General features: G+C 34.2%; 1 protein-coding gene across 1 annotated transcript; it reads right to left on the reverse strand.

Moving 5' to 3' along the window:
- Nucleotides 1–3,731: 3,731 nt before the first annotated feature.
- Nucleotides 3,732–48,664, reverse strand: LOC145693162 (uncharacterized). The gene is made up of 3 exons (XM_081768915.1): nucleotides 48,368–48,664; nucleotides 13,302–13,476; nucleotides 3,732–7,461 (listed from the first exon to the last, which is right to left on the reverse strand). The coding sequence occupies exons 2-3, from the start codon at nucleotides 13,448–13,450 to the stop codon at nucleotides 6,072–6,074; spliced, it is 1,539 nt and encodes a 512-aa protein (XP_081625041.1). The 5' UTR covers nucleotides 13,451–13,476; nucleotides 48,368–48,664; the 3' UTR covers nucleotides 3,732–6,071.
- Nucleotides 48,665–72,089: the final 23,425 nt, after the last annotated feature.

The raw sequence follows: 72,089 nt of genomic DNA on the forward strand, positions 1-72,089 counted from the left end.
ATAACTGAACCACCGCTGTTTACAGTTAATCACTGTCCTTCTTCCAAATGGAAGAGAGATAAGTATCTCAATTTGCGTGAGATACCGCAACATGTAGAGAGAGGAAGTCCCGCTTTGAACGAGCCTGCCAGGGGAGTCTTCTCTCCCAAATGATTATGTCTAGAGACAGTGTACGTCATTTTGGCTCTGGAAATGCACAGTGTATCTCTACCATACATGATCAGCAATGACCTCTGATAGCTAGGAGCCGTCAGGCGCCCTCCACACGCATTCTTGGGATGACCATATGAAGGTTTCCCAAATCATAATTAAACCAGCACTGGCATGTCGTAGTTCTGCTGTTCACTTCCAATTGTTTCCCTGGAAGACGACGGATTTTGATCCCGCTAGCAATGTGATGAAGGCAATATCGTGACTCATTGGATCATGCAATGTTGTGCCATTACTCAGCGGTCCAATGACAATGAACACGTGTCCATTCCAGTCCTAATCGACGATGCCGTGCTATTAATTGGTACACTAGTGGACCGTCGATTGCAGAGGCCCATATTTAATAGTGTACAGTAAACTATGTGCTCGTACACACTCGCACACACTCGTATCTTGTCCCTATTAAAAATTTGTTGTTAACTCTGCCACAGTTTGCATCTCAGCCTGTTTTACCAACTTCGACAGTCAGTGTGGCTGCCCCACGTCTTGTCGTTTGGTACTGGTTTTACTGTTCTTTTCCCTCCTTTGGAAAGCACTACTACAGCTTGTTAACACCTGAAGAGTCTCGCTGTTTCCGACATGGTCTTTTCCAGTCGTCTGATCATTACAATCTGCCTACTATAAAATTCTGATATATCGCATGCCTTTCCCACTGCATGCACTGACTGATCGAGTGAGAACTGTCACCGTCTGGCGAGAGATTGTGCTGCCCCGTGACATTTACGTCAGAACAACGACTCATTCAAAAAGTAGTGGATAGTCATAATGATTTGGCTGGTGAGTATATACACATTTGTATAAACAAGTAGAATGAGACCGTCCTCTTCCTTCTTTTTTTTAAAAAAAAAAATTGGAGCCGCAATGGCTCAGTGGTAAACGGGATGAGCATTTACTCTGGCGTGTTGGGCCCCTGGTTCGATCCCAGCTCCCACCAAGTGGACTTTGTGATGGACATATACCGTATTGGGCTTTCTCAGTTTTTCCCGTTTCCTCCTCTTCCGTCATTCCGCTTTTACCATCCATCTCATCATCACCCTCTCCCTTAGCCTTGGTATAAAAACGTGGGACGATGAACTACTTTTTAAAATCGGTTAAAAATCTTTCAGTGAAGTTACATGAATCTTGTCTCGAATCAGCTCATCTACTCCTACAGTTTCTCAAGAAATAACGGTGGAATATCATGTTTTTGTAACTACTGTATCATGATTTATATATACACATCAACCATGTTTTATTTATTTATTTATTTCTATAAGTTTTGTTATCATAGATTTATTTCTCTAGTTTCCTTTAGCGCACAAATTCGGTCTTTAGTGATGTTCCCATCTATCATTAATTGATTCACAAAAATCTTTGAAAGAGAAGATAAATGAGATATCTTCACTTGATTTTTTGTAGTATTTCTGATAGTAGCACTTTCGTTAGTTTCAATACATATTTTACAAATGATGTATTACTTTATTCAGTTTGAATCCTATGTTACCACAATAGGTCGTGCTTGTTTATTACCCTTAATGATGAAAAGAGACGTCAAACTCTGAAGAAATAGATCGTCAGATTTAAACTTTTAAATAGATGCTCTTAAAAAATTACTAGATTTCTACTACTTCGTTCTACCCATATTTTCAAAGTGAAAATGTTCTTACCAACTAAGAACAACTAATTTAATAAAGGTTTCACTGTAATTGGTGCTGTATAAGATGTGGTAGACATTTAATAGACATTAGTTTATAAATAATTGCCATTCAAGAGGCTGTATCTTATTTGTACCTTAAGACAAAAGAGGCTGAGATTAAAGTGATGACATTTCTTTTGCGAAGTTTTTTTTTTAATAAGTCAGAAATTATTTTAGTCAAAGCGGAAACAGTTATGATAAATAATAGATAAACTTCTTATTTCGTCTGCTTAATGCTAATAAAATGTCACTATTTTTAAGTTGCACTTTAATATAGTTATTTGTTGAATCTCGATTACTGCAATGAGTACTAAATCATACAGTTGTCTTTGTGTGAAAGAAGGTTTGAGGATGTCGAACGGAATATGACGATTTCTTCTTAGTGGAGTTCCGAGCTTGGTTGAAGCCCCTGCCTCGAATATGATGTCAATGCTTGTGAGTTGATGAAGAAAGGACATTCTGCTGATGCACTGGCTGCAGTGTGGGTAGCCGGCTTCTGAATAAGTTCATGATCTTGATCAATAGGAGAACACCAATTGGCATGGTCTTCTAAATGTTCCCCATCCAATACTTGACCAAGTGGGATAATTAGTGCAGCTAGTATTTCCAGTAAAATGGAATTTTTGCTGAATGTGTCTTTAGCTTGGCGTAGATGTGGCATCTTGAAGGCACCAAGTAGTGCAGCAAAGTCGAGGTCCCGGAAAATTTGAATGAACTCTGTAGTGGTAGAACTGGAGTCTTCTGTGGGTTCTACTGATGTCATTCTGTGGCGGGATTTAGAAGTAAAACTCAATAATGGTTTCCAGAGCTCTTCAAATAAATGTCTTGCCATTTTTATATTCATTTCAGCTATCTGAACTATGAATTTACATAGAGTAGGTGATGTCTTATATCCTTTTGTTGACAAGCACTAGCACAGAGACAAGAAATTATTTGTTGGTATGAATTTATGGTCTGCTTTTCTTTCTCTGTTAAAGCTAGAATGTTGCTTATTTACCCAGCTATAATATTGAATGATCAGAGAGAGAGAGAGAGAGAGAGAGAGAGGAAGCAACATATATCAGAAACGGGATTTTGATATGTATTCAGCATCCCAAGTATGTGTTCCATTTCCTTTTATTATCTCTTTATTAAAAGTGGAAACTTAGCAGACCTAAGTTTCGCTTCAATATATAGAGTGGCGCAAAAGTAAATTTACCCAAAAGTTACATTTACACGTATTATAATAGAACTTGTACTGAGCGATACGTTCGGGCGATAGAGTTGATCACTTGTATGACTTTGACAACAGTGCACTCGTTATCTCTTGTGCACAGTTGAGACTTGGTTTTTGTTGTGATTATGGTGAATTTGTTGTGTTTAAGTAAGTATCCTGTTATATGACATGTTATAAACTGCAATGACACGAAGTATACAACAGCACAGTGTGTGAAAATGCTCCAATTGTAGTGGAAACATTAAAAAAAAGTGTAGAAAGTTTATCGTCCTATTGCGAGTCTTTGCCAATACCACAACAACTATGGAAAATAATAAATTTGAAACAACGCGAAGTTTAAGAGACGCATCAAGGTCTAAACCAAGTATGTTATAAAATAGAAGACCCAACTGTGTACATGGATAAACTCACTTTTAGGACGTTCTATCTTCATAGTTTGCAAAACAATCATTAAGCAATCATTAATTTTACAATGCAAAATGGTATTTACCTGTGTGTGGTACGAAATTAAATTGCTTAACATCCTACGTCAGTAATAGTCACTTTTAAATAACCGTAGGAATGTGGACAAGATTAGGGTAAAATTAAGGGGACACAACTATGTATAAATATGAAAAGAAATTTACTATGTACTGAAATATACGTTAGTTTTATTTACAAAAAAGGTAAATATACACAAAAATAATAATTATAACAATTACACCAAAATACTTTTCAGCAACAATGACTGACACACACATACTTCGTTAAATACATTGTTAACTGGAGTCAACAATAATACGTACATTGTAATAATAATTATTTTGTTCGGTGGTTATGAAGACAGGAATATGTAAATATATTCCATTAAAATACGTCACATTTAATCTCATTGTTTTATGTTTTTACAGTAAAAAAACATGCATGCACAACATTTATGCACATACAATATCCAGAGCTATTTACGAAATAATAGCTAAAGGAAAGGAAACATTTTAGCTTTTCAAAATAGTGAGTGTACTGTGTGACGCAAACTTGAGCATTACACATTGGTCAAAGTACGTTATTATAATACTTTAATAATTATATATTAGAGTAACATTAACATACGATTTAGAAAAAAATGTTAACAGACGGTGATTCTTTTTTAAAAATTTGATTTGTTAAATAATGAAAAATACTATTTAAGTTATCCAAAATGTCAAGGTATACCATATCCTTAACATAACAACAGTCTTACAACATATAAATAACACAGTGCAGTGACAACACATATGTATTAAATTATGAAATATAAAATAATGGTATTAATGATGATTGTAGGAAACTTTTAAAATGTTATGGATTTCTTTAAACAGTCTTTAAACAAAAGCATAAGTTTGAGAGGCAAAATGATTAATGTATTTGTACCTTCATAGATGACAAAATATTATTGATATATATATACAATAAAGCACCTTCAAGTTAGACACCTTCGGAAACTATTTACTGATAGATAAAGAAATTTGGCCCAATAAGAGTAGAAAGTGTTTTCGGTTCTAGAAAAATGTATGTATATAAAATTGAAAGATATTCAACATGAAAAAGGTGTCAAACTTCAGGAGTTTTACTGAACTGCTTGTCAGCAAACACCAGGTAAAAACAGTTTCTGAACTGGCCATAAAATAATTGTATGGCGTTTATTAGGAATTAAATTATTCCAAATACTTCTGAGGAACATGTTATTATGCTTCACAATAAATGAGCATTATTGGTATATAAGTGTAATATATGCCAATATGCTGTTCTAAAATAATGAATGGTTTGAAATGTTGAACAAAAGAAAGGTCAAAGTCACTTTCAATAAATTAAAATAAAAGTTAAACTACAAGAAACACAATTCAATGTCTTTACAGGGTAATTATTCTGTTATTAAAGTGAGGTAATTAACGTCCTACAATTATTCCTTGTACGATAAGGAGCGCAAGTGAATGATAACGGAATAATTGGTAGGATACGAATATTGCAGGAGGACACGAGAAAACCCACAGACACATCAAAAACTGACGTTGCTTGGGATCGAATTAAGATCTTTCGTATTAGAAGAACATGTTTTACCCATGAGTCACAGTGTCTCCTGTTTTACTAAGTACCATTTACAACTCAATACTTAAATCTTTTAAAACATGTCGTTAAATAGTAGGCAAATGAATTCCAACACATAATGACTTGGTTCTTTCTTTCGTTCAATCTCATTTCTTTGCTTACATTAAGTAGATGCCAGATGTAAATAAGTTTCTTAAGTCTTACAGAATAATATTTCCTTGTAAATGAGATATAATTATTACGCCAATAAACAACAACTAATAACCTGTTGTTCCAACATTTCTTTTCTTTAATTATAAAACACGTGGAGCTTGTTGAAGAAATGAAAAAAAACCAATAATTTAAGGTACATATTAAATACTTTCCTTATTAAAAAAAAAAAAACTTTTGATTGTATTTGGGTCACTCGAAAATGATAAAGTCACATGTGGCATTCAGTCGTTGTTATACTGTAAGTACAAGTGAACAGATTATCGACAGATGGTTGTCTCGACGGCTTATGCCACCATTCATGATAAAGCAGTGATAGAGGCAAGCAAGTCATAAAAGGTATTTATCAGGAATAACACTCAATGACTTAGTCTCCATACTCTGAGGGTTTAGTTTCCTTACGTTATTTCCATATAAGATATCTTAAGGGTCAAAGAACGCAGATGCCCAAACAAAAGCTATTAATCATCTATGATATACTTTCCCAAAATATTAGTTCAAAAGAACATCACGTATTTTTCAATCCAGTGCACTACAAAGACTCTTTATCAACCGTTTCCTGATCAGGTTAGACCCAATCATTTCCGTGTGACCCAAGTAAACGCTCATATAAACAAATACTAACACTCATTTATTGAACTAGGCACATTCACTGAGTTGAATTCAGCACGTCTTCAGTCTCACACACTCCTAAGATCAGCCATCACTGTCATGTTTCTCAGTGTCTGTTGATGACGTACCTTGCGTTGTACCACTTGAGAATGAACTACGACATGTCTCCACATGAAGAGCACCTTCTGGCACAAAATCACACGCCACTCTCTCGGGTGACTTGTTCCATTTTGTCCTTCCGTAGAAAGTAACAAGGAACTTTCTGCAATTAGATTTGGTAGAAGAGCTATCTGTCAACTTGCCTTCCGTCAAACTGGACAGAAGCTCTAGCGTTGTGTGGCTGTAATTTTTTTGGGGTTGTGGTTGTTGTCCCTGATGATATCTTGGTTTGCCCCGAAGTCCAAACAGCCGACGGACTTCTCTTTGGAGTCTTCTATTTCTATAGGCGAACAAACACGGTGAGACAAGACCTCCACTAGAAAGGAGAGTCAAACTCACAGCATCTACATAATGAGGTACTACAGTTTTGACAATGCCTGCGTGAAGAATTAAAGTTATGAAGTACGGAAGCCAGCAGCCAAGAGCCATCACTATCACTAATGCCGATATCCTTGCAGCTCTGGCTTCCTCACGGTACCGGAAGAGACTAGCATTAGAAATACGATACTTCAAAGAGTTTACAAATTGACTAGATGTACTACGAACACTTGCAGCTCGAGATGGATTTCTCGAAATGGCCGGAGTCATCATTGTCCCGTTAGGGCTGTTGTTATTGTTCGTTGGAGAGTGACGCCCCGTGGGTGAGTGGTTATGAGGTTGAATAACTTGTAACTGAAGAAGGGGTTGAGAGTTATGCGAAGCATCTACTGTCAAATGGGAATTGTCATGTTGTACCCCATTATTTGGACTAGAACCATTATTTCTTCGTGTTCTTTGACTGTTTCTATGTGCCGCTGAGTATATTCTCACATATATCCAACACAAGAGAGACACAGGGATTAGGAATATAAATACCGAAAATGCAATATTAAAACAAGTTCTATATATAGTTGTGAAACTTGAGGACGATAAATACTCTTTTGACGACGGTGCAGTTGGGGTTAACGATGCATAATAGTTCTTTTCAATTCCACACGCGTGCCACATACTTGCCGCACCATTTTCAACTTCAATAGCACCTAAAGCACCCATTAGGGCAGCTAATGTCCACACACCAATTATCATAAGAGCCGAACGGAGTTTATTTATTCTCATATGATAATGAAGAGGATCGACGACTGCAAAATACTGGTCCACAGCAATGAGGAGAACAGCGAAAATAGACGCCGTGCAGAGGCCGGAGGAGATTCCTTCGCTGATTGCACATAGCGTAGTAACTGCATCGTCCACATGTCCTCGAAAATTGTCCAATAGAACCAATGGAAGTAGAACACAGCAGGACAGCAGGTTAGTTACCAGAAGGTTGATCACAAATCTGCAAACAGAAAAAAAATCGAACGTCATTAGACCAATTATTGAATAAAACTAATGAGAATCATAATAATGTGAAAACAACAAAAATCGATTATTGTTGTTGTCGGTATTGGTTATCATAGATTATAGAAATTAACATACCTTACATATACTGTATATATTCATTTACTTAGCTGTGTTGTGTACTTACAGTACATTTATTTTTAACTCATTGATTTATGTGAGGGAAAATTATTTTTCTGTTTCTTTTAAAATGAACTACAATTTTATTGACGTGATTTGTTCTTGAAGAGTAGTTAAATGGCTCTTGCTTATTCGGAAAGAATTTGCATAAGATACATATTTAAATATTATTAAAATCAAATTTGACCATTACATAGTAAAATTACATGTAATAATCAATGACAAAATTTACTTTTCAACAAAATAAGGGATATTTAAATAGATGTAGAAAAGAAATCAGTAAAATAACGTAATGAAAATTCCAGTTCATTTCAAACGAAACAGAAAAAATAATTCCCCATAGAAATTGATGAGCCAAAAAGAATGATACAGATACTCAACACTGTTAATATATGTAAAACATTTCAAAGTAAACATATGCAATATATGTATATATTAAATATGTGATATATGTGCGATATATATCACTTTGGATTATTATTTATATAATTATATGAGTTGTTTTTATTAGAGCAACTTTAAAGGTCTTATTTCTTACAACTACTAGTCTTGTAATACTAGAGAAAAACTTTCAAATCAAACATTTTAAAATTGTACCGTACAAACCTTAACCATGGCAAATTAGAGGTATCAGTATTAGTATTTAGAAATGACTTCTACTATAATTCTAGTACTGTATTTCTACGATTTGTATATATATAAAAAAATATGACAAGATTAGTAGTTTTGCGAGATAAACCCAGGTAATGAATGTTACATGGCAATGTCGAATGTAATGAATGATGAAGTCTTACAAATTGATGCAATTTTCTCCTAACTATGAATACGAAAATTATAGTCATTTTTATCTATGAACACTTAAAATATTTCTTAGTCGGTTTCAACTATCCTGTATCACGCTAGGACCTCACATCCTTCAATTTCAACTGCAAGCACTTTTCACCACATTTACCATATATATATATATATATATATATATATATATATATATAGAGAGAGAGAGAGAGAGAGAGAGAGAGAGAGAGAAAGAGAGAGAGAGAGAGAGAGAGAGAGAGAGATCGTGATATAAATCATTAGAAATGATTCGACAGACTAACACAATACAAGATATTTGAGAATAACTTATCGGTTACTTCAAAGTTGAAGACTTCTTTTGTAATTCATTCATTTACGTAAAATACAAAATCATACAAACTATACATTCAATTGCACTGAAATAGCAAAAACCATCGATTTGTAAAATTTGGACTGAAAAGGAACAAACTTTCTTTCTTATCTTTAACTAGAAAAAAAACTAGTAATTTTTTCATTCAATCAAAGAAGAAGGGAAATTCAACTGCGTTTTCTTTTTCATTTTTAATTCTAGTTCCAAATTTATATCGAAGCATATAGAAACCACCGAGATATCAAGTTAATAGCCTATTTTTTCTAAGACCGATGATACAACATAAATCAAAAGTACCTACTCATAAAGGATTATCACCTACTTAAGAGAAGTGTAGGCACTCTCCAGTGTTTTTTCTTTCAACCTTTATCTCAACATATATATCTATGCTTAATAATGTTGTTTACAGGAAAAAACAGAGATGTTGAAACCTTTCTTCCCAGAAATGAGTTTATAGCTTAAACGCAAATAGTTGCAACAGGAAGCACTTCGAACTCACGAGAAGTTTACTTAATTAACACTAAGATTTCTGCTAATAATTGGTAATCTTTGAAGTGCTAAATTTTCTTCACGTTTACGAAATAACTAGCTGAAACGCATGCAAAGAATACGTTTAAGGAATATTTGAAAGATATATATTTGAATTTTCTTCCATCTTTAGGAAATATATTTCAATCAAAGTGCAATAGCACAGGCTTAGATCAACCCAAGCGCTATGTTTAAAAATTCATTTTAACGGTTCAACTGTTTCCCCACTTTCGTCATTTTATGAACAGAATGTGAGAAACTAAAATATGAAGAAATTTTTAGTTTCTCCTCTTTTCTCCATAGAGAGGAGATTTTCGAAAACGCTAGAACATGTGTCCGCTTATTTTTAATGTTTCAATCAGTAATAAAAAAAAAACTCAAGAGATGTCGGTGAAGAGAGCAGCTGTGCTAATCATACATCTCCCAACTAAAATTCATTTATCCGGCCACTGACTTTTTTGGGCTACTCGAAAGGATCATCGATTTCAGTTATCATGTACTCCGTGTTTAAATTCTAGAAAATATTTTTAAAAAAGTAATTGCGCACTAAATGAGGTTAAAGGAAAAAATTGAATTTCACTTCACATGTATGAAATTGTTTTCCGAAATAGCACGTATTCTATGTTGTATGTATTGTATATATTGTAGATATGTATTGTATATACTGTACATGATAGAGTTCTAAGAAGAGGAGTATGTATTGTTGACGTGAGAACTCCTCTTTCGTTGCCAGCCCGTGCCATCCTCGTATGACGATGAAACTACAAAACAATATTCCTAGACGACCACGTGCTTCTTGTCAAAGATCCTGGAAATTGTAAAATGATCCTTCACCAATGATGCGCTGAGGGAGACTGCATGCTACGAAACTTAGTACCAGACTCGTGCTTGCATTTAATAACATTGAACTGGTTATCCTATGTTGATACATCCTTTGACCATCTCTGTTACTTCACAATATTGACGTAGGAATTCTCTGTACAACAGTAAGGTCGAGGGCAATGTTTTTCCTCATTTGAGTACTCTCGCGTATGTCGTATACTATCACTACTGTGACGAAATATGTTTTGATCATGTTACGCTTGTTACAATATTTTCTCGTGTGATAACACATCACGATTAAGTAACAAGTTAAATAATAATGCTTTTGAGTATACATAGATGCAATAGAGGGAAAATTTTGAATCCGAGTATCAAGTATGTTGACCTTTCCTATAAACAGGATTTCTAAGTATGTATTTTTTTTAAAACACATATCGATAGGTTTTATCTCGAAGATGAAATGTCAATAGTATCAAAAAAAAAAAAAAAACTTACTAACCAATGAAGCAACTGATTACCTTACAAATAGAAAGAAAAGTAAGCTGATCTAATGGCAACTGTGTGCGCATTTGGTGCACATATTTTCGAGTTTGATTCCCGGTGAGAGAACACTAGATACATACATTACGGTCGGTAATTCCAATTTTATACCTAATTTAACACAGCTACAGTGCTGAAAAGGAACACCAAACTTAAAGAAGGAAAACAACTGAATGACAACTTTCTAAGAAGAAAAAGTTGATCAATTGGATGATTTGTTATGCGATGCGTGGTTAGCACATTATTAGATATCCATCCTCACTATTTCTAGTTTAAGAACTGGACTTCGCTAATTCCAGGTACACAATTGTTTCATGATTGGGTCAGAGATTTGAAATTGAATTGGGACCAGACGCATTAAAAGCAACGCTCTTAACACCCGGACATAGGGAACTCCTAAGGAATATGGTCAACAATAACATTTTTTTAATGTTTCTAATCTAGTCTATTATACGTATCTCAAGAGCTTACTTATGTATTTCAAATATTATTACTTATTTATTTTTATTGTTTTGTTTTCATCAGATTTATAAAATATACTAGCATCAATTGCCTGCTTCGCTGTGTTAAAATAAGAAAAAATAGTAACATGTTCCGTTAGTCAGTAACTTTTTACTATTACTGAAGTGCTCTATGATAGCGATCATTTTCAATCATTTTATATATTCCCCCTCCCCCTCCCGCAAGTTGCGGGGCTGAATTTGGATTTAAACGGCATCGGAAGTGTCACTGTTCATCTCAGCAACCCCGAAAACTATGGATTCGACACTAATGTCGGTCATTTTCGATCATTTTTACGTATCTTTCCCTTCCCGTCCCCTAAGTTGCACCATCAAAGTGAAATGGTAAAACCCATCCCAGGCTCGAAACTCATCTATATTGACAATTTGATCGAGATCGGTCAGGTAGTTCAAGAGTTATTAAGCCACAAACATAGTCACTTTCATTTTTATTTGTACAGATTTACGCTGTCTCTCTGCGTCTGTCTGAGAGACAAAAAAGTCTCAAGAACTACCTTAACTACAATTTTAGGAAGAATATTAGCATCAATTTTAGCCAGGACGTAAAGATTCAAAACTTAGGAATTAAGTTCGTTTGATGGAGGTGATATTCAAACCGGAAGTGGAACAAATTAACCATTTCCGGTTTCAACATTGATCACTATACAGCAAAAAAATGGTAATAGACAGCGAGAAGCAGTATTCTGCAATCGATTAAACGTTTCAAGAATGCATTTCGTCTTTATCATTAACGCTCTACTAAAACCGGAAGTGATGGAAATCCATTAAAACTTTTGGTATCAGTGTCGATCTACATAGAGTAAAATGACAAGGGATAAGGAAAAACTTTTTTTTACAGTCAATTTAGAGTTCTAGGAATATGTATAATATTTTCTCTTAACCCCCTATTCAAACCAGAAGTAGTAGAAATCAGGCACTGCCGGTTCTAACGTTGATTAGTGTAAGTTTAAAAACGGTAACAGATGGTGAAAAGCTGTTTTCTTTAATCAATTACGCGTTCCAAGAACATGTTTAATCTCCACTCTAATGTCTCTACTAGTACCGAAAGTGGTAAAACTTTACTACCACTTCCTGTTTTATTACTTATTGAGAAAATATCACGCCATACAAATCACATTCCTTCACGTGGTGTACATTGACATTCATACTTTGTAATGTTTTGTTTCGATTAGAATTTTTCGTAGTTTTTTTTTCTTTCTTTATGCAAGATCAAGTACTGATTTAATATTACGGAGAAGGAAAGATATACTAAGCTATTAGTGGGAGGCTTTAAAGTATGAAAGCCACAATCAAAAGCGATGATTACCAAACATTATACTATTTCGTAAAACACAACCATGTGCCAGGCGCGTGAAGGAACAACAGTCTATATAGTTAACACCGCTACTTCCGTAACATTAGCTTATAACTGTTGTCTTTTATGAAGCCTACAAACAATTGTTTTTAAAATAGGCTTAGCTCAAATTGAGATCTCATGCTTTAGCAATAGCCTTGGCAGCACACGTGATAGGCCCTACATGAGTGGATAATAAGCATGATTGGTAAATCCAAAAGTAAAATAACGTTGAAAAATACGTTGACCCACCGTTAAAATAAAGTTGAAAAACACGCTGGTCTACCGTTAAAATAAAGTTGAAAATACGCTAGCCCACCGTTAAAACAAAGCTGAAAAATACGCTGGCCCACTATTGAAATAAAATTGAAAATACGTTGCCCTTACCGTTAAAATATAGTAGAAAAATACGCTGGCCTATCGTAGTTTAAGCTGGCCAACCACAAATTTACCGTCATTATTCGATAGTTTTGAATGTGCACCCCTAATTGCAATTTCACTTTTCTTATAGGAGCTACGTTGGCAACAGGATTAGTTGGCAAATGCTCGGCAAATATTATTGTTCTGTTTACCTTAAGTAGTTATGAACATGAGAGCTCTTAAGAATAGGTCAGTTAGATATTTTGGCTTAGTGGTGGACGTCATATATTTCGTATAAATTGCTTCATATAAAGTGACCCTTTATCTATTCCAGTTTGAGACTATTATGATATATCAAAAAACACTGGTAAATAGATTCATCTTCTCACCTGTTAGACAGCGTTCGAAGCCCAGGACGGCGATAGAAGACACTGAGCACTATAATATTGGATGCAGTGCCAATGAAAAAGACTATGATAAGAAGAATATCGCACAGGATCAGGACACCAGCCTCCACGATTTTGCCATGAGGATCCATTCCATATGACCGAGGCGTCTTTTTGCCTGTAAATACAAGAAGGATAGCGTACATTAGACCCAATGGAACATTGGAAATTTTAATTGCATTAAAAGTTAAGATCTTTTCATGTAATCTAATTTTACGCCATTTCTTTATGTTCTTTCAATGGTTAAGCAAGTGTAAAGTTTGTGAACTAGGTCATAAAAAGTGGATAATATTAGGTTCATTGCTTTGTATTCTAAACTGAAGAGGTAAAAAAAAAAAATAATAATAATAAATGGTTCATTTCCTCCATAACAAAACAGGCACCAAGTTTGTCGTATCGTGAGTCCATTCTTCTTAAACAAATTAAATGACTTATTTATTTCAATTAATTTAAAATGGCATAATTTTATAACTGAAAAACTCTCCTGCACAAAATAATTTTGATGAGTTATTTTTATCATTATTAACTAGCTTATTTTCCGAGAATGTAGATTGGAATTCCTTAATTATTTTTTCCAAATAGATATTGGGCTTTTGATGCATATGTTGCAGTACAAGATTTCAACTTGATCAGTTCTTATAAATGTGAAATGTATAGTATGTGTAATCTTAATTCTCCACCTCTTTCTCCAATGCAATCATGCACTCCGTATTCGTGGGCTTTCTCGGAGTCCTCCCGTTTACTCCCCCACTTTCATTTCACCAATTGTGCACAATTCACTTTCATTAATCCCAACATTAATGAAAAAATTTGTTTCATTTTTGGAATGTCAATGACTTATCCCAATCAACAATCGAATGTTTTTAATGTTGCTACAGCCTATTAAGATTGCTTCCAACCTTATCTTAGCCACATTAAGCGAATACTGAAAAGATTTCTTGAAATTAGAAACAGATCTTGTCGCTGGCGGGGCCGGTTTCTGCATACCTCTAGGGTAGGAGGAGTGCGTTTCGTTGTTACATATTCAAGTAAAGAACAAAGCATTGATATTCAGATCATGGGGGAGTCTAACCAAACTTTGGAAGGCACGGGCTTCCTTGTACTCCTGGATTGTGCATGTGCTGCTTTTCATTCACAATTCGGCATAAGATATCAAAAATTCATGGAATTGGTCAGCTTTCAAACAAAACTAAGTAGTAATATATAGCCAATATCATAATATTGTAATCTTGAATGTAATTTCTTTCATTTAATTAATGAAATAATTCATTCCCATACACAATCTTTAAGGTTATTATTTCGTTTCCTTATGTAAAAGTCTGGTACTTACAAAAACACCTGGTGAAGTTAATAGCAGATGTTAGATGAACAACTTAATATACAAGTGACATACACAAAGTTATTTGAAGTTGTCTTTATCAGCACGCTGCCGACGAGGAATTCCCCAGCTATCAAAGAGCAAACATGAGCAAATCCATCACATGAATCTGACATATTTTTCAGTTGTTAATGAAACGAGGAAATCTTGATTAGAGGAATGTATTATGTATATACAACTAGCCTGACGGCTAATAAGCATTCATCTGAACCAATAGGCCATCGTCCGAGGTCGAGAGGAACAATTTACTGAAGGCCAATACACTTCGTAGTTTGTATCTGCAATAGTGATAATGACGTAGATGCTTGGTCTCGTTTCCGTTTTTCTATATTTTTTTTATATGAAGATATTTATGTAAATGGTTTGTCAAACTACACGATCTATATAGAGTCACGCGCCAAGTTAAGATAAAACAGGATTTTGTTGCCAATTTTACTTTATCAAAAGAATGTAGATGAAAGATTTTGCTTTCTCGCTTTGTGATTGGGTGTGTCTCAAGAGGCCATTCAAAACCGTGATTTTTCTAGGATTTTCCTTGCTTTTCCTATCATAATATTAGATATTAAATTTATTTATATTAAACCATTTTTTAAACATCATTGTTATACTAGGAACAAAAAAAGAAGCATTCACAAGTAGAGAAAGACATATTACTCTGTTGCTAAATCTTGAGCATTTCGCAGCAACTACCCTCTAACGAAAGGGCAGTTACAGAGGACGCTTTAGTGTGGCTACAAAGAAACATCTTCAGCAACGCAAATACCAATTCATTTCTTACGTTGCTCCGAGTACTGTTCTATTTTTGCAATGGTTTAAAACTACCTCACTTGATAGGTTAATGCATTGTGTATTTGATTCATATTTTGAAGAAAAATGCTGTTTCCTAATTTTCAGACACTGTATGACTCGAGTCACCAAAAAAGTCCTCTTTATTTTGAAGGAAATGACACAGCTCAACGACTCAAAGTTTACTTCGTATTACATTCATTAACTTGGTTATAACAACTTAAGTGACTCAGTATCTCAGTTCAACGTACTCTCGCAAGGAATCCAAGCATCTGTAATCAGCAAAGACACAGAAAGACGCGTAATAATAATAATTATATATATATATATATATATATATATATATATATATATATATATATATATATATACAGTACTTGTACTGTATATATATATACAGTATATGTATATATATGTATATACAGTGTACAGTACTTGTTACACTTTCTCTGATGTTAAACCCAAGAATTTATAAATGATACTATATTAACAAACTACAATTAATTTCTATAACCTTATGAAAATTATAATTTATTTTGTGGTTAGAACTGTCCCACTTCCATTTCCATAATAGAATCTGGTCCCGAACTACGAACATTAAAAACATTCGTGTTCGACTATTGTGGAAAGCCGAAAATGTAAGTATGAATGGGACTTGGAAGAATATATATATATATTCTTCCAAGTCCCATTCATACTTACATTTTCGGCTTTCCACAATAGTCGAACACGAATGTTTTTAATGTTCGTAGTTCGGGACCAGATTCTATTATGGAAATGGAAGTGGGACAGTTCTAACCACAAAATAAATTATAATTTTCATAAGGTTATAGAAATTAATTGTAGTTTGTTAATATAGTATCATTTATAAATTCTTGGGTTTAACATCAGAGAAAGTGTTACAAGTACTGTAAAACAAAGAAATATTATTAACTTTAGAGTGACTTGAACATTAAAAAAGAGTATAATGCCATTTTCTTCACCGTCAGAGGTTAAAGTACAAGGTGTTCCTTGTGTGGTAAAAATGCGTGGATCCTATAACCTCGCTGAAAGCATTATCATACAAAAGAATAGCTGGAAATTAACAAACAGAATAGTAGCCTTAATTAATTCTTTATTGAAATAGCACTACCTCTATCTTTTTTAACTTTTATTATGTCAAAAACACTTGTTGGATGATTTATTCAAAAAGCCGTATACAACAGCTGTCATCCAGCCTTAAGATGCATTAGAAGGCGTGACACAACTGTCTACATCAAGACACCTGTATGAAGTAAAAAAGGACTCCTGTACACATTCTTGTAATTTTCTTGCCAACGCACATTGTGCGTTGCATAATGGATTCAGTGCTGGCTACGCAATTGAGATGTCAGAGAAGTACAAGACTCATAAGCTTTGATTTTTATTGGTATTGAGTTGAAAAGCATGCAATTTTGGCTACTTTAGATTGACTATAAAAGAATAATATGAAATATTTGGGACATATTCTTACAACCCACGAAATGTTTAGTCTTCCTGAGTGCTGTACCCGAGGGTAGCCTCTAGCCCACTTAACCTAATGTAGCTAGGTGGGACCTCTAAGTAGAACTATGCGATAACCAGGTTTCAATATCGAAAATCGGTATCAACTAAATATCAAAACTTGATCGATATACCGAAATATCAAAATATTGAAGTTTAGAATATCAAAATAATAAATATTAGAATATAAGAAAATTTTGGAATGCCGAATATAAAAATATACCGAAATTTTTGATGTATCGGATGAATTTTAAAATATCGGATTGTCCAAAAATATTAAAATATCGAAATGACTAAACATACCGAAATATTGAGTACCAAAACATACAGAATTTTCCAATTCAAAAAATATTGTAACATCAGATATCAAAACATTAAAAATATCAACGTATTGAAAAGTAAAATCGCAAAATATCGATCGATCGATCAAAGTATCGCTCAGATTTGTTGCTAAAGCATTAAAGCAGAGGTAGGGTGACTAGTTTCTCTCCTCTGTAGTTTAGAAAATGAAACGAGAACTTGAAGTTAAAGAGATGGACTGAAAGGATAGGTTGAACATTAGAATTAGAGACACAACGAATACAAGAACTGTATATTTATGTTTTTTTTATTGTAAGGTAGTCACTAGCACATGTTAAGTAATATTTGCGCGAAATAAAACAATTTGATTAATTACGCTAACAGATTAAGAAGCTAGATTTTTTTTTTAGATCATTGTAGAGAAATCATGCTCTTTAAAAAAAATGCACAAAATGCATTGTTTAATTACAGAATCATGCTTATTTAAAAATTACAACAACTTTCATCATTATATATATATATGACACATTCTGATGAACTACCGGTACTGGTTTGTTAGATAAAGCTAATGGGTAGGATTTCCCCCTCGAAGTTTGCGACCTTGCTTAGGTTTTGCAAAGTATGCACACGAACTGTATGTGTTAAATGCATGCGATTACATGTAATAAAATACCGTCTATCATGATTTTACTTTATTAGTGTTTCGAGAAAGTGGGGGAGTAAGAAAATTAAGAAAAGTTGTAAAAATTTGGAACTTTAAAAGCAAATTTATATCCGGCTTGTGACAACCCTAAACGTTACTTAGTGACGTCAATGAGTCAACAAGAATAATGCTATGTTGCATGTGTGTGTGTGGCATGATGAGAAACAAAACATAATGATCATGTTTGTTTAGCAGTGCACCGGAACCCTTTTCTCACCACACCCTGCAAAAAACTTCCTGATATATGTGACTAATACATTCATTAACATAAGAAATACTGCGTGTTGGTCAAGTGTTAAATGCCTCTTTTTCAGGTTCATCAACATGAACCTAGCAACACACGGATAGATACATACCTACGCATCATTGCGGTGTTTTTTTATTTTTTTTAAAAAGGTACAGCTGCAAAAGTATGTCTAACAAGATGCTCTTATAAGAAAAGAGGATATCGTGAGATGTAGGTGGATATAGTATTGTGGTTTTCCTCTTAAAATATTCGGTCATGTCCTCTCATAGTGAGAGTAAAATGATGTTTTTCTTATATGTTGTTTGACAAATATTCCAACCTAACAATCATTTTAGTATGAATCTTAATTTAAAAGAAAGCGCTGAAAGCGTTTGACATTAAATATAATTTATACCTCTCTTTTTTAGTATCATTCAACCGCCAAGATGTTGAGCTGAGAAAAAGCATATATATTAATGCCAAGGACTGTTTTAATTGCTTTGACATTCCAAGGATACCTGAGATTCCATGATTTAAAGAGGAATAACAAATAATTGTAAAGTTCAGGGCAAGTGCGAACAATTTGCACGTTTATCACACCGGAAGATTCCAAGTCTGAAATTAACCTCTATAGAGCAAATATTACTTGCATTGTGCATGGAATGTTCATATCTCAATATACTCACAATTTCGAGGCATTGCATAACGTAGGGTGTAAATTTAGCCTGTGAAAATCCTATTATCTACATAATAAACTAACTGATGTAAGGTGAGTGAGTCTCCAATACGTGTCTCCTAACTAACTAACTGACTCTATGGCCTATGGAACCCGGAGGTTCAATGCCGCGTTCACAAAAGCTCTCTGCTGACTTCTATCCTTAGCTAACTGCATCCAGTTTCTACTTTGTATTCCAATCTCTGCGAGATCCATCTTAATATTGTCCTCCCATCTGCGCCTAGGTCTTCCTAATGGTCGTTTTCCGATTGGTCTTCCAGTCAAGATTTTGAAAGCGTTTCTACATTCTTCCATTCTAGCTACATGACCCGCCCACTTAAGCCTCCTAGACTTGACGACCCTAACAATGGTGGGTAAACCATATAAATTATGTAGTTCCTCGTTATGAAGTTTCCGCCATTCTCCATTCCCGTTCCCCTTGGGTACGAATATTCGTCTCAAGATCTTGTTCTCAAATACTTTCAGTCTACGCTCTTCCTCAGAGTAAGTGACCATGTTTCGCAGCCATGTGTCTCCTACCTTTCCAATATATGTATGTAAGTCCTTATATACAACTCAATTTGTCTCTATATTATCCTGTCCTGTTTCAATTCATCACATTCTGCAAGCTATTAGCTAGTGTAGATGGATGTTCAAATTGTACATGAATTTAACATTTAAAAAACCTGTTCATTGTGTGAAAACCTTTATGAAGTAAAAATATTCGTAATTATTCATTCAGTTTCAAGGAATCGATGCTAAAACTTTGCCCATAGATAAACTGAAAAAAATAATAAATGGAAATCAGTATAATTTTCAATCTTTATGAATCATTCATTTGTATTTTGTGATAGCACTTTTATTTATACATCTTCACAATATATTTCCAATAATTACACATTTACTAATGAACTGTGTACGGTTGTTCCCTCTTTATTGTTTCATTTATCTTTCGGCAAAGTTTTAGCATCCAACTCTTGAATTTTACTAAACAACTGTGAAAATCGTTGTTGTTCTGGCAGAAGTCACTACGTCCAAAATATTATTCTTTAGGTATAGCTGTTTTAAAGAGAAAATTATTGCAAAAATCGGTTTGTCAATATTAATTAACATCAATATGCGTTCTGTGTCCTTTCTAGTATTATGTTATGTTTCTACTCCGCACATTAGTCTATTTCACTGTTCTTGTGCTGTTCAGTTTTCTGTATCTCAGATTCAGGGAGTTAGTGACTCCTGCCAGAAAGATGACGATATTGACATAAAAATTACAAAATAATAAATAAATAAATCATGTTATCTTTTGGTTAGTTTAGCATCCACAAATAAAATGTTCTTTCAACAGTCACGAACAGCAAAATTCTTTCTTAACCTCAACTAGGATTTTATATCTTCAGGTACGGACCCAGGCCTCAATCACATTTACCACTTTCTTTTAAATTAAGGTTAATACTAAAATGATTGGTAGGTTGAAATTTAGCGTCCCTCTTTAATATCAAGGTTATATGAGATCCAGCAAATAGAATATTAGGTCTTATTTCAACAGTCGGTGAGGATTAGCTTCCATTCTTCTCTACACACAAATTTTGAAAGCTTCCAGTCGCTTTTCATCATTTTTCGAAATGTCCAAAGAATTTCTCATTAGATGAAATTAAATGTATATTAAATAAGAGCCTCAAACCCATGAAGAACCATGTTTCACCGAAGCAACAAGGGAAGACATTTGATCAAAAAGAGTATAGAGATAGGAATTTGACTTATAACTAAAGAATTTGTTCTCAAAAACAACTGCCAAACATGTAGAACGTTATCTAAAGGTAACGTAAAACATAGATTTACGAAAGATAGGTCAAGAGCCATAAACCAAGAAGGAGGGGAGCAAGAAATGAATGTCTCTTGCACGATATAACTACTTGAGTCATAAAAGAAACCATATCAACGTTGTAGAAAACGGAAATATGATACTAACAAGATTAAATTCCACACATAGCTTAAATACTTCTAAACTGACCATTCTTCGTGATCTTTAAAATATCTTACGAAATCTGGAATCCATCCAACAGTGAAAAAAAGACATGAATTGAAATAAGTCAGCAATATGGAAAAGAGATTCTTTGCTGGTCGTTTAGTGAAGGGAGACAAAACTACTCCTGAGTTAGTAGGCCTACTTTATATTATTATTATTATTATTATTATTATTTCTTTTTTATTTATTTATTTATTTTTACAAGAAATAGAACATTCTGTTCTTTATAGTTAACAGTATTAGCTACCTTCACCTCTTTGTTGTTTAATCCATTGTATTATAAATTTTTTCTTTATAATTTTCTTTGACGTGAATTTGAAATGTTATGGTTTAATTTGTTGAAGCGAAAAAAGTTGGAGAAAATGGGAAAATCGTCCAGAAAACGCACAAACACGATTTTTAGAAATGAAATGAAATCTTTGAGTTTTACGTCCCACAGTTATGCCGGTTAGGCTAAAGGAGACGGTGATTATGAGAAATGAATGAAATGGTGGAATGAAGAAAGTGGGAGGAAACGGGAGAACCCCGAGAAAATCCACGCACACGGTGTTTGTCCACCACAAAGTTCACTTGGCGGAGGCTGGGATCGAACCCAGGACCCCAAGTACCAGAGGTGAACGCTCTACCACTGAGCCACCGTGGCCCCCAAACACGATTTTTAGTTTATCAGTGAGTCCCTATAGCTTGCTCTGAGATCGAACTAAAATTCATGCACTTCAGAGTTCAAAGTCCTACCTTGTAGTCGCTGATCTTGTAGGCTTTAAGCTAACAAAAAGTTTTTCTAGTAAAATGAAGCTACAACTACAAAGAACTACCGTTAGGAATGAGATATTTTCTACGGTCATTTACAAGTCGGCATCATAAACAAGTAAAAGAGTACAATTGGTAAAAATTAACAGTTATGCACATAATTAATTCATACATAAATATGCAACCTCGTTCCTTTTATTAAACACGATTTGCATTAATATATATATATATATATATATATATATATATATATATATATATATATATATATATATATACTCCTCCTAATGTTAGTGTACCTAAACTCACAGAAATCCATTTCCGACATTGTTCTTTGTGACACTACTCATGCAAATAATATTTCAGGAAATGTAACTTAGGTAATTAGCTTAGTTTTGAACATTCTTCTTAACAAAGCATAATTACACTTGCTTAAGCACGAGACGACAACGCTGACTTTTAAATAAAGCTCATACAACATATTATATAGTGGGAAAGTGTAAATAAATAAACACAAATACGATAACCGTAAAGTTACTTTAGTTGAATTACAAATAATTTGAGTTTGCTGACAAGGTGATTAGTTGCAAGTTCTTGTGAACTAACAGGAAACTGTCAGTTGTTACTGATGCTGAAATATAAGAAGACAAAATACTTCTAGCGGAACGCTCCTATGATGATAGTAGTAATTCTGACCACGTGGATATAATCTATGGATAAGTTTCTCATGCAATTTCCAAGAAACCATATGGAATGGAAGTTCTTTCCTTTCCTTCTATTATTTGCATGTCTTATACATACATAATAATTATTAAGTTTACTTTCGTTTCATTTGTACGAATAATAATAATAATAATAATAATAATAATAATAATAATAATAATAATAATAATAAAGGGTATAAATGCAGATCAATCAACCAATTAATTATGAAATATATGCAAGATTTATTTAAGTACGTTTCTCTGTTGTCTTTTAAGATTTCTATGACCTAATTGTGTTCCCTAAATGTGCTATGGAAACTCAAGATAATGACTGCTTTTGATTTGTAAACGTTTACATGGTTTTGCCGCCTAACAGCACAAATTTCATCAAATTATAAATAAGAAATAAGAAAAAAAAAGTCATCGAATTAATAAGTAGTGTATAGCAGCTCTGAACGTTACACGATTTTCGTCTGTTGTCTTTGTCATAGTAGTAGTCACGAAGTCCCGAATAGCGCAAGATCGTTATATGTTTTCTGTGAGGGTACGAATGGAATGAAGAGCTTTTACCACGGAACAGCGTATTGTCATAGTGAAAATTTATTACAAATGCTGTTCAGAGATTGTTCGCAAACTCCGTGGAATGTTTAGTCAATGTAATGCGCCGAATATGCCGACTGTAATGACGCTGACCAAACATTCCACGCAGTTCGGGTCTGAATTGAAGTAGAAGTCAATAGCAAGCTCTTGAATTCTGAACCTGCTGATCCCTTAAGCCAATAGATTAGTTTGTAAGTTGATGTTGAGCTAGTCTGTATTTGTTTACGTATGTATGGTAAGAATTTTCTATCAGATAATATTCACATAATTTTATGATTGTCACTATCAACCTAACACGGAGACGTCCCTAGGACGCCCAAGGGATGTTCCCAAAATATCGATATATCCATGAGACATTCCAATATTGCGTGGAGGTCCAAATGTCTGCTTATGTTCAGGAAACGAAACTTCCTACAGGATTCCTGTGGAACATTTCTGAGTTCTATGCGGAATAATCTCACGGCTACTTTTGACACCCAAAAAATGTTCCATAACATACAGGTCCCATTGAAACCTAGAAGAAATTATATCGGTATTTCCAAAATCGTTCCAAGTTTCCGCTGCCAGGCTGGATGTTCTGGGACATGTACAGGGCCTGTGGGATGCCCAAAATACGTCCTGTAGGTAGCAAACTTCTAATTTTTATGCATTGTATTATCAAGTAGATTCAAGAACAATTAACATTCTCCCCTCTTCACGTTACAAACTAACTATTTTTCCACTAGGGTCTTAAGATAATTGTAATTCATGGTGCTGATATAAGAATTAACTCGTTTTTACTTAAAAAGGTACTCCCACTTATACACTAATCATTCTTCAAAAATATTAACAAGATAAAATAACACATAGATGTACTCATTGACATAATCATACGCTGCGCAAGTCAATTCTCACGGACATTAACCAAGGTCAACTTTAGCACACGGCCGCTGTAAAGTGATAACTGTTGCGTTTTAATTCAGGGAATTCCCGTTGGAGTGCACCACAGTTGTGAATATAACGCCTTTGGTTCGCAAGAACATCCTTGATACGGTTTCTAACACAATTTTCACATCATTATATCTATTTTTAGATTTTATTGCTATTCTAGTGACAGGTACGTGATTCAAAACAATAATATGTAAGAAAAGGCATTAACTTACTTGCACAACCTTTGACCTTTCTTCTAAATTCTCACAAGCTTTTTCCGCTCTCAACGTGGGTTTTCTAAAAAGGTTTTAGGTTCACGGCATCCTAGTTAAAACGATTTAGATTAAAATTTCAATATTTTAATTTTACTTCTGAAATTTGTTCGCATCCCGCGTGATATATGTGATTTCCTACTCGAATTCAATAAAGACAAAATTGTGTGGTACAGGTGATTATATTAATAAATGTGCTATTTCGCTTTAAAAAAAAAAAATCCTCGCCAAGCAGTTTCTTTGAAATGTTCCCATTGAAATCAAATAAACAAGTAGAAGACTGCCAACCGATGCAATTCAATAAAAAATGCGGCATTCATTTTTTTTACATCAAAACTTGTAGAGAATGTCAATCACACACCGAACCCTATACAATTGGAATTAAGTACTGAAATTTCCTAAGAGATAATATATATAATCATTTGATTGACTAATTTCCAGAAACGTTACACCGCAATAACAGTCAGAAATCTATTGAATTAGCATGAACATACATATTCAGACACAAATTACATGATAGACTAGTCAAATGTGTTGGTGGAAAGTGAATCAACTAATTAAATCTCACCAATTTTAGTACAGCTCACACTGAACTATGAGTTGCGTTGATTTTGAGTTTAATGTCCCTTTGAGCAGCGAGACTATATGAGACGGGACGTGGATCTCCACGTACTGATTTACATGGAATCTGAATCACCACATGAGCTCCAGCCGGGAATCGAACCCGGGTCTTCCACGCCAAAGACGCGTACGCTAACCGCTTAGCCACGAAGGAGCTCCCACCGAACTATGATCAGAAGAGATAATAAAAACTGAGCTGCAACATATAACGAATATGTTAATACAATAACTATATAACAGAAATGTTAAACTAGCAACCGTGAGGTCATGGCTTCTAAAGGTGAAGGTGAAACAAGCAAAAGAAACGTTTAAAAAGCGGAGATTCTTATAAAACCTTCGTCACTACTCACGAGTGCGAGAATGGTAGACCATTTAGGTAAAATAAGCAGTCAATGCCAATATAGCTTATCATAAACTCATATATTGCTAATCAGCAATCTATCTAGTGGGATAGTGACTTCAAACACTGACAGAGATCCAATTGCATGATAGATATAAAGATTTACAATGCTTTTACGCAGACCACGTCACGAATTTTCCAACGGCCTTGACCATATTACTTTTCTCTTTCATGCATCATATGAAGATTAAAAAGAAGGGAGAATTTAATTGATACAGTAAACAAACCTATTGTTTACGTTACTAACAATAAACTCAAAGCAATAAAGAAGGGGGGGAATTATTTCTAACATTGGTACCAGGCAGTTATAAAAATAGTATCTGCCTAGTTATAGTGTCAATAGTTTATAGCTCTCAGAACCTAAAGCACCGAAGGAAGCTTTTGTCTTGGCCATAATCGATATTGCTAGTAGACACGTAAGTTAATGGTCTTTAAAAAAACTTTGGTTTCAAATTGTTTATTTATATTTACCTGCCAAGTAAACCGACAGTCACGTAAAGAACATTTTCGAACCTTTCATAAAGCCATAACTTTTTTCTGTTTCTTTTGAACTACAGATTATTTTTAACATAAACTCCATTACTTTAGTCTATTTTGTTTGTTCTTTTCTGAATTTTTATGTGCATGTTTTCTTTTTCATAACGAAAAATATTAACTGTTGTTCCTATTTCAAAAAGTGAACAGAAGTTCTACTACTAAGGGTAGTTTAAACATTCATATTTTATGCAAAAAAGAAATAAACGAGAGGAGTGACAAGATGGCGACCAATAATACAATATTTAATACACTTTTACTAGTTGTTATATTTCATATTATGGGCAATTTATAATCTTGAATTAATCTTCATAATACAAACATCAACTGAATCATATCCACCGCCAATGTTAACCATTAATAAAGTAATAATTTAATTTGTGTCAACATACGATTCCATATAGGCATGCACTTATGTCAGTACCATTTGTTGTGGCTTGTACTGTAACTGATGAATACTATTTAATGTAATTTCGTATTTAATATAAATATTTAAACTGATGAATACTATTTAATGCAATTTCGTATTTAATATAAATATTTATCTTTATGACAAACTTAGTGGTGTAGTTACCCTGGCCAACGACTGTAACTTTTATTAAAATCTATTAGGATTGAGAAGAAAGAAAAAAGGAAGATATCCAGAAAGGTTACTATCGACAATTTGTTTATGAAACTTTTCTCATTAAGAAAATCAATTTGGAAAAAAGTACATGAAGAACAGTGGCACTGAATAATAAAACTTATAATAAGATTGGAAATTTTTTTCATGCAGTATAATTATTCAGTAGTAAAGTGAATTTCTACATTGTTCAAGTGTAGGTACAACGCGTTTCCTTGTTCTGTCTTATCGACTTGCAAACACCGGAAGCCAGACGAAATGATAATAGTAATTGAAATATAAAACAGACATAATTAAAAGAAGAAAAATGATGTTAGTGTGATTAAAACTCGTTTGAAAATGTGCCTTCAGACATTTCACTGATTTCATAACTCTAATAATAGCGTTCACGTTTCTTCGCATTTCACGTGTCAAGATATGTATTGGTTTGTTCTAGAGTATTCTATCCATTCTGCTTTTGGTATATTCTTACGTATATTTTTTTACCCTTTGCAGGTTTGTTTAGTTTAAATCTGCCATCCCAAATGTGATATTTGTTGGACTCTACGCTTAAGGAAGTCGTATTTGATATGATAAAATACCTTACATGTCAGCTTCGATTTATTTTAAGAATGCAGATAGAAAATGACCATAAATGGGAGTTTTCTTGGAATAGCCTTGCTTTTGAACATACGTTAACAAAATACTTAGTTAAATTTACTTTGGTTTCGGCAAGTACTCCGTCGGTTAACTTAAATTACTTAAGTTTATCTTTGCTAAGGTAAATATAGCTTAAGTTAGTTCGGATAGGATTGGTTAGTTAAGCTTAGATTAAACTAGTATTATGTAGTAAGGTTAGGTTTGTTAAACTTAGATTAACCTGGCAATAGTTAGTAAGGTCAGATTAGTTAAGCTTAGGTTAGTCTAGCTTTAATTAGTAAGTTTCTCTTAGGATATGTGAGGTTTTAAGATTTGTGTACCTTCTCGTAATTTTTAATACATTTCTATAAAACACTACGTAATCTTCTCATGCTGCATAAAAATAATCTGTACCTAAGCTAAACTAAGTAATTAAGTTTGATACTCAAATCAGACTTTTCGAGAAAGTAACAATAAAATTTTTAATGTTAGAAAATATATTTCTGGGCATTCGGCATCTATGGTATTTTTATCCCGTCAGGTATGAGGGATAATGTTCCTTGGCGATCACACTATCCGGATAAGGGGAAAGAAGAAAGTAGTCTCAGATGTTTTATGTTAGGTACCATCCCGGCATTTGACTGATGTGAGTGAGGAAAAATCCCAGGAAAAACCTGACTCAGGCCTGAAACGAACAACGTATGATATTTCTTGATGAGGTAGACAACGTATGATGCTGTAATAAAATTCATACGCATACAAAACAACCTTCGTTAAGAAGTACAGGAAATATCATATGTTTTTCGTTTATTGATGTAATATAAATGTCGAATATACCACGTAAAAGCTTTGCGTGTAACAAAAATAACAACTAACACACAGTCTCACTGTCCGTTATTAGATATTTATGATACATTAAGACGGCGATTGTGATAAAAATATCAATTAATACACTGTCTCATTATCCGTTATTAAATATTTATGATACTCTAGCAAAGCGATGGCGATAAAAATTACAATTAATACACTGTCTCACTGTTCGTTATCAGATATCCCTCTAGCTGATGATCCTGTTGGTAGACAAAATGAATCGTTTTAACACTATCATTTTTTATGTCTATCTATGTACTGTCTATGCTTTTAGGGAGATAGAAATTTATTCCGTATCTTTTCATTCTCCGGCCGAAAAATATATGTACCTTAAAATTGCTTAACTAGTAAATTTGCACTTGAATTCAATTATTAAATTGGGGACGCAACTTAATTATTAAATATATTACGTTTTAACTGAAATTTTGGGTAAGCCGAAAGAAATTAATTTATTGTATGTTTTCTGTGTGAGTGGACTTTAAAACACGATAACATAATAAGAAGAGCAAGATGATAAGAAAAACATGTGTGAGAAAAAAGATAACAATAGTAGCTGTAATGTTTGAAAGACAGTTTATTACAAGATTGCGAAATGGAAAACTGTAAACAGGAAGAGTAAATACAATGGAAGAGGTTACAAACATCATAAAAAATAAGTTTACTACAATCGGGCTCAAAGGAAACAATATCGATAAGAACAAGATTGCTTTTATGACAATAGCTACCAAGAATACACATACGCTCACGCAATGACAAAATAAAATTAATGCAAACTCACTGTCGTATGGTATACCTGAATATGGTGCAGCTTGGTTAATTTCCTATCATTTCTTTAATAGAATATTAACCAATATGAAATTTAATGTATATATTGTTTGTTTGCTTGGTGTTTTTCTTCGTAAACCTTTGGTTTAGTCTCCCCTCTCCTTGGCTTAGCGTCATAAGTTGCATTTGTTGTAATGTTATCTAGGGATGCGCACGAGACGAGTCGAGACAGGATTTTCCTGACAAAATTCGAGTCGAGTCATGGCTCTTCCAATAGAGAAATATATATTTTTCGAATCGAGACATCACTTTTACAGCACATTTTCGAGACGAGACGGCCACAAATCTTGTCTCGTGCGCATTCCTAATGTTATCCAGATGTTACGATTTCAAATAGAGAACCCATTTTTCAGATTTCCATTAGCTTATACGGTAGAAACGTTCAGTATCGTGCGCCCACCTTATTGGACTTTCATGTTTACCTAAAAGAACGTGTCCCAGATTGGGAACCGCTATTTTAAATGCTGATTTAAAAAATACTATATGACATACTTAATTATTTTACTAATCATTAAATACAAATAAAGTATCAATTTCTATAGAAATTTGTGTGAAGACACACATAGCACATGACCACAGGACGTTCTTTATATGTCCAACAGGTTATATATCTGTTCCGGTGTTGGACATGGTGGGGGAGAAAAAACAATTTTAGATATTATTTAAAAGAGAAAGAAAAACTGGTTGGGACATTGGATAAGAAGAAACAGTATCATGAGAGACGTGCTAGAGAGTGTAGTGGCAAGAAAGAGACGGAGAAGAGCGAATGAGGCTACAATTGATGGACGGTATCAAAACACAGAAATCGTACATGAAGACAAAAGAGGTTAACTGAAGAAAATAGAGCATGGAAGCTTCTCAGTTGCGGCAAGTGACCTGCCAATAATGGCAGAATACCTATGATGATTATGTTGGATATAAACTTTAAGGATAAAGGAAATAATCGAAGGGATTTCCCTTGCAGTTCATGGGATGTGGTAGAGAATGGGATTTCTCTCCTGACAGACTCACGGGATGTGTCTGTCTATCAGGGAACACCGAAAGTTGTCCTATGGTTATTCAAAAAGGTCACACAGGAGGTTCTAATTTTGGGATGTAGTGCGACATCTGAAATTTCACGGGATTCCAAGAGGTATCCACTATTAAAATTGTAACGTCACTTGGACGTTTCTGAATGTTGCCTATGAGACAGAGGTTGAGTCTGTTTTGCCGCAAAAAGGTGCCGTAAAACTACTGTCTCGTCTCGGAAATTATGTTTTTATTAGAAGAATTTGGTCTCGTCTCGTATATCGTAGCGAAATTTATGTCTTGTCTCATTTCGCGGCAACCCTAGTTTCTGCCTATGCTACATAGGAAATATCACTTGCATCGATAAGAAGTAAATATTCGTTGTAAGAAGGCTTCTATGGGTAGGCCGAGAGAGCGATAGGATGCTATAATAAATTTGTCTTTAAAAAAATAGGTTATAGCAATAACGATTTTATAACTTTAGCACAGATACGATCAACCATTGGCGGACATCTGTTTCAGTTGCAATGAACGTTTGTGTTTGGCAATTTATGGAAGTAGTGAGTGAGTTAGTCATCTTATGAAGTAGGGGAGTCTGAGTTCATTGTTTAATACAATTATGTATTTCATTTTTTTTTTTTTTTTTTTTTTTGTATATCAGAAGGCGTTATTTCAAATCAATTATCGAAGTAATATTAATTAAAGCGTACATGTATGATTAGTTCATAATTACACAATTCTTGGATAGTGATAACGCTGATTCTAATTCTCAAACTGTTCGTCTACGCCAGCTCTTAACTATCACTTTTTCATCTTCCTTTTTGAACCACATGGGCAATAAACTAGTCAATGCCCCGTGCCTAACTGGCCTCGTGATCCCATTTGGGTACATGAGGGTAAGTGGGCTAGAACTTGCTTTCAAACGAAACACTCAGACAGGCATTGTTAATTCATTATTCTGTTTATTAAGCGGAAATGGCACTTCCACAGCTCTCATGGACGCTACGCCACTGCTACCACGATATATTTTGTAAAGATAAATAAGAAAAAGAGTAAAAATGGATTTTGTATACATGTAACAATATCTAGCAAAGAGAGTACGTCAATCGGAATGTATTATTTTCTTGCACCAATACTTAAGAAAAAGGAGTGGTGGCAACTTTTGAAAGTTTAACTTAAAGTCAATTTCGAAGTACTTCCGGACGCAGATGAATAATTCTTTTAGAAAGTGAAGTTTGCCCTTTTATTTTAAACACTTAGGGTCAAAGTCATAACTATGTATTTCAGGAAAGAATACAAAATTGTACTCTAAATATATAAGCAAGTGACAAAAAAATAAAAAAGCAAACAGGTTATAGTCGTTTTGTTTTTGTTTTGTTTTGTTTAAATTGTGTTAAATGAAATAAAAAATAAAAAATAAACTGAACAACGAAGAAACAAACACCACGATCAATCATGAAAACTTTCACGACACAAACAAATTTTTTGCTTTAATCTTGTGTTTGCAGCGCCACCGTTTTTTCCTAACCTAAGCTGTTAATTATCAACTCAACTTTGGGTTGCGCAGCACATACATACACACACACATACAGTGTGACATGGCTTGCGATAAATATGCCTGCGAGGTAAAATGCCTGAAGAAATCACACATTAAGTACACTACATTCCCTCACATAACACAACTTTCTCTGCTAACCTCTATTGAAGAAAGTCTACGAGATGGATGAGGTTTAACAGAAAAGGTTCAGTCCTTAGAAATGAATTTTTACAATTGTAATTTCATTCTATCACCCTGTTCCAAGATAATAAATAAAATATTTAATAATTGTTTAACTAACAATTAAAGTGTTAAAGATTTCGTTTAAGTTATATCACAGGCTAAATAAATTTAGCTGATACTTACGATGGAAAGAAGATAATGAAAGAAAGCCGGAAAACTCGGAGAAAACAACCCAAAATCTCACCCATAATGATCAGTGTTAACAAGTATTTGTAACTGGTCATTTCCTTGAATGAGACGTTTAAATCAGTTGACAATATACTAAAATGAACAATTGTGAAAGAACGACGTCAGTGTATAATATATATTTGATAACTGATTCAATTTGGGAAATTTTTTAACGACAGACGTTTACTGATCCAAGGAGATCAGGTCAAGACTTGTCGTAATCAAAGAGGCATTCAACAAGAGAAAATCAATCGTAATTAGCAGGTTTAACATTGGACTAAGATGAAAAGAAATATTTAGAGCGATTCGAAATACGGTGTTGGAGAAAGATTGAAGAGACACAGTAGACGAAGATCTTTTAAAACAGGTAGGGGGAAGAGGACACTTTTAGTCAACATTCTTCACAGGAATGTCAATTGAATTGGACATATCTTGCAAAGAAATTGTCTTCTTCATAACGTCATAGAGGGAAATGTGGAAGGAGAGCGAGGACTAGGTAGAACTAGAACACAACTGATCGATCATTTGAAAAAGAGAAGAAAATATTGGAAGTTAAAAGAAGAAGAAGAAGAAGATCGAGAAATATTTTCAGATTAGAACATAAGAAAAAAAATCACTAATTGCAGGACTTGCCGACAAGCAGAATACTTAATAATTGATCCAATATGTTTCTAAGCTTAATTTTACAGTCTACCTTCACCGTGACGATCTCCGGTGATTACTCATTTAGGTAAAAGATTAACATTACAATTTTTAATCGAGACACAATGTCATGATACTATTTCTGAGGTAGAATTGAAACAAATCTTAACAACTGCACAATTGCTTCATGTCTACAAAGACTAAGTTAACACATCTAGTAAAAAGTATCGATTATAACAGGTAAAAGAACATTATTGCGTGGTTCCAATAAAATTTTTGTGTAAAGAGCCATTGGGTCGCTTGAGCACATCGAATAAGTTCGAGCCCTATCTTAGCTCTCGTGATCGATATTTATCCCAAATTTCTAACTGTGGTGTACAAAATAATGTCCAATAAAAACTTTAGATGAGTTCTAGGCTCTGGTTGATTCCTATTATTATTCACTGCGTCGATGAAGACATGCTAACCATAGACCACTAGGAAAAAGGGACAGACCTATCAAATTAAACACTTCGCTTTTCTTTTTCATGTACCCTAATGGTTAGAAAAGAGTTTCCTGATAGAAGCAGATAGTCTTCAGTGTTCATCCAGCACTGAATAGACAATTGGGAGATATTTGTCTCGAGAGTACTACTGATTACGACACGATATTTAGGACTGTCTCGTCTCGAAAAGATTCAATGAAAATTCTGTCTCGTGTCCAACAGTGTATGCTTCCATTGTAAGATCTTGGAGCTCCTCTCATCTTTTCAGCTCCTTCGTGGCTAAGCGGTTAGCGTACGCGCCTAAGGCGTGGGGGACCCGTGTTCGATTCTCGGCGGGAGTTCATGTGGTTCGGATTCCAGGTTAATCAGTAGGTCCTGTCTCATATAGCCTCACTGCTGAAAAAGGGACGTTAAACTTAAAATCAACTCAACTCAACTCTGTCTCATCTTGTATTTCGTCACAAAATTTAAGTCTCGTTGCTTCGGGTCTCATTGGAAACGTTAATTACGAGATGATGACCACCTGTTTACAAAGCTAGAAATCACAATGCAATGCTAAAGCTTTATACTGATCATACATCACTAACTAAATGCTATCGACCGTCACAATACGTACGTAGATTGAAATGCCAAAGAGTTTAGTTTGGTTTAATTAACTGACCAAATCCACAGTTTCATATTGGTCACAAAAGCTTTTAATATTATTGTTTGAATATTAAATAAGCAAGTTACTTCTAAATAATAGGTTTAATAATTGTAATTGTCACAACTGTATACTATACTAAATAAAGATGAAAATAATAAGTTTGATTTTACAGGAAACGATCTCGTTGGTACATCACCGTCACTGCAGCATTGAAATGATTTATGAAAACTGGCATTTACTTAATACTGTGAAAATGTGTGCAATATAAATACTAAAATGATCCACAGATTACATATTACTGTATTATATACATTAATTTAAAAAATATACTAAAACACATACAACATATATATATATATATATATATATATATATATATATATATATATATATATATATATATATATATATATATATATATATATATATATCTTCTACTTTTAAATCATGCTACACATGTTTGTTAGGAAAATAAAAGTGTCATATATATGGCCTACTTCCCATTGACTTAAGCAATGACACTTTCCTCCCCGTCGCCCCTCTTCTCTTCCACTGTGTGTACATAGTGCAGTGGAATGAAAACTCAAGAGAAATCAGAAATTATTCTTCTACACAAGCAAACCTACCTTCAGACTGACCCAGTTGGCATGCGTACCGAAATAAATAAGTAATCGTAGAATTGACGTAATTCGTATCTATTCTTCATAATCATGATCATCATTACAAATATTTATGCCATCACTGGCAAGTCACTTGCAGGAAATTCAGGGGTTATGCGCTATGATCTTCCACTAATCTCTTTAAATTTGATAAATATCGCCTACTTTCATACATCTTTCAGCATACCCTCCTGTTATATGCCTAATAAGATCATTTACTCTGAAATAATGTCTCTTTTCTGTTAAATTATTATCTATAGAATGGTTTCTCAACTTGTAGTAGGAGAGCTATTGCGAGGCGACACGACTTCTTTAACAGTGTAAAGTTGCATGAAAATATTCTCTTGCTTGAGATGAATAATGTGAAGGTGGCCGAGTCGAAAACTCAGTCTAGGAATTTTCCCAACATTTTCTGATAAGAAACTATGTTTAGCTAAACGCACAAAATTCACTTAGAAAAAGTGAATTCTATAATATTGCTTACACTAACTGTAAATTATTTCAGAACTGACGTGCCACAATCAGAACGTGTTTACTTAACGTTATTTTATGTTTTAATAATTGGTACTTGTACACTAGTATTTTCTACACTAAAAATAGTGTTTTGTTACTGTAAAAGGTTGAGAGCCTCTGATCTATAGTATAGAGTTTTTTTTGATTTCTACAATAACACATATATCTTCTTCTTCTTCCCCTTCCTCTTTCACCTTTGACTTTACCCTCTATTATACATACAGACACCCCCGTTTGTCGAGTAATAGAGTGCTCACCTCTGATGTGAAGGGCCCAGTGTTCGATCCCAGTCCATGTGAGTTGGTAGTAGATAACATCGTATCCTTGGATTTTCTCCGGATTCTTCCGTTTCCTTCCACATTTTCATTCCACTAAATATTTCATAATGACCCCCTTTCATTAACCATCCGTCTCATTTAACCTACAGGACACAAGGTTCAATTAAATATTCAAGATTATTCCTGGGTTAAGGAGGGAGGAGATGTAAAGATTTATCAACATATCTTTTATGTTCATTATTTGAAGTTTCGAATTCCGTGAAATCTAAAATGGAAAAAGGAAACTTACCTAAAACCTTCACCTAAAATAAAGTGAAACGTGTTCAAATTGAAGCGTCAATCATGATTCAGGACGATACATCAAATGATACATTTTATGGCTACTTGTACGTGAATTAATGTTAATGCATTCAATTTTATTCCTTCGTTCGCTTATTATAAGTTTACATCATCTTTTTTCAGCTATGAAGGTTCACGGAGCTTATGTAGGATCTAGGGACTTGGAAGCATATAGACCCCAAAGCGAAGAGCGTTAAATGTCCGGTTTCCTTCCCGTGTCATTTTTCACAATTTGAACTGTGCTGCACTTAAGTTTGGAATCAAGGTATGCATCTAACAAGTCAGTAGTCTGATAATAAATGTATCAATAGAACTGTGATGTGTAACTAAACATATATTCTCTAAAATCTTACGTTAAATTTACGTGCAACGTAAGCGAAAAGATTTGTATGAAATGGGAGTGAAATATCCCAGTTGTAAGTCCCTCGATTATATCCTTTAAGCTAAAGGAGGTTAATGAATGTGAAATGAGAATGAGAATGTGGGAGAATCGCAGGAGAACCCACGAAGACAATGTTGTCCACCAGAAGCTCGCTCGGTTTCGGATTCAACCAGGGACACACATAGGTAAATATCCTACTATCATATTTGATATTTCTTGAAGAGACATGGTGGTTTTATTTATTATCACTGCTCATTCAAGACTAACTCATGTAGCTTAATGAGTTGTTAAACATATAACGGATGATTAGTATATCCATTGTTAAGAATATTTAACGGTAGTGAAATTAAAAAAAAAAAACTATTGTAGATATAGGTCTTGATAATTCAATTACATATGTATAACCTTTTCAACTTTTTTGTTTAGCATCATAAAGGTTAATGTGGTAGAATTCTTGCTCAGCTAATGAACTTTTCAAAACGAGGTTTTTATTTGTGGTACTTGAAATGTCGAACAAACATGTTACCAGTACGCAAGGAAAATTTATTTACTTATTTTTTTATATTTTTAGAAAGAAACTTACTTTATTTTGACACGGTTCCGATATACTGTATGAAACCACTTAACATACAACCTACGATCAAGAACCGTTCATTTAATAGACGTCCAAGTTACTGTGTAATGTTGCAATATATTACTACGCCTACAACTAAATTTTTAACTGTTTATAACAATTACTCACTATATACAAGACTCTATATAAATCCCACGCACAAACAGAGAATACTTTACAAACACAATTTTTAATTACGATGTACATATTCATATAAAATGCAGTTTATAGGTTAAAAGAAAAGAGAAAGAAAGAAAATTGTTTATTGGCATGTAACAGGACAGTGAAATGACTTCTGTTATAAATAAATAAAAAAAGGAGCATTTACCAACACTTAACATTTAAAACTAACATTCCTGACAAACACTTTAAATGTAAAGTAATACCGGTAATATTGTAAAATAGCGGACTTGGCAACCTATAATGCTAATCTTCTCATACTCATCTTTATAGTGCTTATTTCGTATAGAAGATGCAAGTCAAATGTGAATTCAGTTTTTGAATGACTCTGCTTTATTATATAATGTATTTAAATAGTTTTAAAGCAACCGGAGAATTAGTGATATCTTTGTTTTCTAAAGGAAGTATCTGCAATAAAATTATATGAATTTTTATTAAATCATGATGATTTTTATATTTACTTTTAGGTTTTCAACATAGTAATGAGTTTTCAGAATGTTATTATTATTATTTCGTGTAGCCAAATAATCGTTTCGTAGTTCCGGGTTCAATTTCTGTTAGGACATCACAGAAATTTTGGTGATAATCTGAGAGATGTGCTGGTTGTGATGATTCACAAGTTTAAGGTGGAATGATCCTTCGTGGCCACTTATTATTATTATTATTATTATTATTATTATTATTATTATTATTATTATTATTATTATTATTATTATTATTATTATTATTATTATTATTTATCATTATTATTATTATATTATTTGTTATAAAAGAAATAGTAATTATTATCCACATAATTATGCTCCTTCGCTAAACTAGTGGGTTCTCCAAATTTGTTTGAAAGAATAAAATTCATAGATAATTCATTCATATGGTATTAGAAAACAAGTGTTGTAACAAATATTGTCTAGAATATATAGGATTAAGAGTAAATTATATATTAAGGAATAAACCAACAGTGGTTCCGTTAATCTTTTTTTTTTTTTTTTTTTTTTTTTAATTTGTAGCCACTGGATGATAATTTGAAATACATGCAAGAAGTTCGTGTTATAGGAAATCCCTATTGTCTTTGTGCAATTCAATGGTGACTTTCATAAATTTTCTCTTGTGAGTACGCTTTTTTATCTACCTATATACATACTCACATATGTATGTTTTAACAGAAAATGACCTCCCAGCGTTAGCATTACCTCCTTCCCGTATATTATTACATAAGAGAACACGAAAGGTTCTTTGATAATTGCGCAAAGGATTCTTGGAAGAAAAGTACGAAGATATTTATTTCCATTTCGTTTTTCAACTGTCCATAATATTTTTTTTTCGATATAGTACTATCAGTGCAAGTAAAGGAAAGAAAGATAAAGAAAAAGAAAAGTAAAAAATAATTTCTATTTAAAAAGGAAAAATGGAAATAAACTTCAGAACTCGTTACAATATAGCAATTAACTTTCTATTCTTCTTTCTTTTATTTGTGTACTATTTCACTAAAAATATTAGTTTCCTTAATTATCTATTTATTATAAATATGAAACGGTGACAATAGTTGATTGATTTGGCGTCTTTTTCAGCATTGAGAATATATAAAAGGAAACGTGGATCTGCAGCCTAACGCGGGATTTGAACTACATGAAATCCCGCACTGGTCTTTTGCTCCGTTGGAGATGCGTACGCTATAGGTATAAGAGGGTGATAGCGATATACAATTTTTTCATATATGGTTTTAATTTGTAAAAATTTAACATCTGAAGAAACATTTTTAATAGCCTACTATATCAAGATTATTAATTTTAATATATTTGAAAGAGATGACAATTATAATACGGACAAATGAAATTAAGAGACTGGATATACAGTTTATAGCTATAATTTTCATGATACAACTACTACAAACCAAGTGTGACATAGATGACTGGGACTGAGTTCTGAACCTTCTAACTAACTAACTAATTCTATGGCCTATGGAACCCGGAGGTTCAATGCCGCGTTCACAAAAGCTCTCTACTGATTTCTATCCTTAGCTAACTGCACCCAGTTTCTACTTTGTATTCCAATCTCTGCGAGATCCATCTTAATATTGTCCTCCCATCTGCGCCTAGGTCTTCCTAATGGTCGTTTTCCGATTGGTCTTCCAGTCAAGACTTTGAAAGCGTTTCTACTTTCTTTTATTCTAGTTACATGCCCCGCCCACCTAAGCCTCCTAGACTTGACGACCCTAACAATGTTGGGTGAACCTGCACCTTCTCCCCAAGCAAAATTTGAAATGGTGATACGTTTTTGAAATAGCTATTTACTAATAGTGGAATTTAAGATTGGCCACGGGGCGAGACAAGATGAGACGAGAAATAGATACTGATTCAGACACTTTACGAGACGACATATTCACCTTTATGACACCTTTTCGAGGATAAGACAACCTCAACTCTTTGTCACGTAGACAACTTTGGTGGGATTTTATATAATTTAAATGTTTCTTAAAGAAAGAAAGAAAAGCCATAGCAAGTTTAAACATGTTAGCAAATTGAAATGTGTAATTCAGTCCACCTACTCTGAAATATAAGCCAAAAGCCGCAGACGGATAAACTGAAATTTAATGAGCCAATTGACTTTCTAACTTTTAAAAAAAATGGCTGGCAGACTTTTTAAAGGTGTTTGCGTCAGTCGTTCAAACTCAACCATGTTCTGTGTCTCTCTATGAAAGCTATACTATAATAAACAATCAATCAATGAAGTAGGATGACGCATGTAAGGAGCTAGAGGAGTGGTCTACATAAGAGGATGGATGGATGACCTTTCAGTTTATTTTTAATATAGTGTAAAGTTCAGTACTTCACCTGTCTGTATGATTTAGTGCAGGTTGTCAACAGAAAAAAACCTGCAAGTTCACGGTAAATACAGAAAACTAGTTTGGTTTCTATATTAAGACAAATAATAATTGTTCCTTCGTTCAGTGAATAACTGCTTGCACTTAGGTTTCTTAAATGTTTACCTTATATCGGTCGAAAATACTGTCAAGACTTCCCGATTAAAATGTGAGTACTTTCGTTAACTATTCCTCCCATTAACTGTGAAATTAACCTATTGACTTATGAGAAGCACAACCCACGGAAAATAGTTCTTTTTGTTGTTGTTGTTGTTGTGGTTGGTTTTTAGCTGACGACGGCATCTAGCGGCACATTGAGGTGAAATGAAGAAAACGGTAAAACGCTACAGTGTCACAAACATTAAAAAAAAAAAAAGTTGCAATTGAATTGAGTTAATGTTTTTTCTGTGTTACGTCTCTGTACATCATCGAGGTTATGAAGGATTACTATTATTGTGGGCTCCAAACCCTGACCTGCCATATTGAATACGGTGCAATTGGCAAGTACATAGTTCATCATGTAAACTCAACTTTGCACAGCATAGGTCGTTCTGCACCACACAATCTCACCTTCAAGAGAGTTGGAAAATGAAATGAAATCTTTCAGTGTAACGTCCCAAGTTTATGCCCTTTAGGCTAAGGAAGACGATTATTAAAGTTAGTGAATGATGATAAAGGTGTTTCAACTATTGTCATGTAACCTTACTTCCAATGTCACTTCCAAGAGTTAATTAATTAATTAATTGATGACGTAATATACCTTTATCACAAGTGATCAATTTCTAAATAATATTGTGATATTCATTTTGTCTGTCTCGTTCTTCACTATATTTTTCTGCGTTATTTGAGTCACCACAAAACATGTTACAACTTATTTTGTCTGTAGATCAAGGCCATTCCGAAGCCTGATATATATATATATATATATATATATATATATATATATATATATATATATATATATATATATATATATATGTTTTTTTTTTCTTTCTTATTTTAAGTGTCTGCCTTGGGTTGTTGATGTTGGGGAATAATGGGTGGTAGGAGACGAGACGTCGGCAACCAAACACAAAAGTACAAAGCAACGTAGTATTTTTTTCTTTATTTTTAAATTTCCCTGAGGCATGTGGTAGGCACATTCCAGCACAAGCAGAATATATATAAATATTTTTGACATTCCCTTTTTAGGGAGAACAAAGCACACACACACAAACACAAGAAAAGATAAATGCAAAACGGATTACAAATTTGCGACGAATTGGAAACTTGAATAGTTTGTGGGATTATTATTTGGCATTATCTATAAACCCATTTAATAACTTGAGTTTATTTATGAAATTAAGATAGAAATATTATGCTTATACTGTATACTTCAGAGCAGTGTTCTTCAAAGTTTTGTCAAGCGGGAACCATTTTTTATTAGTTGGATCGTTCTGCGGATCATCCTACATGCCTGCTTCGAATGTAAATTTATCTTTTTTTATTCGTTTAAAGTTTTAATTATGCTTTTAAAATAGTATGTATGAATTTAAACGTCCTTAAGTTTCTTACACTGGTATTAATAAACAAAACAAAAAAAAAAAAATTAAAGATGATTGAAGGCTATCTATATAAGCTTTTAGAATTACTCTAATCTTTATGTTGTTAAGTTATATATAATCTATTATATGTAAAATCATAAGTGTTCGAAATTCTTATCTATAGTGTGTGATTATTTATTTACTTTTCTGGGAGTTAATATTGAATCTAAGAATAGAACAAGAGCAAACCTCGAGGACCACTTGTAGTGTGCGGACCAAAGTTTGAGACATGCTATTTGAGAGAAAATTAATTTGATATTTGTTCTAGATATAATTGAAAACTTCGCAGCAAAAACAGAGGCAGCTGAAAGTGCTACTAATTTAAGACACTAATTAAAAGCTATGGAGATGCTCCGTTATAATATTAGCATATGCAGGTGGTGCGGAAGTAGAGAAGTTCCTCTGCGAGACTTGTTGGGCTTTTTCGCCACCAATCATATCAAAAAGGTTATCGGCCTATGTTAGAATAATGATAAATGTAAATCAACCAGAATCAAGGAAGATTCCGGTTAAGTTAACAAGATATGAGAGAAGGGATGTCTGGGACACGAGATGAGACAGAGTTCTTCCAATAGAAACTGATAGACCTTCCGAGACGAGACATCATTTTCACGATATCTTTTCGAGCCGAGACAGCCTCAACTCTTGTCTCTTAGGCAGCCCAAAGGAAATTCCTTCCATGTATTACTTAAGAGGTATATATTAATAATTATGACCATTAAATCTCTTGTGTGAAGATAACTTCATATTTCCTTTGCGTTTTAAGCTGTTTTTGGAACGGTTATGTTCAGTTAGTGCACTTAGCATTTTCATAGTTTTTACTAGTTAGATTGTTGGTCGATTGCAGGTTAATATCTCTTGCCATCCCAAGGCTACATACGATTGTTTGTATCAGTGGCGTATCTAGCCTAGGATCGGGGTGGACTAGACCCCCAATTTTTTAAGTGACATTGACAGTTGATAGTAAATTCATGATATACCTATTATAGGCTGAGTTCTGGCTGACCCTCAAGTTTTATCTTCGTTATCCGCCACTGTTTGTATCTTAGTTTGTATGTTTTCCTTAATGACTTACAGATACCTAGAACAGACGTTTTACATATCTAACAGAAGCTTACATTACCATCTAGAAAGCGTAGTGTTTTAAAATTAGACAGAAATTACACATATCGGGTGTGTTTCTTGCTAGACGAAAGAAGACAATATCACTTAATATCTACGAAATACGGTATATCTTAAACGCAGGAGCATCATTTCAAGTTTTGCTTAGCTATGAGATATGTGTGAATCAAATTCAACGGACTATCATTGCTTCGTTTGCAGCCCATAAATGAGGTCAGTGCTTAAATATGTTTATACTATCTTTATAGTTCAAACTGTGTATGTTGAAAATAATGACAATTTTAGTGAACAAAAAAAGTGCAAATTTACATCACAAAATGTTATTTTGTCATTACTTCTATAAAACGTTTTTCAAAACGATAAAAAAAAAAAAAAGAAAATTGAAAGAAAGGGAAGAAAGAAAAATAGAGAGGCATGGGTCTATTTAGCTAGTCAAATAGACAAAAGCTCTTGTAGACACGGCAGGTAACCACAGAAGGTCCAGGTACAGAACAAAGAAACTGTCAATCGTTTGTTAATACGACCACAAATCCTGAATATAATGGTAGGAAAGAGATTTTCAACTTTTGGAAAACTTTCCTGATTTAAAAAGAGGAAGAAAAAAAAACTTAATTCTACTACCTTGCATTGTGTACCCTTAAAGCTTTTTCTGCAAGGACAATAATGTGAGCAAGCACCTGAAAAGAAAGTTGAACACGAGGAAAAGGTGAATAAGGTACGTTCAACGTGTGAATGTAGATATACCTATCTATATACTGAACATTGTTATGTATGTACATGTGTGTGTGTGTGTGTGTGTGTGTGTCGAAGGAAACAAAACAACTTTCGCCAACAGTCCTTGGTATGCCAATACATGAACATTTGAAAAGAACTCCTACATGACATTTTGTACTAACAGTGCGCACTGCAGTAAGTAATAGGAATTCAGAAAAAAAATATATATGCAGCACTACCACTTCGTTGATTATCCATTGTCGCTGTTGTTGTATCCCAGTCCTTGTATTGTAAACAAAGTTGCACCCAGCACTTTGATTGCCATTGGCAACAGTACGTTAACTAACACGCCTTCCCAGTACGAGCATCATATTCACAATCCGTTTTGTATTCGATTGAAAAAGATTAATTCAGCAGCTGTTTGCTCTCAAAGGAATTTTTTGTGAGATAAAAAGTGTATTTTATGTTCTAACCAGTGCCATTAAGATTGGGAAGTTATTTTGACGTCAAGTTCCGCATATATACGTATATATCACGTAAAAGTTTTGATGTAGTAATAATAGTAAAAAAAAAAAAAAAAAAAAAAAATTACAATGAAAACATTAGAAGATCTTTGAGAACATAAAATGTTCAAAATGTGCTATTGTATTTGCTGTGGAGAAAGTGTTAAGAATTGCACAAGAGGAGAAATGAACGAACAGTAAAAGTTAAAATTGCAAACAAGAAAAAAAAAATATATGGAGATAATTATCAAAATACAGCGGGAAAATTATTATAAGGATTTTAAAATGATACTTAAGAATTACTTAGAAAATAAATTTAATTAATCAAAAATCGAAAGAAAGCAATCCATAAATATCAAAAAGTATACAGTAACGATTGCAAAGCTTTCGTAGTTCGAAGAGTACTTTTCCAAAGAAGTTCATAACAGTGTATTAACTGGTATCTTGTCACATTTATATTATTTCATTCTTTTAAACTCTTTTCGTAGCATTTTTAATTGCGTTTTTAACTGTTTGATGCTGCACGGAGCAGTTATAATTCGGGCTTTTTTTTGAACACCTAATATGCATATTGTATGCAGTATATACAAAATAAGATAAGTTTGTCACACAAATTATACATTTGCAGCGTCAATAGCAGTTCTTCCAGTCAAATCATATATATTGACGCCTGCATTAAACTCAAGATCCTACGTATAGGTAGTCACAAAGAGAGTGAATGATTTCCCGTGTTTGGATTAAGTAAAGCTTACTCATATCTTCATTATGTTTTAAATTGTGATTTTTCATTTCTTTCTTTCTTTCTTTCTTTTTTTACGTGTTGGCAATGGAATAACCAATTCATCTTTGAATGTCTTGCGAAATGAATTTGGAAACAATTGTGCTGTTTGGATGATAAACACGAGATCTAAAATTTACATGGAACTTTAATCACGCTCAAATATTGATCCTGAGGCGATATGTATTCATTCTTCAAAAACCTTGCGACCGCCTATGATTTTTAGGATTTAGATATTAGTACGGAGACAAGTCTTCTTCTTTGTCTCCATCTTTTCCCATGTTTATATGGGATCGGTGTTTCCGTCTTTAGTTCTTTTCCTTCACTTTCTTCTAGACCAGTGGCGGATCTACACCAGGGCTGGAGGCCTAGCCCCCTCAGTTTTTTCAGTGGCAAAAATAATGTATTATTTATATAGTAAAGTCATGATGTACCTATCATAGTCAAAGTTCTGGCTGCCCCCAAGATTTTACCTTCTAAACTCGTCACTGTTTTAGACTACCCTGAACATCCTCTATTTTCGATCCCCTCTCCTCCAAACTATCTTGTATCTTGTCCTTTCATCTCATCTTGAGTCTCGCTCTAATCCTTCTTCCTGGTATTTTCAATTCTTTTATTGCCCTTTCCTCATAGTCGTCGTCCCTTCGTTCTGCACGTCCTTCTCCATTCCTGAAACCTTCATCCTTCCGTATATCAGAATTTAGTTAGTACGTTAGTAGGTTCGTAGCATGTTGATTTCCAGATAGATAAAGAATCGACCTGGCATCAAGAGGCAATTAGAGACCTATTTGAATTAAGAAGTAGCGAATTCAGGACTAGAACGCCAGAAATAACAGCCATTGGGCGGCAATGCGATGATCTGAGTTGCTATAATCCTTTGTATTCTGAAGCGCCAGAGAATTTAGGTTCCAAATAGAAGTCATCCAGTAAATGAAAAGGAAATCTTTAAGTTTTATGTCCCATGATTATGCCAGCTGGGCTAAAGGTGACGGTGATAGTGAGAATGAATAAAATAGTGGAATGAAGAAAGTGGGAGGAAACGGGAGAACCCCGAAAAACCCACACACACAGTGTTTGTCCAGCGCAAAGTTTATTTGGCGCGAGCTGGGATCGAACCAAGGATCCCACGAGAAGTCATCTAGTGTACACAAAAAACTATCTTAGTGGTAGGGAGATTCATGTTCCGGTTTGTGTAAGCATACGGTCACCAGTACTGTGTCTATGTTTCTCAATCTTTCCCTTCCCCCTTCATGTTCATTATTGCACGAATTCCTTCAAAATTACTCTTTCTTTCTTATCCTCCTCCTTTATGCTAACAAGGAATAACTGAAGCACTCTACAAGATTTTTCGACAAAGTGCATCAAACGAAAATTTGAAACACTTCTGTGATAAAAACAGCTTAAACTAATTTTCTTTTATGTTTGAATCTAATGGCATATTTATCACGAGGAAATTAAAAATATATAAAAGCCTTAATATATGTCTAGCTAAAAGCATAAATGAAACACCTCTATAATGTATCGAAACTATGCATCAGAAAAACTACAGTCAAAAGGATTATTTAACACTTGATGCAGAATTTATCATGCATTTTAATGTTTATACGAAAACATTTATTGCTTAAAATGAAAATGAAATATTTAAGTTTTACGACCCACGGTTATGCCGGTTAGGCTAAAGGATACGGTGAAGATGAGAAATTAATGAAACGGTGGAATGAAGAAAGTGGGAGGAAACGGGAGAACCCCGAGAAAACCCACGAGCACGGTGTTTGTCCGCCACAAAGTCCACACGGCGCGAGCTGGGATCGAACCAGGGACCCCAAGCACCGGAGGTGAACGCTCTACCACTGGGCCACCGTGCCCCCCATTTATTGCCTAATTATAAAGTTTAATTAATGTGCACTATGTATATGTCATATATTAAAATACAAAAAGAAAGACAAATAACATGAACGACGAAAATCTATTATACGTAGTTTTAATAGCAAGAGATATCAAAGATTCTATTCTGCATAGTGAGATTACTTCACTTCTTACTTATTTTCGTGTACCAAATTAATAAGACGTACTGCTACGTACTACTATATATTGCAGACAAATTAACAATCCGCACATTCAAATAAACTGATTAACACTTATCGTGGAAAGTGCTAATACTTAGGCAATTAAATGTACGCTATGGTACTGAATCAATAACTCTCGTTATCTTTCGGTAAAAATGAAATATCTAATATTAAGAGAATTAAATGTATTATGAAAAAAACTAGGAATGTTTTGCAAAAAATTAGAGAGTAAACTAGAGTAGATTTGTCTAAATTAGAGACTATAGCAGCATATTTGAAAATTTATTAAATAAATCTTGATTTGCAACTCTAGAACAGCTGTTCAAACAACTAAAAATATTCATCAACAATAACGTTGCAAACTGTGAAAACGAGCCTTCGGACGCCAGTCCTGTAGCGGTCATTACTCTTACAAGCAAAGAAACACCTGTTCGTTTTGAATATTGGGCATATAAAAAATAAAGGGTCATAGGGGGACAGGCATTAATTCTTTATAACATTCTAAAATTTTCTCTAAAATTCCACAACAGGTGTCAATCGAATATTTATTTTTATGTTTACGGTCGTAAAACTCGGCTATTGTCGACAGTGAACAATCACTATTATATGTTGTAAGTCACAGATATAGCTTATAATAATTATGTATGTAACAACACAGAGTTTGTCATCTTAGTGGATGGTCTTATCAATTTCCAGGTTTATTTTATTTTTATTTATTTATTTATTTATTTATTTATTTATTTATTTATTATTATTATTATTATTATTATTTTTTTTTTTTTTTGCTAAATGTATACAGTACATTACTTACGATTAAATTTTGCCACTAGATAGCCTATTTCAACAGATATAGGCCTAAAATTCTTTCCCAATGTTTTTGAAAGTTTATTGGCGCTTTTAGAGCCCTTTCTGCTGGTCTAGTGGCTAGCGCTCTCTCTCTCTGTGTGTACCGGTACGTGGCTCCGGGTTCGATTACCTCTGGGGAAACATTGAACGCAATTATGGTGGTTCGGATTCCAGCTGAAACTGTGGGTCCATGTCTCATGTAATCTTGGTGCTGAAAAGAAGCGTTAAACTACAACAGATTTCTTTTTCTTTTCTTTTTTTTCTTTTTTTTCTTTTTTACAATTTATTATCAAATGATTACTTGTTCGTTGGACCTAAGCTGTTATTTTTAAATTAATAACAAAATCTCAAAAAAATCTCAAGGCCTGTTTTGGACCAGGTTTCTCTTCCTTGTGTGGTTACCACAGTGGTTCTCAACTGATGTGTCGTGGCACACTGGTGTGTCACACAGTCCCCTAAGGTGTGTCGCAAAAATTTTAGAATTCAAAAATCATGAAGAATTTAATAATTAGTTAAAAATCGAGACACATAGTACCAGTTAACACCTCCAGCGGTAGTAATAATGCTGAGTGCTATACAGAGTCATTATAAAAGCTAATCGGTTTCACTATTATAATAGACATTATTATTAATTATTTATAATTAAAATATCAAACAAGTGTGTCGCGAGGTCCCGGAAGTTCAGTAAAGTATGTCGTCAGCCAAAAAAGGTTGAAAACCACTGGGTTAGCATATCGCCCTCTAACGGAGTAATTTTTGGTTTTCTAGATTGGATTTCACTACCTTTTAATTAAAATAGGTCCTTTCACTTGCCTCATGGTAGCTACATGGACAATTGTAAATATTCAGTCCCCGTGACTTGGAAACGTTAACCATTTCGATACTCAACGAAACACTTCAAATTAATAATTAATTATGATTACACGAATGTCCTCTAGTTCATGAAATAGTTATAAACATCCACCAATAACAATTAATCTACAGCTTATACAGTTATGTTCATGAAAATGCAATTAAGCAACACTGTCGAGGATATTTGCTTGTCCTCGACTTCTTACCTTTTGCAACGGGAGTTACAAAAAAAGAAAATGTGTCAACTTCATCAGATAATGTTCTTACTGACATCTGACCCTGGACCTAAATATATGTATTTCACAATTCACTTCATTCTGTAAAATTCACTAAAATTCTATTAATAACATTATAGTACTAGAAGCTCTAGTGTTTTATATTTGCCACACCTTGAATAACACATACAGAAGTGTTTCTTACATATTGCAGGTGATGTGGCAATGACTTCTAGGTACTTAAGTTTTATTTTATAATAATGTATACCTGTATTTTTTTTTTCTCGTACTGCTTACGGTGTTATTATTATTAGTAGTAAATGCCTTAAGGGGTGTAGCGGTTATGTGGCCTGATTTGCAAAATTAGACACTGTAACAAGAAAAAAAAATATTTACTTACCCTTACGGACTTGTTAGATCCTGTAGCAATTTTCTAAAGACTTCTGTTCGTCTTATCTCCCTGTATGCAGTTCCACATTGAACAAAATCAGGTAGAAGGACATTTATGCACTGGGGGTGAACACAATTATAATCTATATGTATATTTCTTTTATTATCACTTGCACACGATCGCTCACATCGCACAGCACATAAAACGGATCTCCTCCTCGCAGCATCCACTGGAACTCTCTGACTGTTCAATCCGTACTTACCACACATACATAAAGTAAACTCTAATGACATGGAGACTTTGCGTAGGTACCACGTGATCCTGACCGGCGCGTCAAGTTCTTCCCGCCTCCAGTGTGTGACGTCACATCAAGATATAGCAGAAGCAAAAGGCACAAGCACAGCGGAAAACTCAGGACAGAAACAGAACCAGTTGATGGGATCGTCGCGGCAGTGTGTCTATCGCCTTGCCTCTCTGGCTCTGTGGTAGCACATGACACAACGAATTTGAAACAAGAAATCTTAAAAAAGAAAAAAAGTAATAATAAAAACAACAAGAGCTCGATGTCAGCGAGCAAGTGTGAGTAAAACCATATGCTCACACCAGGGAAGGCTTTAAACAGCTCGAATTCAAGAAATAATGTGTATAAAAAACCTACAAGGAAACGGAAGATTTTTACAAATGTATGTTTACAAAAGTTCTTGTAATAATAAATACAGTCAATTAGTTATTTTTCTTTCCTCTCTTGTCCTCTTTCCTATATCCATGGTTCATTATTTATTTCTGGTTCGTATACATTACGATCAACGCCAAGAAAAGATACTATTCCTACGGTCTGACTGTTAACATTAACAAAACACAAAATAAACTAATATTTAAAACAGGAATTTTTGAACCATTGCGATTTCTTCCTCAAAATTTTAAGAACTGAATACATTTTACTTGCTGAATACACATGTGAAATACATGTTAAAAATTTTATTTCAACAACTCAAATTTGAGTCGGCATGAGGTTATAAACCCTTAGATATGCTGGTGGAGTGTAATGGACCCCAGAAACAGTTTTCTTGCTTGTATTGACCAGGTTGGAGAATAGATGGCGCAGCCCCTTCTCATTCCTTTCTTACGTCCAGTACAATTCTCAGGAGTAGTTATAGCATGCGCTAGTTTCAAGAACCAAGGAGCTTGGGGTATGCCGGTTTTAGCATTAATTTCACTTGTATCATTACTCTTCACCACTAAACCATCCAGATCTTCAACTCACCAGACCTTTTCTCATCATTCCTCATCTCATCTCACCCTCTTGTATTCTGCACAATAATTCCATCCTTACTAATAGTCCTTCCCATTGTCTTTCATAAATGCTTGCAACAGCCTCCAAACATGCATCAATTCTTTGACTGTAACTTTTGAGTTGTGTTGTTAAGTGCACCTCATCTCACAGACATCTCACGCATCCCTTTGGAAATATGATGAAAATAATGCACATTCTTTACAATGAACTGTATACGTCTCCTACTCTAATGATTTCCATCACACAGATCGCAATGTCCCACTTCCATATGTTTTAGTCTTATAAAATGAAGTTTTAATAAAACAATGTAGCATCTCCTACACCATCTCCCAAACCTTTCCTGCCACTTCCTAAACTCTTCCCTCTTAGAGGGCGTAACCTCCGAGCTGGTAGCTAGATTAGGCTAGCAAAAGAAAACTAGTTATAGAATTTTGATTCAATTAAAGAAAACAGTTGTACCGAACTATAGTTTAACTGAAGAAAATAGTTCTGTATATTTTTGATTCAACTAAATAAAACAGTGGCGTGCCAAAGAGTTAAATTTGAAAATGTGCTCCGAAATCTCGCCAGAACTCTAAAGGTACCGGATTATGGATCACCACAGGCACGTAGCCAAGGGGTGGGTCCGGGGGGTCCGGACCCCCCCCCTTCAAGACCAGATATTAAAAAAATAATGAAGAATGAAACAAAAAGAAACGAGAAATAGGAAGAATGAGAGTTAAAATAAAAAGCGAAAAATAAAAATAATTTTTCCTTATCGCTTCTTTGTAGATCAAACATGTTATTTCAGAAACGGTTTTCAACTGCCCCTTTAACTTGTCATTTGGAACAGACAGTAGTTGACGGAATAATAGAAACAAAAAAGTTATGTGGAAAGCAAGTTTTGTTAACATTTGATTCAACAGAGAAAGGAACGCAGATATTGGAAAATATTTTACATTATTGGATGTAAATACTTTTTTTTTAAATAGTTGAGGTCATAATGAAAGGAAAATTGTTATATTTGAATGAACAGAAGAAGAAATGTAGATATTGTAAAATCTTTTAAAATGTTTTTAATATTCTTATAATCGAGATTTCTTCATAGTTTGTTACTAAAATACTTACTAACATGTCCTCATTTTCTTGTCCTAACAAACCAATATGTGTTGCTAGTAAAATAGTAAACTGGTTGATTGATCAAGCTCCTGGTGTGATAATCACAATATTTCATGTCACATTGCCCCCCCCCTTCCCATTATGAAATCCAGACTAAACGAACCAATGTATGTTACCAATAAAAGAGTTTAGAATAATCGAACTCTGGTGTGACAATCACAGTATTTCATGTCTCGGACCCCCCCTATTACGAAATCCTGGCTACGTGCCTGATCACCAAATTATTGAATATCAACCTATGGTTGAACGTGTTATAATAAACAATGTTACAAATAAAATTGAATTAATGAGTCGAATCTTAAGGAATTCAGGAATTCTTCATTAAATAATAGCCTACATTTCGTCACGCAAAATAAGTATTATTACCTAGGTATTATTGTATTATTATTATTATTATTATTATTATTATTATTATTATTATTATTATTATTATTTGTTAAATAACACTGAATTGATAAAATTACTTAAAAGGAATGTCGTAACAAATAGAAGCATTATGAAAAATCTCGAATGATATGAAGCAATTTCCTCTTCTAAACACATTATATTTTTTTAGGGGAGGGGGTCATGTTCAGTTTTTAAATGAATAAGACTCAGTTATAACCCTCCGAGCTGATATATAATAACGGATCGAATTAAGAACTCTGAGTTTTGAAGCCAGTTAAAAATTAACCTTATCTATGTTAAAGTATTGAGTGAAGCTTTTCTTGTACAAAACTTTTTGAAGCATTGCTTGCTCTGATGCTTTTTATCTGCCATATCCAAATGTTATCATAATTGTTATTAAGACGACTAATAAGTATGAGGATAATAAATAAGCACAAGTATTTGTAACTATCTAAAGTAGACATCATGATTTTATAGTCCACAAATGTGTATGGATAACTAGACAGACTTTAGTCGGGCGATGTATGGTCAGCACACCAATTTCCATCATCATTATTATTTTTGGCTTTGTAGATCGATAATTTTGTGCTGTCACCGGAGATATCTAATTGTTCTTGTGGGACATTTTATTCCGAGTTTATGGAATACCTTTATCTTACTAGATATATTACAAGTTATTAATGCTACATTGGCCTAGGCAGAAATTGTTATACAATTGACTCTTCTAGTTAATGTGACAATGATGCCCATGGTTAATGCAGTTATAGTACACATGACTGCATGTTAAAATTCTAATATCTTCTGGATTCTGCTTCTGAGTGGTAAGGCAAACTTAGTAAAATATATCTCGGGAACATGTGCTAGAACTTATGATATTAGACGAACGCCCAGCTGGTTACTCTGACAATTTCTAGACTATAATTTACAACTTTGTATTGAGTAACACTAACGTTATTTTCCTGAAACATACCCTGGACTACCAATGAAAAATTTATTCTTGACACTGTGCGTTCTGTTATTTACCAGTCCTTACAGCCGTGAGATTGGATGAGATTGTTAAAATTTAGCGTTCCTTTTCAAAACCGAGGCTAAATGAGACGTGGGCTAACAATACAGTTTAAAGTGTAATACGAACCACCGTAATGTGTTCAATGATCTCCCACCAGGAATCGAAGCCAGGATTATCTGCATGAAATACCCGCACATCAATCACTAGACCAGCAGAGAAGGCTAAATGAAAGAAGTGAACGAGCCGAAATACACTCTTAGCTATTATCTACTTATTGACAACATCAGTTTGCACGCATATTACCTATGAAATATGCTTTATACATTTGTCAATGACTATACATTCTATTTCTTCTCTTGCTTCTGATACCTACCAATAAATATTTCTATCGAAGGTTTTGCCTATATTTTATAGGTTTTTTTTCGCTTTTCCTTCCTCTGATATTAATTATCAGCAGAACCATATTTATATGTAGAAAATATTGGTATGAGTAACAATAGATTAGCATGAGAGACCTTGATTACAAATATTTTAAATGGTCTCTAAATTAAACGAACTTTAAAACTTCGTAGAATAGGATGTGCTATAAAATACTGTACATGCTAATTGAAATCACTAGTTATAAAGAAATTAACAAAATGATACTATAGTAGTTCTCGCTGTCAAACAGGATTTCCGCAGAACGATAAAAGAAGAAGCGTTTATCTCTTTCTTTTTTTTATTATTATTTTCTTCAATTCAGAGAACCCAATGATTTTCATCCGAATGATTCTACACTTCCTGAAAGCTGTTTTTATCTAAACAAACAGTTACATCCTTTTTTTTTTTTTTTCGTTTTTCTAAATTTTAAATCTTTAAAATGAAGTACTGTCAAAGAGAATAAGAGGATAATTTGCAATTCGGAAGTCAACTTGCAAATCAACTTCCAAACTACGCTATAGGCAGTGGCGGATAATGTTAGTATTGCAGCGTGGCGCAACGACCAAAGTATTTCAAGAAAAAAATATTATTATCAATAGTAGTAAAGAACAGAAAAAATACTTTTTAATACTTGCATATATATAATTTAAATAACATATTTTTTACTTCTCTAACTGTCCGTTCCGTTAATCCGTTTTAAAAAGCGAAAAATAATCCGTCACAGAGTCTCTAATTTATATTGTGTTGCAGCGAGTATACAACGACCAGATTCCTTCACCGCGGCAATTGGAGCAAATGTTAAGTTTCCTTTCCCCTATCTCAGAAGTTAAAGGGACTGGTCGTTGCAGTGCTCCTGCAACACAGCACGGTTTCCAGTGAACGAGAAGGTTTTTCACGCTAAATAAGATTTCTGAAATTTCTTTCACTAGCAATTAACAAATGGAATTTGTTTTTATGCATTCATATTTTTAAACTACGGGACTATACTGAAGCAAATCAATATAATGACAATTAAAAAAAGTGATTGCAGAATTACAAAATAAGAAAGAAAATATCTAGTAGAGGAGAAAACAAATGAAAGTAGGCCCGCATTTACAAGTTAATTCTTAGCTTATATTGATAATAAAGGGTTCTTCTACAGTAATTTGTGAATCAAATATTAATAAGTCAGTATGTAGAATCGCTCTTCCCCCCCTCCTCTGTGGATAGTATTTTAGTATAAACATATTTCTTTTATAAAATAAGTATATTTTATACTCTTGATAATTTCCACATAAAACTGTATGATGGAGAACGCCACATTGGGACTAGTTAGCAATGCTCAGAGGCGTAGCCACGAGGGGTGTCCACTGGTCCGGACCTCCCAAAAATTTCGAAACATGACTAACATTTGTAGACTTTCTTAACGAACAATACTTGTTTAACAGAGAAACGATTGATGTAGGCTAAATATTTTATTTTACGCCTCATCATGTGCTCTTCTTTTCTTATAAAAATAATCGTTCTATCATTTTTTCTAAAAATATAGATGATAGTAAGTAAGAATTACTTATCGTCTTTTCGGGTGCGGTATAAGACAGGTTCCATATTATGTAGACGTATTGGACCTCCCTCAAATACTTTGGACCCATCCCAGTTAACATTTCTGGGTGTAGAACTGGCAGTGATGTTTGTTTTGATGTTCTTTGAGTTTTTGGCTTCTGTTACATGCTGATCCTTCATCTGGCGGGTTTCGAGGTTTCCTTTCCAGAACATATCACATTGGTAAGCATTGTTTCGCCTCATGTGGAAGTATATTGTGTTCATCGTGCATTGTGTAACAACCAAGACGGATGATTTGGAATGTAGATTTTTCTTTTGCTCACACGTGTGTTGATGTATAAATATGTGACATTCGGAATTCATATACCAGTACCTCTTTTGTATCAGCTGTTTTGGTTTTTAATTATTAGATTTAATTTTATTGTGTGTACTTTAATTCTGTAGATAACCTACAAATTCTGAATGAATTGTATACCGTGACTTCTGTAAATAACTTACAAAAAACATTGACCAGCTTTCAACTGAGGAAAAATTTGCAATTAAGGCTTAGACAAAACAAGCAAAGGGCAATTCAGGAGAGAGTTCGAAAAAAAAAAAAAACAGTTTAAATTTACAGGATATCTTATGGCAATAGTGTTGTTTGCACCAGATATATTTTCTCAATTTATTTTAAATTTTCCTGGATAAACTGTGAATAAAGTGTGTTCAATGTACATTTTTTTATAACACTAATCTTTGCTACGAACTCTCTTCAGTCAACGCTGAAGAGGAATTCGGATCACTGTCAGGGACTGGGTTTGCTACAATGAATCGTTCGCAATAATCTAGAAAAAATATTTAGTGAATCTACAAAGCTTCTGAAATTAATATTAACTGTACCTATGGCGTCAACAAAAGACAAGAATTTTTTTTTTCCACATGAGAAAGAATTTACACTTTCAAGGAATTGAATGTCCCAAGAAAGGTTATCACCATTGGTTATGCTTTCCATCGAAAAAGACCTGACAATAAAAATACCAGAGTTCAACCAGCATGTATTAGATTTGCTCCAATTCAAAGAGAGGAAAATGAACTTACTAATTAATTAAGGTGATTAATCGGATAAAATGTTCTGCATTTTTTTATTTTTTAAAAACAGAATTTTATTTAATTTAACATGTCACATAGCATTTGCATCTAAAGTTATGTTGATTAGTAAATGAGTCAACTTTATATCTTTTGTCTCTTATCGTTCGTACTGCAACATCCGAAACCACAATCCACCGGCCGCCACTGGCTATAGGTGTGCATAAGACGTACGTTCGTCAATTGTCTGGTAGAAATCAATTATTTCCGGTTTCAATGTACAAGTAAAATACCATAAAACGAAAAGCTAGTGGAACGCAATAAAATAAAATAAAATAAAATCTATATAAATCATTATGTTTGTGAGTATACTTAAAAGTCACTATGTTTGTGACTTAATAATTCTTGTACCACCTGGCTGAGCTCAATCAAATTTTCCATGTATATGAGGTTCAGGCCTAGGATTGTTTTCATCATTTCATTTTGACGGTGCAACTTAGGGAAGGGGAACGGACAAGATATATAAAAATGATTGTAAAATGACCGCTATCAGAGAGCACTTCAGTAATAATAAAAAGTGACTGACTAACGGAATATATTACTAGTTTTTCTTAATTTAACAGCGAAAAGGTAATTGACGCTAGTAAATAAATAAAAATAAATAAATAAATAAATAAATAATGATAATAGTTTTTGGAATCTTCTTCGAAAGGATAGATTTAACCTTCATCCTCATCCCTGTACTAAAACCGGAAGTGGTGTAAATTTAGTAGTGCGTTAGATGTTGCTTTACAAAGCTTATTTATTATCAAACAAATAATGGTTTCGGCGTAGTCCCGCATTCTATTCCTGGTGGGGAAGCATTACAATTTGAGTGCATTGCGATGGTACAAATTCCGCCTTAAACTGTAGATTCGCGTCTCATATAGCCTCATTACTGAAATAGAACGTTCAACTTTAACGAACAAACAAATAATAGTCTCGGCAAGGCATAATATGAATCATAATTTACCTTCGAAATAAAAGGTGAACGTCTCAGTCTGTCAGCCTCTGAGTCACAATAATCAATAATAATAAACACACAGCCATGCTAAAAGACACCCCGATCAGCAAATGAATGCAGACTAATTACATTTTGTAACTAAAATGTAAATAGCAATGCTACCAACCGGTTTACTTGTAGTTAATCTATCAGAGTTCTTTTTGTTCTGTTCATAATAAACCACTTCAAGTACATTAAAATATAATTCAGCATTGAAAATAATAAAAATACATTAATTAATAATAAACCACCCAATCTCTTGTAACCATATGTAGCACATTTTAATGCTTAGACTTGTAATAAATATCGCAACTGGCTAAAGATATTAGTGCTGTTGAATTTTTGTGACATTTGCGGTTTTCGGTTTTTGAGAAAACCGATTTTCTGAAAACCGAAAACCGCAAATGCGGTTTTCAAAACCGAAACCGCAAAAGCGGTTTTCAAAACCGAAACCGCAAAAGCGGTTTTCAAAACCGAAACCGCAGATGCGGTTTTCAAAACCGAAACCGCAAAAGCGGTTTTCGAAACCGAAACCGCAAAAGCGGTTTTCGAAACCGAAACCGCAAAAGCGGTTTTCAAAACCGAAACCGCAGATGCGGTTTTCAAAACCGAAACCGCAAATGCGGTTTTTCAAACTGAAACCGAAAAAGCTCTTTTCGAAAGCGAAAGCCGCCCGAAACCGTGTTTGCGGTTTTATAAGGGATTGTCCTTTTCAAAGCAGAAACAATGTTTGCTGTTTTTAATTACACCTTTTAACAATTGTGAAAGCATCTATCGATCGAGACAAATGTATTGATTTATATGTGTGTTTTAACTTTTTTTATTTGCTCCAAGACTATTATGGTAATATGTGCAGCACAGTGCGAAAGGGATAATTCGAAGAGTTGTACAAGTCACAGCTAAATTAGGGTGACAAATAATGACGTTCGATCCTTAGCTTTTTTTTTTTTTTTTTTTTTTTTTAGTTATTTCTTTGACGACACTTTCAATGTACCTTTCGGCTGCAGGGAAGCAAACCCGGTGGACCCCACCTGATTTTCATATATGTTGTAAATTAGACCACCAGGAAAACGAATCTGAAGGAATTTTGACATTTCGAATGTCGGAACTCGAGATATTCGAACATAAATTGACCATTGAAGCAAACTGGACCCCACCTGATTTTTATATATTTTGTAAAGTAGACCACTAGGAACACGTATCTGAAGGAATTTTGACATTCCGAATTTCGGAACTCGAGATATTCGAACATCAAGTGAAAACGGAAGCAAACTAGACTCCAACTGATTTTTATATATTTTGTAAACTAAACCACGAGAAACACGAATCTGAAGGAATTTTGACATTCCGAATTTCGGAACTCGAGATATTCGAACATAAAGTAACCAGGAAGCAAAAAGGACACTATTTGATTTTTATATATTTTGTAAACTGGACCAAAATTAGCAATTATCTGAACGAATTTTGACATTCCGATTTCCCGATCTCGAGATACTAAAACTTATACAGTAGTTTTATGTAATATGTATAAAAGTTACGAAGAAAGTTCTGTCGCTTTTTGACCTATCACTTAGAGCATAGATATGTCACCAAAGACGTACCTGGAAGATCAAAAATAGTACCCATCAGTATCAATGACCTTCTGCCAACGTTCGGGATGGGCATGGATTCCTTCGCGGTAGAACTTGGTTTGCCGTGAAGCGAAGAAGGTATCAAGTGCATTTAGCACCTCTACTACGGAGTTGAACTGGAGTCCTCTAAAATGAGTGTCCAAGGAAAGGAACAGGTGATAACCGGACGGTATAATGTCCGGACAGTATGGCGGATGCAATAGTGTTTCCCATTCAAGGTGTAGGATGGTGTTCCGGCTCATTCTAGCTATGTGGGGCATAGCGTTGTCCCGTAATGGGGGAACCCCTTAGCGATTGAGAAGTGTTGGCTCCAGGGTTTTGAGTTTTTCTTGAACACGGCTCAACTGCTGACAGTAGACAGTTGCATTGATGTTCTTCTCTGACCGCCCGGTAGCAGTTCCCGATGCACGATGTCGTGAACAGTCCACCAAACACACAGGAGGACTTTCTGGAACCGGAAACAAATCATCTGGGACACATAGACCCAACTTGTAGTGCTTCCCAAATTGATGGAGGTGCTGGCGAATGGTTTCTCGACTAACATTGAATGTTAGCACCAGTTCCTCACATGTCTGTTCGGCTCAATTGCTACCTGGAGATCCTCATTTTGTACATGTGTTGGTCTTCCGGCACGTGTGGTGCGTCTTTTGTGAGTGTTCCGTCGCCGTCCTTAAACTTGCTAAACCACCCTTGCACTGTCTGCGTAATCACGACACCCTCACCAAAGCCCTGAGGTATCTTCCGCCCCGCTACAGTGGCGTTTGATCCAAGTTGGAACTCGTACAGCATACACGCCCCTATGACGCTCTGTGGAGGTTCCATATTCACTCCGTCCTTACATACGTTTACGTTGTAACTGAACTTCCACAACCAGGTAGAATGTCGGATATACCCACACCAACAACTGACCTTCGCCTTATCTCCATTCGCATTAAACTCACGGTATGAGGGTCAATTTTACACAGAATTCCACAAAAAGCGACAGAACTTTCTTGGTTACCTTTATATATATCTCTCAGGACATAATATGTTTCGTATAAAGAATATTGTGTTTTTTTCATATAACGTCTATATTAAACTTTAAGTTTTAATATCTCGAGTTCCGGAGGTCGGAATGTCAAAACGCCTTCAGATTCGTGTTCCTCGTGATCTAGTTTACAAAATATATAAAAATCAGGGGAGGTCCAATTTGCTTCCCTGCATCCTACTTTTCAAACGAAACAGTTTTCCAGAGTGTACATTTTGCTTCAAACTGAGTTCTGCCCTGGCTAAGAAACGTAAATTCGCTTCTATAAGAGTCTTTAAAGTTACACTTGAAATTGTCGTTCGACATTCTTGTAGCTTGTGAAGGTATGAATAATTCAAGTATGTTTGTTACAACATCTACAAACGAATACTCATTCGTATAGAACCTCCAATACATTACATAGAAAACACATGAACTATACAAAGAAAACCATTGTGCATTAGAGCAGATCTCTTATTAGCAAATGATTCTGCACACGCGCACTGCTCAGATAGCCCAGAGCTTGAGCCTGAGGGGGAGTCCAAATTTAACTCAATCGCGATTGAGATTGTCTCTCCCCATACTTTTGAAAATAGTACTGCCACTCTTTCTTTTGTTAACAAAAAGGCACCACCACCCTTTCTTCATATAAAGAAAGAGAAAAGAAAGAAAGAAAATCTCTATCGCAATACACAATTTTATTGTTGATTTATTGCCACTCCGATAAATGTGAATGTTGTGGTTTTGCATGTGTCGACTGGCTTCTTATCGCAAGTCCCAGACACCTGCAATAGTTTATACTAGACGGAAACACCGATCATATTTTATTCTGTATCTTTTTACTTCCCAATAACGATAGCCGTGCCTCTTTGAGAAATTGCAACTTATTTTTTTTTATTCTGCCAATTGTAAAAGTATAGAATTTCCCTACACTTTAGGACATTTTAAGAAAAAATACCTTCTTTTCCTTCTGCAAATTTTGATCATTTTTCCCTAAGCCGCCGAGGGAAATTTCCCTCCATCTGGCAACTGAGAGCCGGTGTGGGGAAAGATTCTTTGCTGTTTTCTCGTCGTTACTTGATATTAGTGCTGTAGAAATTTTGACATTTGCGGTTTTCAAAACCGAAACCGCAAAAGCGATTTTCAAAACCGAAACCGCAAAAGCGGTTTTCAAAACCGAAACCGCAAATGCGGTTTTCGAAACCGAAACCGCAAATGCGGTTTTCAAAACCGAAACCGCAAATGCGGTTTTCGAAACCGAAACCGCAAAAGCGGTTTTCAAAACCGACATTTCGGTTTTATGAAATTTCACTTTTTTCAAAAACCGGTTTTCGGTTTTTTCAAAAACCGATTTCGACAGCACTAAAAGATATCTGCCTTTGTGTTTGACTTCCATGAAATAAAAATATAATCTTTTAGTTTTACGTCCCACGTTATGCTGGCTAGACCAAAGAAGACGGTGATGATGAGAAATGAATGAAATGGTGGAATGAAAAGAGTGCGAGAAAACGGAAGAATCTCGAGAAAATCCACGTACACGGTTTTTCTCCACCACAAAGTTTACTTGGCGGAATCGAACCATGGACCCCACTTGCTCACTTACCGGGAATCGAACTCGCGTACCAGATGCTCCAAAAGAGCACGTGCTTGCCATTAGACAAGAAGATATAACTCTCACATTTCTCGAGTGTAAACATATCTAAATTCTTTCCTGGCTGATATTCAAGAAAATAATTTTATGTATCAACCGATAAACATACATTTACTCGTAAAACACAAACGCAAGCATCGTAAAAGATTCTTGAGCCTTGAGATTCTTGAGATTTGATTTAAACTTAAACATACAGCACATAGCGTAAGCCAATTTCGAAAGGCCTATCAACTCTAAATTAATCTATTAGTCACTGACATCGTCATTCCTACATCTTATAGGCTACGCTTGTTTTATAATGAAATCAAGAAAAAGTACCAATATTCTAATAACATTTGCTTAATTTCTACATTCAATAAGAACTGTACTATGTAATTTATGGCGTTCTTTACTAACTTGTCAGCACAATCTGAGGGCACTGTGGCGCAGTAATAGAGCTCTTACCTTTGGCCCATGGGGACTCTTGGTTCGATCCTCTGCCAATTAACTTTGTGGTAGACAACATCGTGTCCGTGGGTTTTCCGGGGTACTCACGTTTCCTTCCACGTTCGCATTCCACCGTTTATTCACTCGACTAAATCATCCGCCTTCCTTGGCATAACGGACATAATCATAGGACGTTAAACTGGAAGAAGAAAGAAGAAAGATTAAGAACAATCAGATTAGGCTACTTATAATATCTAAACAGCAACTTTAAAAAATAATTGAATATAGAGGTCTACGCACCAGTGGCACTATCTGCTCCTCTGTCCAACCGCGCTCGCCCAGTACGTGAGGTAAACTAACTAAAAAGTATCCTAACCAAAACTAGTATCCTAACCAAAAAGAGTATCCTGGTCAGGTAACTGCCTGAAGTTTGTAGGTGCCCATGGTTTTTATCGGGATACTCCCTTTCCTCCTACATTCTCATTCCATCAATTGTTTCGTTATCATTCACTTATCTTATTCCTTCGTCTCTGTTAGCTTAAAGTGCATACACTTAGAACGTAAACTGAAAGATTTCAATTCATTTTATTCTGCCTGCCTGAAACTAATAGGTGTCACTAGCTGCTACGGGTTGCTACCAGAGTTGGCGTGGGTCAATGAAAACTTGACCCACTGACCCACCACCCACTATAACCCACCGTGACCCACTCTGACCCACCAAAACACATCGTCATCAACTCTGACACATGATCCACGGCCTCTTCTCTACTGATTAAAGAGTTTTGTAATAAAACCACGTTGTGAAATTCTAACTAATCGGAGTTTGAATTTTTAGGGTCAATCGCTCAAGCGCAGCTCTGTTACAATAACGGCGGATCTGACCTTTACGATATAAAATGGTAAAGTGTTTGTAATGGGCCAAATTACGATGAATTTCAATTGAATTATGATGGTATATAATTATTTCCTTCTTGAATTATCGATACTTTTCAGTGGAAAAAAAGGATGAAATTTGAATGCATCAAATCAAAATAAGTAAACCAATGTAAAGAAAAACAAGGGTAAAATTTTCCATTTAATTATGCGTATAGTACAAACTTAAAATTTCAGTGTAATTAAGCTTACAGTACAAATTTTACCTTGTATATCTATTTTTCTCACTTTATTGGTTGATTGCCCTGTGCCCTGACCGCTCCACATAATAAACATAAACTTCAGCAATTATTATAGTAGTAAGCAGTGGATATATAAAGCGAAGTACTGTATATTTTGTTTCTCAATTAATAATTGTTTCTGAATTAGTTCCTCAACTAATATCAATCGTTTTCGATTATTTTTACAAACCAACCCACTACCATTTTTCCATATATAGAAAGCGTCCTTTCTCCATAAAGGAGAATTTAAAAAAATGCTAGGACACGTTCTGTTTATTTTCAATAAAGAGTTAGTTTACTGAATTTCAGGTCCGTAAGCTAAACAGCTTGCGAGATACTTTTTTGTTCGCAAAAATTCGGATCACCACTACTCCCTTAGGATATGTATTATAATGAAAGCGATATGATAACATCCTAGTTTGGATTAAGGCTTACCAAAAGTCATTTCATTTCACTTTGCAATTTAGTCGTGATGATCAGGTACACATAGTTATATTCATTATTTTATATAATAATTTATATATTACAGTGATTCAAAAATATATTTTTTTCAAGTAGTTAGCTCCTCTAAAAACTGACAGGCTGTTTTCCTCGAAAGCCAAGTAGTGGTATAAGTCCTATTCCTATTATTACAATTACAAATATCAATATCCAAAAGTGCCTGAAGTTCTCTTTTCATATACAAGCAAGGTTTTCACATACAAGTGTCATACTTCGATCTGCTTGAAACTCCTACAGTGAATTAAAGAATCAAAAGTAAAAATTGCCTCGAAATCCATACAATTATACGCACTCATCTCAATATTTTCCACTTCATGATGTTGGAGGCTGGGGTTACTCTTGCCTCCGGAGCTCACTTTAGAAACAACTCGTCTGAAAAAGTAATATATAATAATAACCACATGCACTGACGATAGTTCGTATTGGTCCCTTCGGGAATTTTGACGAAGAATCTAAGGAGCGCGGCCAAAATGAAGTCCTCGTTGCCAGGGGCAGACTGGCCCGGGCGGGAAGGTGGGGATTCCCACATCTACGGGAAGTACCCTAAAGGTTTTGATGATCATAAGAGAGTAAGTGAATAAGTGATGAGATAAATGAACTTTTCGTATTGACTACAGTTAAAGTATGTTGTCGGAAAAGTCATGACGTATTTCGGTAAAATGTGACAAATGATGATTTGTGTATATACTAGAGTTATTCAGATCATGGGATAGATGTGTCATGAATAGCTAAGATGTTGAGTTTTGTGTATTAATATTGCTCTTTGTTTGATTTGTTTTTACAGATTTGACAAAACATAGAAGATGGAAAACCAAAAATTACATGTTTACCATATTTTATTGTTTTACTTCAGGCAAGGGAAGAACACGCAAATAGTGTTTGTGATTTTTACTGTCCTCAATGTTTCTGTTTTTCTGTCCCTGTTCTTAAAGAGTTACCGGAAAAACTGGAAAATTGACTAAATCGCATAAAAATAGCAAACATAAGGTACTGAGGAAGGTTCGTTAAATCGGTTAACTTTTAAACAAATAATCCAGTGCCCTGAAGTACCAGATTCCAATCAATATGAGTATCTGTTCAGTGCCGTGCCGTGAAAAATCAGAGCCCGAGGCAAAAGCATACGGCCGCGCCATCGTACATATTAGTGAGGTCGCTAAAAAGCAGCAAAGTACCACCATGATTGGTGTAAGAAAATTTTCCAAAATAAACCCTGGTTTTCCTTCCTTTTGAGCACTTTTAATACTTTTTTCTTTTCTTTTCTCCTTCCTTCCGAATTTTCTTTTTCCCTTACTTGGGCGCACGAGGCCGTAGCCCCGCTCGTCCCTCTCATGGCACGGCACTGTGCCTGTCAAGGGCTCGAAGCTCTCGAAAATTGAATTTTTCTTTCATGGCCTTGCGACTTTGCATGACTTTTTAGTTGTCAATTTATAGTTGAATTCTCTTTATATTCTTTCTGCATAATTCTTTACTATTTTATCATGACTGAAATCAGAAAGTTTCACCATTATAATATTGGAATCTTAAAATGTGTAATTACTGAATTCACTGCACATTCAGTTTTTTCCCTCTCACAGAATAGTGATGTCTTAGAATAGTGGCTTAAGTGTTAGTTTCATAATGTTGGGTTCGCGGGTCCGATTCTGAGACTGAGGCAATTAAGGAAATGTTTATAATTTGCAACATTGATACTTCTGATGTATACTAACACGAAAAATATTCAATTTCTCTGGGTCTCAGAGTTGAGCTAACTTCCTTCATAGGTGAAATACCAACAACACAAAATTACGTCATCCGTATCAACCTTGATTCGTACTGTCTGGGAACGTAACGCGTTTCGACAAGAATTCATAAATACATAAGGGATAAACACGTCCCTACTGTAGTAGTATGGGTCAAAAATGAGCTTCTAGGAATTGTTCCTAGCTGTGCACAAGTTGTAAATAGTGATCGAACTTACAACTCTAGTCACGAGAATGATCCTATTTAAGATATCACCTCACCTTTCTACCTAGAAGAAGGGCGAAACAAAATGCATTACTGTTATCACCTAATAAATATTTATATTCCATTTCTTGTTGTCATAAAATGATAATTTTATCTGCAAAACCATAAACGTAATAATATTATTGCGTTCATGTGTAAACTTAAGAAACATCTGGCATACTGTATATCTTTTCTGTTCTTATAAATACCTTGGACAATGTTACTTTTTCTCTCCTTCTATGGTAATAATAATAATAATAATAATAATAATAATAATAATAATAATAATAAAGGAATAACATAGTTACAATGCCAATTACATAAGCATTAACTTCACATGCAGAAAAATTAATAATTGCCACGATGGGATTTGAACCCAGGCAGGTGCAATGGGAGTTTCCTGCTTTCACAATTTTTTTTAAACAAATCGTCCCAACCGGAGTATTGTTCGCCACTGGCAGCTCATGTCCTTTCGACGTATTCAAAACACTACAGGAACACGAATGCAGAAATACTGAGGACAGTTAAAATTCCGATCTTGCTCTTCAGAGGAATTCGAACCCCTAGTGGATTGCACCTCATGATCAGAAGCCGAACACTCGAGTTCACTCGCCTAGTGCCACCGGCTCAATTTGCCACAGGCTCTTCCTATGAATATAAGAAAATAAATTAGTAGTAATGGAACATAAACATAGAGCTGTCTATTTCTACACGTGTTGATACAATTGAAAGAATGTGAAAATAATTTCTGTCGTCTTTTCTTCTTTGAAAATTAGACGTTGCGGTAAAGACGAAATGTAATGTAAATGGAAACCATCCCTTGAAGCCGATGACGTAGCCACAACTTGAGGAACGTTTCGTGATAATTTCCTCATTGAGGAACGTCTATATAACTCGTTTTTGAGTTAAACAAGGAAATCTCGAGTAACTCATTGTGACACTCACATAAACATTAGTATCTTGTGTATATTCTTTCATGAAACGATTTTAACTAGGTATTAGTTTAGGTGGAAGATGAAGTGATGTGGTAGGTGAGTGGTTATCGCATTGCACTTCTATTCGGTACACCCGGGTTCAAATCCTGGCCAGGTTCAAACTTTTTGAAATATTTCAATTTCAATTTCAATGCATACTCAGTGTGACAAGCAAGATCTTCATTTCCCTAGACAGAAAAAGATGTTGGAATAAATTGAATTGGAAAAGGTCTGTCAATGGAGACAGTGATTTTCAAACTTATTTCCAGCAGTTGTTCTAGATTTGATATTTTCGTCTACTTTCATGCATTTTCTGATTCATGCGTAATCATTGTTTTTATTTCTTTGAATATACAGTGTATAATGAAATGATACATTGCATACAGAGCAATATTGAGATTAATATATGGTGTTCATTGGGCAACACGCTCTAAACCAGAGAAATTAATTTCAGAATGGAAAAATGTTTCATGCATCATCTACTCACAATTTTACTTGCATAAAGACCTCTCTCGGTGCTACCAACTGCTGTCAATGTCGAGAAAAGTTACATGTAAGTTGAGTTGCATCTTTCCAGGTGTTCTCACAACTGCAAACTACCTGGACCTCAAGTAATGGAATTAGAGCACTTAAGGGGGAGGGGAAGACACTTTTGTGATTCGCTGTACGTATTCAACTGAACTCATCCGATCTGGATTAAACTTGGCATAGTCGTAGACGTTGAAATGTTATACAAACTTGTGAAATACGAGTATTAAGGTACAGAGGCGTTTGGTTTTTGAATTATGGATCACCATATCAGGTATGGAATTTACTGATTTTTATTTTTTCAAATGAATTTTAATAAAGATTTGCTTTAAAAATTCACTGAAGAAGACTTTTCTAGAAATTGCAAGACTTAAACTAATTTCAACGAGTTACATGTAAAGACTTATTTCTAATGTGTGAAGAGGATTTCAACTTTGGCATTCTTTACCAAGAAATTTGGATATTTTTTCTTGTTTAATATAAAATGGTCTGCCAGTGAGTCAACGTACTTTTCTACGATTATTAATTACATTTATGTGTTAACTTATCTAATAATTATAAGGCATATAAATTAATATTTAATTATCATTATTAATATTTAATCAAATAATTAATATTTTTAAATTAATATTTAATCCCATTAAGTTAATGTTGCTCAGGACATGAGGAATCATATTTTCTCGTCTCGTCTCTTCTCAAATTTTTTTCGTTTCGCTTTGTAAATTAATCAACTTGACTTTTGGATGTAGCCTTCGTAAATTTTGCACATAGTAACAGGAAATGCAATGATATATAGGCATAAATACTTAACAAATAGCATTAATATTATACAAATAGCATTAATATATACAAATGTCAGTTTGTTAATCAATGTTCATATACAAACGAAGATAAACGTCGTTCGTAGCTCAAAACTACTACTAACTGATTGCAATTTTTGGAGTATATATAAAACGCAAAAATAGTGACTAAAGTATGATCCTCTTACAATTATAATAATATATCGGAAATTACGGTATATAAATAATCAAATAAATTACTAGACAACATTAAAAATCAATTCATGGCTGCTATACTTCTTAACATGGAAATGCTTATCTTAATAAACTATAACTGAATATCACAAAACCAGTTTATAGACAGAATAATAGTTAAATACTATTCTATAAGTAGTTTTAGGCTAAACCATTTAATCATGTAATGACATATAACAGGGGTTTAAATTCCGACTTTTATTGTATCTTATCTAATCTTACAAGATGAAATTGGTCATTCAGAATGCACTATGTATTCAAATGGTAAATTATATAGAGAACGAAGTACGATTATAATGTATTAAATTAAAAGAAATACATTTAAATCATATTTATAATTGGATTATACTCTGTAATTACTTGCATATCCTTAAACGATTATAAATAACGATTATAAATGCACTTTCGTTATATTTACAATCAGTTTTTGAATTTATAGTTTTATATTATCAATCGTGTGACGCTAAAACAGTGTTTGAGATCTAACTGTTAGATTTCAGTGAACTAGTACCGGTATTTACCAAGAGACTAGTGAAATTTCTTGTCTCGCCTTCATTTTTTTTTTAAAAAGAAAGTATTTCTCATATCGACTCTCTTCTCATTTTTGAGACGAGATGATAAATTTCTCGTCTCATGGGGAACATTACATTTAGTTAATACACATGAAAGGAATACTAAATAAAATGATTTAGCTCTTGTTAATTGTCAATTGGAAGATTTCATATATATATATATATATATATATATATATATATATATATATATATATATATATATATATATATATATATATATATATATAGTGGGATTGTGATGGTTTCTGAACCTCTATACTCTAAACTGATAAATATTTGTAAGGCCTGTTGGTAGCATAGCGTACGAAGAAAAACATTGTATCGATACTTTAGTAGTGTGCGTGTGATTATGTAGACCCTACCCGTTTACGAATTCTACTTGCTTTTACGTTCAATTTGACATATCTTCCTATAAAAATTAAATAAAATAAATAAATAAGATTTATTTGCATTGTGATTTCGTTCTTGTAAATTTAAGGAAATGAATAATAATAATAATACAGTGAAACCTCTACTAACGGACACCTCTATAAAGCGGACACCTCCCATAACGGACATATTTTGTAATCCCCAAACACTGTAATAGGAAAAAACATATTGGCAAACCTCTCTAAAGCGAACACTCTCTAATACGGACACGGACAGTCTTTCTTGTCTTTTATAGGTATTATTTACCTCCGTATTACGGACACTTTCTCTAGAAACAAATTGGAAAGTGCAGTAAAAATACACTTTTAGTAATTCATACGTATGTCACCAAGGAAGAACATGTGGGTGTCACAACATTTTGCCTCCTCAACTGTCTATTCAGCAACCCAGAAGAAGGGTCTCTGTTTCAAAACACCCTTATATCCTTTGCTTGCATCCCACTCCCACCCAACCTGCTTCAGAAACAAAAGTGATTGACAGTTGCCCACTGTTTGGAATGACACATCATTCTACTGTCCTACTGGAATCTCTAATTAAACAGAAGACAAGTTTGGTATTTTTGACCACGGGTACGCATATTTTTTTTTTTTTTTTTTAAGTCATTGCTGGACTAAAATTAACTCACAATTTAAACCACACACACCGAAAACGTAGTAAGTAGCGATAAGTGTAAAGTGCAGAGAACTATAACATCTTATTTCCGTGTTGTGCCTCGAATTGGAAGGAGCAAAATAATGCAGGTACACTAACATTTTGGTAATATTCATAAATACGTGATTCATGCAAAAATATATATTTTTCTATTGCATATTACCTTGTTTATTAATTTACGTAAGAAAATATTGAAACCTCTCTAAGGCGGACACCTCTCTATAGCCGACAATTTTTGATTCCCCACGGCTGTCCGCTTTAGAGAGGTTTCACTGTAATAATAATAATAATAATAATAATAATAATAATAATAATAATAATAATAATAATAATAATAATAATAATAATATTTTTAACATTACTTATGTAATGTTGAATTGAGTTTGAGTTTTACTTCCCTTTCAAAAGCTAGGCTATATGAGATGGGACCTACTGATTAAATTGGAATCCGAACCACATGAGCTCCTGCCGAGAATGGAATCCGGATCTCCCACTCCAATAGGGCTGTTGTTATCGACATCTCAGAGGGGATAATGGATGGGGTAGATAGTCACTTGGTGGAGATAGAGTGGAGTTACACTTTGATTGATCTGAGTTTAGCGTCCCTTTAAGCAGTGAGGTTATGTGAGACAGGGACATGTGCTTAACATGGGATCTGAACCATATGAGCTCCCTCCAGGAACTAATCCGGTCTCCGGCTCTAAAGGCGCGTATGCTAGCCGTTTAGCCACAAGGGAGCTCCAGTGGTAACAATTGTTTCCATCAGTCAGTTGCTAGTGGTATCATGCAGCGTCTGCAGTGTGTTCAGTGGAAATTCTTTTACGTCAATAATACTGTTTGAACGTGTTCGCGTGTTTATTGCATTCAGCGATGTCCAAGAAGTATGTTAATTCAGCGAACCTTTTTTTATTATGTGTGTAGTAAGTTTTCGACTAAGTCCCAAAGACACCGCCTCCTCGATTCACTTACCTGCCTGTTCATTCTTTTCAAAAACTATTGCCTCCCGCGTGAACGCTTGTTTTCTAATTACGACGCTAGAGTGCAGCACGTACTGCCCATTTTTTTGTGAGTAAATCTTTATGGTTTGCATAGGAATGACAACGCTTTTCCAATAGTTTAGAAAAGAAAATGGTCTTATATTGTTGGGTATCATTCTGCAAAGCAAGAAAAGGCAAGTTAAAATACAATGGAGTGTTATTTCATGAAATACCATCCGATAATGAACTACGTAAGAACATTAATAGGTGTATACATGAGGGATACTAGATTTTCCGTTTTTTCCTCAAGCCTTTAGCAGTTCCATATACGAAACTCTCTAAGTCAATAAACTAACTGTATACTCCACATTTGATGAGTTGAACAATGGGGTATATTGACGAGGAGTTATAAAATGAAAAATATCTCCAGTATTAGACTTTCAAACTATACTATGTGTAATTATTGGCAGTCTTATAGAATGGCTATGTCCTTCGGTTGACAGGTATCAGAGCAAAAACGGCAAGAGCTATCGACATGCAGTTTTCGGGAATCGATTCAGTGTCCCTGGAATATCTTCCATCTCCTTGGACTACCTTCCACTTAACACTAGAACGGCGGTGTTTTTGATACTCCCTAGAACGGCGGGAGTGGGTCAAAAATGACCCATTCCATTTTTATTAAATATTTGTATTCTAAACCACTAACATTTATTGCATAATAAAACGTGACTTTGATTCAATAAAACAAAAAACTTCTTTGAACTCTAGCTTAATATTTATTGATCAATGTGTTTTTTGCCAATAATACAAATTTAAGAAACATGCTATTTTCTATGAATATAATATTATTAGAATGATATTATTGAATGTATTGTATACAATGTCAGTTTATTATATAGTAATGTTATATATCATTCTAATTCCTACATAGTTATTATTCTTAGATAGTTTGTTCAAGCACATGACCTAACTGAACTAAACTAACCTAATCTACACACATCTAAACTTGCAGTCTTACACAGAACAAAGTTCAGTCACTCCTCTACAAGGAGAAGGATCATACAAAAACATTTTTCGCAAATAAAAACGTGACGTATTACACAAAAAATGTTTACTAATATGGTTGTAATACCATCTATGCATTTCTATAACTTTCCTCTCCCTATTCAGCATTTGTGGAAACACATAACCTAAAATAGCATACACAGTCGTAAACTTGCAGTAGTTCAAACCAGAAAAAGTCAGTAGAGTGACTGTTTTATAAATAAGATATGCTAGGTTCTAATCATGAAAGCTCTGACATGAAAAGAATGGTAAACTACCTGTTCTTTCGAACAACTCCGTCAGAGATTCTACTTCTTTGGTTGAAATATAATTTATCGAAACATACGAGAAAGTAAGTTTCTCCCATTTAGACCTCTAAACTTTTTGGTTTCGGTAGGTTCGAAATTTCTGGTTACGCCACATGCTAGTAGTCTAAGAATTCTTTGCAGCGCCGGAAATTGAACTCGGGATCCCTCAATCCGTGCTCAGCCACGTTCACCACTAGACCAACGGGGCGGTCATATAGTGGCGATCACAGTGAGAACTTCGGCCTTCTTCTCCCAACCCGTCTGGTATATAGGAACCTTGTCCCAACCCGTCTGGTCAGCGTGGGAGCAGTAGACCAAGTCCTCCCTCCGGAGAGAGGCGTCATCCAATAGTGGATCGAATATGGCTGTGGTTTATTTATTATTATTTATTTGTACTATAAACGTCTTCTCATGAAACATTTCAACATAGTGATACCAGAAAAAAACACACTAGCTATATATTTTCACAATAATATGCGAATTGTTTGCATTTTGTTTGTTAAAATGATTGAAATTATTATGAATATTTTGTTACGATGTAAGACATATAATTTGTGTTTAATAATAATAATAATAATAATAATAATAATAATAATAATAATAATAATAATAATAATAATAATAATAATAATAATAATAATAATAATAATAATAGTCTTACCTATTTTACGACGCTTATTTGCAGAAGTATGGTTTTCTGTGCTTATCTCTTCCTTTTTCAGTATTTCATCCGAATCATCATATTCGTTGTTATTCGGCAGGTACTCTTCATCTGAAGAAATATCAACGCATTCAGCGTCGGACTCGGCCTCACTTATATAATTGAAATTTGCAAGTATTTCATCCAGTGTCATCAGTTTCTTGCTCATAATGATGTTTGAAATAGCACATCAGTCCGAAAATAATGAGATTCTCCTAATCAACAGACTTTCTAAAGTATTA

The sequence above is a fragment of the Thermobia domestica genome, chromosome 8, assembly GCF_964235325.1.
Source record: "Thermobia domestica chromosome 8, izTheDome1.hap1.1, whole genome shotgun sequence".
NCBI classification, from domain to species: Eukaryota; Metazoa; Arthropoda; class Insecta; order Zygentoma; family Lepismatidae; genus Thermobia; species Thermobia domestica.

Bases quoted from the DNA above. Each gene is read 5' to 3' on its own strand.
- LOC145693162 (XM_081768915.1), bottom strand. From the start codon at position 13,450: ATGGATCCTCATGGCAAAATCGTGGAGGCTGGTGTCCTGATCCTGTGC. The intron at 7,462-13,301 runs GTGAGAAGATGA...TTCTGTTTGCAG, and splicing joins CTTCGAACGCTGTCTAACAG to ATTTGTGATCAACCTTCTGG.